The sequence below is a fragment of the Sorex araneus genome, chromosome 6 (genome assembly GCF_027595985.1).
Source record: "Sorex araneus isolate mSorAra2 chromosome 6, mSorAra2.pri, whole genome shotgun sequence".
NCBI classification, from domain to species: domain Eukaryota; kingdom Metazoa; phylum Chordata; class Mammalia; order Eulipotyphla; family Soricidae; genus Sorex; species Sorex araneus.
The window spans coordinates 113,620,388-113,691,571 of NC_073307.1; the positions used below are offsets into that span (position 1 = coordinate 113,620,388).

The 71,184-nt window shown below is 49.4% G+C and overlaps 1 protein-coding gene across 5 annotated transcripts; it reads right to left on the minus strand.

Moving 5' to 3' along the window:
• Positions 1-1,093: 1,093 nt before the first annotated feature.
• DKK3 (dickkopf WNT signaling pathway inhibitor 3) lies at positions 1,094-49,693 on the minus strand. 5 transcript variants are annotated; one of them, XM_055142904.1, is made up of 8 exons: positions 49,520-49,693; positions 48,545-48,772; positions 40,493-40,630; positions 37,462-37,545; positions 6,692-6,784; positions 5,529-5,673; positions 4,814-4,970; positions 1,094-2,627 (listed from the first exon to the last, which is right to left on the minus strand). In XM_055142904.1, the coding sequence occupies exons 2-8, from the start codon at positions 48,755-48,757 to the stop codon at positions 2,405-2,407; spliced, it is 1,053 nt and encodes a 350-aa protein (XP_054998879.1). In that variant the 5' UTR covers positions 48,758-48,772; positions 49,520-49,693; the 3' UTR covers positions 1,094-2,404. The 5 variants fall into 5 exon arrangements, with proteins under 5 accessions (XP_054998879.1, XP_054998877.1, XP_054998880.1 ...); XM_055142902.1 differs by lacking the exon at positions 49,520-49,693 and adding an exon at positions 49,199-49,354; XM_055142905.1 differs by lacking the exon at positions 49,520-49,693 and adding an exon at positions 49,203-49,334.
• Between the last annotated feature and the right edge of the window lie 21,491 nt (positions 49,694-71,184).

The window sequence follows — 71,184 nt, forward strand, 5'->3', positions numbered from 1 at the left end:
CCCTCTCTTGACCAGCTGGGCCCTGTGAAGCCTATAGTGGCCTCTGGTTCCAAACTGGCTCTCAGAACATTGATTGTATCATAAGGATATAGGGTCATCCTAGTCATTTGACACAAATACAGAACAGATCTCTTAATTGATCTTAAAATTCTCATTATATCCTGGGGAGACTATACTAGCTTTTGTTTGATGTCTAGTTCCATTACTTCATCTTTTAGAGCCTCCACTTCTTTATCGATTAAGTGAAGTTTTAGTTCATTTTAAACACTCAAATATTTAAAGATTCAATGAATTCATATGGGAAGACTGCCTGGTGCTTACCAATCTGTTGTCCTTACTATATAGTAATGATGATTGTAGTCTCTTGATCATTGTGTTAAGTCTTAGGAATGGGCTTAAATAAGAATGCCCCAAAGAGGGCTGCTATATTGCTTTCTGATTCAAGAGATGGTAAATCATAATGCCTTAAAGACTAATATGCATCTAAGATTGAGTAAATTGGGACCAATGACATAGTACAGCAGTTGTCTTGCTTGTGACTGATATTGCCACCAGCTCAAATTCCCAGCACCACATATGGTCCCCTGAGCATAGAGCTGGTAGCTGTTCCTGAGCACCACCAGCTGTGACCCACTCCCCACACCCCCAATAAATTAATAAAATACAAACCAAAGGAAATGAACAGTAAAAATAAATGAATAGGGGCTGGAGTGATAGCACAGCGGGTAGGGTGTTTGCCTTGCACGCGGCCGACTCAGGTTCAATTCCCAGCATCCCATATGGTCCCCTGAGCACCACCAGGGGTAGTTCCTGAGTGCAGAGCCAGGAGTGATCCCTGTGCATCACCAGGCATGACCCAAAAAGCAAATAAATAAATAAATAAAAATGAATAAATAAGGCTAATATTTTTAGAATCTTTTGATGCCCATAGAAGTGTATTTCAGTTGTCTGAAAAAGTCACTTATAGCTAAGATTTCTTTTTTCTTTTTTTTGACAATGCATCTTACTTATTCTGTTTTGTTTGGCTAAAGGGTTTATATATTTATTCAACATAAAAAGACGGGGGAAAAAGAAGTCCAAAAGTTACCGAAGAGTAGTTTAAGTGATTTATGCTTGATTTCTAAATGCAACGTGTTTATACACAATCGAAAACTCAAAGCATGCTTATACAATCATGTGCAACTTCACAATTTAGTAACTCTGGAGAAATGCAAGATGGAAACAGCCCAGGGTACCTGAGACTGGTATTTATGGACGAGTACACACCCAGCGCCCTGTTTGAATATTACAGTCACAGTCCACTGATCTTGCGTGGCTTCACTTGCTCCCAGTGGATAACAGTCCACAGTTGCTGACAGGGTATTTTGCAAATCCTGGCCAATAGCAATTTTAAGTGCTGTTTCTGGTAAGGTAACTAACCTACTATGCTCCAACCCAGCTGTAACTAATCCCCGCCCCTTACTCCCCCCTCCTCCAGTGTAACTAACTGCCCTGGGGGACAGAGTCCACACCACCTGTCTCCATCAACACCACACTGGAGCATGTGCTGCCATTTCTAAGAGCAGAATTTTAATCTTAGAGGAGTGCAAGAAATTCCAGATGTGCCTCAAAAAAAGAAAAAAGAAAAAGCCCATTCTTCCTTCCAAAAGAGGGTACTGAGGGGAGCAGCAAGAGTGCTGGGAGGTGGGACTCGGAGGACGGGGGCTCGGAGGTGTCCCTGGCTGTCACCGTGCCCTTGGCTTCAGTATCTTGCGTGAAACGGGGGCAGGCAGCTATGAGCCAACCCCTGGGGAGACCCAGACCCCCTCACCAGGCCAGGGCCCCAAGTGGTCCTGGCTCTGCAGCAGCTGCCCTGGCATGGAGGTAGGAGCTGAGAGACACCGCTGGGAGGAGGAAGCGGGAGCAGGAGGCAGCACTGCAGCAGCTGAAGGCACAGCTGGCCTGGGCCCCCGAGAAGAGCTGCCTGGGAACGCCACAGGCTGCATTTCTGCTGGACTCGAGCTTGCGAAGCTGGGCCCTCTTCCGACGCAGGAGAGCAAGCATTTTTCTGGTGCCCTCAGCATGTGTGGGGAGGAGAGTGGGGTGGGGTGGGGTGGGAGTGGGGAGTCCTGACTGCTTTTCCGTCCCCTCCCCTACAATTTTCAAGGTGATGTCAAATAGAACAAGACGTGCCGGGTGCCAGGCAGCGGAGCCGGAGCTCTGGACTGGCTGGACTTTCCGGCTCTGCGTCTCCTTCTCACACCCCGGTGACCCCCGACACCACACTGTGACAGGGGTGCTGGGGTGCCGTTTGCTTCAAGCCGGAGTGGGGAATGTGCTGGGGAGAGACCGTGGTGCAAGCCGGGAAACCCACACGAGAGGGCACAGCTGGGGAAATAAATTAGCTCCTTCCACAGCCCCGGCTCTAAGCCTCCCTGTCGGGCGGCACGGAGGCAGCCCCCAGCTCCGCCCTCCGCAGCGTTTCCAAGGACAAGCTCCTCTCCAGGCTCTCCAGCTCCTGCTGCACCTCCTCCAAGAAGCCGTCACTGTCGTACTCCTCCAGGGCCTCTCGGGACACCAGGCTGTCGCCATCTCCGTTCTGGCTGCCAGCGAAAGTCGGCTGGCACACATACACCAGGCTGTGGTGGCTGGGGAGAGAGGAGGGCTCGGGGTCAGAGGCGGGCACTGGCCTCCGCTGCTGACGGTGGTCTCATGGTCACTTCCTCCTGGAGCATCTCAACAGTCTTTATTTGGGAGGTTGGGACAGGGGGACGTTGACCATTCCTAGTGATGCTCAGGGGCTACTCCTGGCTTGCTCTGTGCTCGGTGTTGGGTGATCATGCGGTACTGGGGATCAGGCCCGTGTTGGCAGCGTGCAAGGCAAGTAAGTGCCTTACTTACCCCCTTGTACTCTCTCTGGTCCTCAATTCCCTTTGAGGAGTGTGCTAGGGCCTGGAGAGGCAGTCAGGGGAGGAGTGGGGGCACGTGCCTCGCTTATGGCTGGCCCTAGTTTTAATCCCAGACTTCACATATGGTTACTCAGCACCAGCAAGGGTGACTCCTGAGCACCAGCCAGGTGTGGGATGCCCAGAGAAGCTGAAGTCACTGTGGAGGACTAGACTTGAGGGTGCCCTCACACACCTCCCCGTGAGGCGGGTCCTCCTCACTGTGAGGGGGCACCCATGGGCCCTGAGGACCCAGGCTTGGGTTTACAGTGACTCCGGGCTGCTCCCAGCCCCCAGGGACCTGGTTCCTTGGTGGCAGCAGTCCCTAAGAGGGGTGAGGTCTAACCACTCATCAGCAGAATCTGGGGGAGCCCTGTGTGTTGGAGCCAGGAGGAAGACTTCTACATGCCCAACCACCAGGGTTCTGTGTGTGATGGGCACAGAGAATGTGACAGAGCCACAACTGAGGCTGCCCTCCTGCTGGCCTGACACCACTGCCTCAACTTCCCTCCATGATCCTGGCTCCCCTCTCACCATTCTGACGGTCATCTCCATCACTTCCGCAGGTCTCACTCAGCCTGGCTCTCCTCGTGATGGGGCTGGGCTCCCTCCCTGCCCTCTCACAGACACACACCCACCAGCTCATCCCCCTCTCAGGGACAACTTTCTCAGTGACAACTGTAACTGATAGAAATTAGGAAGGAAAGAAGGAAGGAAGGACAGAAAAGAGAGAAAGAAAGAAAGAAAGAAAGAAAGAAAGAAAGAAAGAAAGAAAGAAAGAAAGAAAGAAAGAAAGAAAGAAAGAAAGAAAGAAAGAAAGAAAGAAAGAAAGAAAGAAAGAAAGGAAAGAGAAAGATAGAAAAAGAGAGAGAAAGAGATAAAGAAAGAAAGAAAGAAAGAAAGAAAGAAAGAAAGAAAGAAAGAAAGAAAGAAAGAAAGAAAGAAAGAAAGAAAGAAAGAAAGAAAGAAAGAGAGAAAGAGAGAAAGAGAAAGAAAGAAAGAAAGAAAGAAAGAAAGAAAGAAAGAAAGAAAGAAAGAAAGAAAGAAAGAAAGAAAGAAAGAAAGAAAGAAAGGAAGGAAGGAAGAAAGAAAGGAAGAAAGAGAGAGAAAGAGAAAGAAAGAAAGAAAGAAAGAAAGAAAGAAAGAAAGAAAGAAAGAAAGAAAGAAAGAAAGAAAGAAAGAAAGAAAGAAAGAAAGAAGAGAAGAGAAAGAAAGAAAGAAAGAGAGAGAGAGATAAAGAAAGAAAGAAAGAAAGAAAGAAAGAAAGAAAGAAAGAAAGAAAGAAAGAAAGAAAGAAAGAAAGAAAGAAAGAAAGAAAGAGAGAGAGAAAGGAAGGAAGGGAGGGAGGAAGGAAGGAAGGAAGGAAGGAAGGAAGGAAGGAAGGAAGGAAGGAAGGAAGGAAGGAAGGAAGGAAGGAAGGAAGGAAGGAAGGAAGGAGGAAGAAAAAGAAAAAGAGAAAAAGAAAGAAAGAAATAGAGAAAGGAAACGATAATGAAATAAACAGAAAGAAGAAAATGAAGACAGAACTATAGCAGAAAAGTAAGAAAAAAAGAAAAGATTTAGAAAGGAAGGAGTAAGCATGTGTGCAAATAAGAAAGAAAGAGACAATGAAAGGAAAGAGTGAAGGAAGACAGAAATATTGGAGAGAAAGTAAGCAAGCAGGAAAGAGAGAAAGAAAGAGATAAATAAGAAAGAATGAAGGAAGGAAGGAAAAAAGGAAGAGGAGAAAGAAAATGAAAGAGAGAGGGGAAAAAAGTAAAGAAAGACAGAAATACAGAGAAAATGTGAGAAGGAATTGGGATGACTCAGGCACAGCCAAGGAAGTGTCTTTCAGCAACCCTGTCTGTCATTCCCACTTCTGTTCCAGGCCCCCACGGGCGGCATCTCACCTCTGCGGCTGGCAGAGGAGACCACTGGCACATGGGCACCGATCCAAGGCACCTTCAGGCTCCAGCTCCCAGGTGATGAGGTCCAGCAGCCGGCTGGCAGGATCGTGACACAGTTCCCCCTCCACGGGCAGTGGCATGCACACCGGGAAGAGCAGACCTGGGGCCAAGCATCATGCCGGAGTATTCAGCGCCAGGCAGGCAGACGCAACAGCAGGGAACAGGGAGAGGGGCCCTTCCTGCCACCTTCCACCCTGCAGGGCAGGAGGGTCCCCGAGAGCTGTCCTTGAGGCAGAGTAGGGGCGGGAGGCAGCACAGGAAAAGTTTCTCTGTTTTGTCTTTCCAGAAACACAAATGGGAAGGGAGAGGGCGGGCTCTGGCGTCAGGGGGAGCACTGAGAGGACCGAGCTTTGAGAGCAGGGCAGTCACAGGAAGAGGCCTGGGGTGTGGGCATGGGCACGCGCAAGCAGAGAGGGCCAGCTGCAAGCAACTCCTCTCCCGGTCTGGGGGCGTCCTCCCACCTGAGACCCGCTGTCCTGAGGGAGTGTGACTTTCCTTGGCGCCTCTATTGGGGTGGGGTAAGAGAGGGAGGAGGAGCGACAGAGACTGAGACGGGGCAGGGCAGGCGCCTGGTGGGGTTGGCTCAGGCAGGTGGTGCCCCGGGAGGCCCGCAGTGGGGCTGGGTACAGAGCTGGCCCTGCCCTGGGGCTCCCCTCACCTTTCTGGAAGGCGCAGCACAGCCCAGGCTGACAGTCCCTCTGGTTGTCACAGATGGTCCCGTTGCCCCCTTTGGTGGCCACTCTGGAGCAGTGTCCCCAGACACACAGCTGGTCCCCGCAGCACTCGGTGTCCCGGGTACAAGGCTGCAGCAGAGAGGGGGTGCGGCTGAGAACCCAGCAGGGGAAGCATGAAGGGGCGTGGAGAAACTGAGGCGGGAGGAGGGGCTGTGAGTGGGTGTCCAGGTGCTGGGCTGATGGGTGGGAGGGACACCAGGTGAAGAGACAGGGCGGAAGGTGGCGTCTGCTCCGGGGAGGGCCTCTCTTCCCGTTTGCCCTCGGCTGGCGTCTTGCCTCTGTCCTTTAGTACCCTAGCAGGCAGGAGGGGGCCTGCTCCCCCAGAGGTGCACCCTGACTCTATGTCTCAGGTTCCCAAACTTTGGGGCCCTTCTGACCAAAAAGGAGGAAAAGCTCTCGGTGTCTCCCTCAGCGCTGCCCCGACAGCCGACAGAAGGTGCTGCTCCCCAACACCCCAGGGCCCTGCGGGGAATTGTGACCCCACAGATGGGGGGCTGTGGGGGCCGGGGGCCTGCAGCTGCACACGGGAAGGGCAGCTCGGGAGCGTGTGGGGTCCCCCTGGCTGGCAGCAGGTGGGAGGGTCAGAGACGGCCACTCCCGACATGGGGGCCACGGTGGCAGTGACGAGCCGGGTCCTCCCAACACAGCTGGGCTGTGGCGTCACCCGAGGGACAGGCATGTCTGTGAGCCGACTGGCCTTATCTGAAACGCTTGTGGGTGGAGGGCTGTCTCCTCTCCAGGCTTTGCACTTCTCGGTGGGATGCCCCTGGGGAGGTGCCCAGCCCTCCTTCCACCCTGACTCTGGGGCCAAGTGAGCAGATGGCAAAGGACATGGCTGCTGTGTCCCTAAGGGCGGGGCGCCGCCCTGTGTGTCAGCCACAGGAGCCACAGGGCAGCGCCTCATCTCTGCATCCGGGGTCTGTCGGCACTGGAATGGGGGTGAGTGGTGGGGCTGCAGGCGGCTTCTGGGTCGACTTCTTGGTCACTCTGCAGTCAGGAGAGTATCCAAGGGGCCCTAATTTGTGAACCGGGGGGAGCCCAAAGGTGCTTCCGGGAAGCCTGGTGAGAGCCAGAAGGGGCCACTCACCGCCTCCTGCTCCCGGCACTGCTGGCACGTGGCCTCGAAGCTCGTGAACTGGCAGTAGCGGGCAGGGCCGCAGTCCTCGTCGATGATGCACTCCTGTGGGGAGCAGGCCCTCATCAGGGAGGGGGTCCCCGAGCCACGGCACGGCACCCCAGGTGCAGAGCCCCCCCCCCCGCTTTATCCCTGCCCAGGCTCCAAGGCCTTTGGGTTCCAGGACACCAGACTGGGTCTCAGTCTCCTCCTGGGCCTCACGTGCCCTGAGCACAGCCGGGCACAGCCGGGCACAGAGCCAAGTTATTGCTGCGGGCATAATAAACCCATTGCCATGGGTCCCGGCAGGAGCTAATGAGTTCCAGGTCCAGGAAGGAGCATGGCGGGAGGGGCCGACAGCTGCAGACCCCACAGGGCCCGCTGAGGACGGAGAGGGCAAAGGCCCTGAGACAGCACAGCTGCACCCCAGGGAACCTGCTGAGGTCAGGGTCGGGGCTGCCAGGCAGCAACAGCTTCTATGGAAGAAGGGTGTGCAGCTGCTGCCCCATTGGCTGAGGAAACAGGGGCTGGCAGGGAAGGTGCCGGCCTCCCCCAGGGCCCAGAAAGGAGGCCACACAGAGGCCACCTGGACCCCCAGTGACAGGCACAGCAGCTCCCGATCTGCCATAGGGTCAGGCAAGGAACTACAGCGTTGGAGGGGAAGGTGGCCAGCAGCGGGGTGCTGTGAACAGCCACTGACCCCACTAGAGTCTGCAGCCTGGGCCTCACACCCCCTCTCCCCACGGGGGAAGCACGCAGGATCCCCGCTGGGAATGTGGAAAAGGGCTCAGAGAGGTGAAGGGGACCCTCAAGATGGCAGGGTCAGTCTGGAGTTAGAGGTTCTCCCTCCAGTGCTGGGGTGAGAGGTCTCAGGGCTCTGGATCAGAGAAGACCTGAGAAAGAGGCTGAGGCAGGTCCCCAAAGCCCGACTGAACCAGAAGGGCCCGGTGACAGGGCAATCTCCAGCCTCGACCACAGCCCCTCAGAGAACTGGGACACAGGGACACAGAAAGTCTGCAATGTCATCAAGAAATTCTTGTGAATAGTAACTTAAAACAGCACATAAAGAAACCAGCTCTACCACAGACCAATGGCAGTCAAGAATAAAGCTCCCACCGCATATTTCTAGTCCCCCAAACATCACCAGACTTCTAAATAAAACCAAAAACACACCCAATCTGGAACAATGCTTGTATTCATCCACACATTCGTTTTCCAGCTGGGATTGATTCTGGAATAGATTCATTCTTGCTAGTCAGGGTCATGGGAGAAGGAAGCCTATGTCAGCAGCTCCGAACCCAACCCTGGACAAGACATCTTTCCACTGTAGGGCGTGCACACACACACACACACACACACACACACACACACACACACACACAAACTCGGGCTTACAACATTCACACAGACACACACAGACTCACAAACTCACACAGAAGCTTACTTACTCACACACATATGTACTCACACACATACACTCAATACACATACACTCATGCATACAACCTCACTCACACAACTACACCCTCACACAAGCTCATAAACACAGGTACTCACTCTCATACACTTACACACATTCACGCAGACACACAGTTTCTCACACAGACACACATTGACATACAAACTTACACACTTTCTCATACACTCATGAACACTCACATTCACACAATTCATGCACTTTCTCACATTCACACACTGCTCACACACTCACATATATACTCTTACACGTACACATTCACTCTCACATTCCTAAACATACTCTTGCACATACACACTCATACACTTACTCTCATACAGGCACATACACTTTCTCACACACATTCACACACATCCTCAGAACATACACACGATCTCACACATTCTCATACATGCTTTGCTCACATGGTCAGACTGGATATTTTTGCCATATAAATAATTTTGGGATAATTTTGCCACATAAGAATTTTGGCATGCACATCTGTAGGAGGCTGAGAAATCGGAGCCCCCCGAGAAATCCCTCTGAGATGAGACCCCATAAATTCCACAGAGGCAGCTTCACTGGACAGGAATCAATATATATATTGCATCGATGTTACAACAAAATGTCATTGAACAAAAGGACAATATTTGAGGATGTGTCACATCTCACCCTCTCAGGCAGGCCCTGACTTCACCTCAGGTCTCTAGAAGACACCAGGGCTGGCTCCCAGAATGATCATAAAACTAATAAAATCTTAGTTCTAAGTCCTCCAAAAGTGCCAAGGACAGCACATGGCCCTGAGCCCTGCACAGTACCTGAATGAACGTCCCTGTCCCCGCGTCTCCCCAGAGGCCTCTCCAGGCCCAAGCAGCTCCTCCAGGCGCTGCCCACCTCTTTGATCTAATCATGGAGGTGGGGCAGCTCAGTAAGCAGGGCCTCCCTCTCAAACAGGCCTCAGTGGCAGAGGCCCCGGCATGCCTGTCCGCCCCACTGCTGGTCTCCCTGGTGACCCAACTCAGGCGGAAGGAGCCCCAAGGTAAGGGGCTGAGTGGAGACTCCCCATTTGGGAAGTGCACAGGCTTAAGTCAGCACCGAGATGCTCCTTGTTTAAGCCCCGACAGCCTCCAGACACAGGCTCCCCTCAAGGGCCTCCGCCAGAAGCATCTCCACAATTCTTTCAAAGTAGCATAGCAAGGGGGGCGGGGGGCGGTCTGCAGGCCTGAGCCCCTGCTCTGAATGAGCCCATCTGTTGATGTATTGGACAGAATTGTGGGTATGAGAAGGCTCATAAATTTAACTGAAAACAGATCAAAAGAAGGCAGCCTAATTGAAAGGGAGACAAGAGTGCCAACCAACACTATAAAACAGAACTCTTTTGCCTCTTCCTATTTAAAAAAAAAAATGATGCTTGGGTCAGAGCCATAGTACAGTAGGTAGGGTGCTTGCCTTGCACATAGTCGACCTGGGTTAGATCTCTGGCATCCCATACGGTCCCCCAAGTACTGCCAGGAGTAATTTCTGAGTGCAGAGCCAAGAGCAAGCCCTGAGAATCACCAGGTGTGGCCCCAAACAAAAATATGTTTGTTTTATTTGGTCTTGGTAGTGCCCAGCACGGCCAGGCCCTGAGTCCTGCTGTATGTACCTCCCACCAAACACCTCTCTGAAATTATCTGTGTATGGAGATGCATGTTGTTTATAACCCAGTGATCATGGAGATGTCCAACAACAGGACAATTCTGCAGTTTCTTCATGGGAAATGCTACCAAGACACTGGAACAAATGAGATCACTCTTTATGTCTCCATCTCCACATTTGTGGTACATTCCTAAGTAATACAAGTCAGTGTAAAGGCCCCAGAACCCCACTTCTGTGGGCGGGCTTGTGTGCAGCCATCTCAGTTCACAGGGGACACACACCACTGACATGTGGGTGGATGAACCCGCTCACATGGCATCAAAATGGGCCATCAAAATGCTAATCATAAGCAATGAATTGGGAACCAGTGCAAAGAACACACAGTTCCAGAATCCTGAAGACTAGGAATGTTCACAGTACACTTCTTCTTCCAGATCTTTAATTTAAAGGGAAAAAGTTTTTTGAGCTAGGGGTCAGAGAGGACTGGAGCGATAGCACAGTAGGTAGGGCATTTGCCTTGCACATGGCTGATCCGGGTTCGATTCCTCTGTCCCTCTTGAAGAGCTCGAAAAGCTACTGAGAGTATCCCGCCTGCACAGTAGAGCCTAGCAAGCTACCTGTGGCCAAAAACAGTAACAACAAGTCTCACAATGGAGACATTACTGGTGCCCACTCGAGCAAATTGATGAACAACAGGATGACAGTGCTACAGTGCTACATACTTTGCATGTGGGAGGTCCAGAACCACCTGGATCGCCAAGCACCCCAAGTGTGCCTCAAAAAAACAAACAAAAAGCCACAAAATCACTGGCCTACAGAGCACCAAAATTCAGAATCCCGAATTTTGCTACCTCCTGGCGCTGTCCCTTTAGGCTACTGAGACCTCTTCATTTCCACTGAAAACAGGGCTGTTCTGGGTCCATTTCATAATGCTGTCGTGGTAGTTGTGTCCTGTCAATGGTGGCAAGGGAAGCCGTGCATCCCTCCTCCACCTGCTGCCTGGCACTCCGGGGGCATCCCTCCCCGCCAGTAGGTGGAAAGGCAGGTCTAAACACCATGGACGGTGTCTTTGCCAGTAATGCTGCGCCCGCGGCCCCAGCCTCTCTTCTGGTCCTGACCCGTCTCTCCTGGAGTGTTCGGTGGGCGAGCAATGATCTGCAACCTGGAGTCATGCCTGTATCTGAGCCGCCTCTCAGGGTCCTGCGTCCAGTCCTGCAGCTAATAATATGGCTGCTAGTTTGAGGGTCTTTCCTGGGGACCCCCTCGGGACAGGCGTCTATCATTCCTGGTGTCGAGGACAGGTCAAGTGTTCCCGCCTTCAGCAGAACTAGAGGACAAAAGTAGAGGACATGGCTTCGTGCCCACGCCCCCCAGCTGACCTGGACCTAGAGCTACGAAAGTCGAGCTTTCATTCTTTTCAATAACTTCAGGGCTAGAGGGACAGTCCAGTGGGTCAGGAGCTTGCCTGTTATGTGGTTGACGCTGATTGGGTCCTCAGCAGCCCATACAGTTTTCCACCCACCACCAGGAGTGAACCCAAAGCACAGAGCCAGCAATGAGCCCTGGACACAGCTGGGGGTGATCCCCAAAACGAAACAAAGTAGTCGTTCCAGCTTCTGGGGTTAGGGAGACAAACCAAAGGTCTGAGCGTAAGCTTTGCATATGAGAGGCCTGGGTTTGATCCCCAGCACCTTGTAATCGCCCAGGAAATGATCTCCAAGCCCTGAGCTGGGAGCAGCCCCTGAGCACTGTCAGGTGTAAACCAACCCCCTCCCCCCCAAAAAAAAACCCTAACTAACAAAAACACATAATACTAGCTTCTCTGACCTGTGCTCCTGGGTTTTACTCATACATGTAGGAGTGGTACCAGTTCCCCGTAAATCTCTCAACCTGACACAACATCCCCAAGTCAGCCCTGGAAGCTGAGACTCGGGGCAAAACTGGCGCCCATTACCACCATCTGCGGGGTGTCAGGGTTCTGGCCAGGTGGCCCCTAAAACAGGCTCTCTGGGGACGGGGAAGGGGCACAGGGAGTGTGAAGATGGTGCAAGGGGCTGAACTCATGCTCTGCCTGGTGTAGTCCCCTGGTCCTGAACCCCATGGGCGTTTGGACATCCTTGTCACTTAGGACCCGAGACAGCAGCCAGTCCCAGTCTCAGGGGCTATCCCCCACTCTGTCCCTGCTCCTTCTGCTCCTCCACCAGTGCTGGCCGCCCTCCACTCGGGGAGTTGGTTTGTGTCCTCTATATTTAGAAAGTTTCCGGCCCGCTCTGTGAGGCAGGGAGTGCGGAGGGGCCGCGCCTTGTCCCTCTGCAAAGCTGAGAGTGGGAAACGGCCGAGGAGCCATTCCAGATCCACTGTCCACTTCAGGCTTTATGTGAGGACTTGGGGACCCCAGTCCAGAGCACACAACACAGGGACCCTGGAAGGGGAGACATGGTGCTTTTCACATGGACGGGGGGCCTTCTGCCCACATGCTTCTGAAACCCAGATTCTGGAATCTTCTCCACTCTGGAGGCCAGAGGAATTGGGCACCCGTGGATGCTTTCCAGGAGGGGCCTTCCTCTGCCTCCTCTCAGGCCTAAGGCTCTGGAAGGAAGGTCCAGGGTCGGGATGGGGGACCTCCACTAACACAGAGCTTTGCTGCTGGCGCTGCAGTGTGGAGAGAGGGCCGGGGGGGAGTCCTGAGTCAGAGACCACCTTTGCACCTCTGCATGTGCCCACCTGGGCTCTCATGGGCTTTGATGTTTGCTGTGGGGTCAGGCACACACCCCACTCCACCCCCACTCCTCACCCCTAGCCAAGGCATGCCTGCACAGAGCTGCCAGTTAAAGAAAGCAAAGAGAGAATAGTCGGAGGAGCCAGCCCGAAGGCTGGAGCTGACTCATTGCATGCCCGAAATCCCAGGTTTGATCTTGGCACCGGAGTCCAGCCCCACCCCACTGCCCAGTCCCGCCCTGATCATGGCTGGCTGGGTGTGGCTCAGATGTCTTCCTGGCCTCAGTGGGCTAGAGCATGAGCCATGAGGTGCCACACTGCTGGGCTGAGCAATGCAGCACCATCAAGCACCGCGGGGGAGACCCATATGCAAGAAAGCAGGAAAGGCTGGAGAGGCAGTACGGAGGTTTAAGGCATCTGCCTTGCCTGAGTTTGATCCCCCCACAGTGTACCGTCCTCCAAGCACCACCAGGAGTGATGCCTGAGCAGAGTCAGGAGAAAGGGAGGAGAACATTACCCACAGGGACCTGGGGCTGGGACTGACCCCCTGAACAAGAGAGACAGGTGGTGAGAGGTGAGAAAGAACAAAGCAGTGGCATTTGGATCATCCCCAGAACTGCGGCCCCTGGGCCTCATCACTGCCTCATGGCCCCGCTCTCTTCCAAAGTGGGCAGGAGAGACCCCATTTTACAGATGAGGCAACTGAGGCAGGAAGCTAGAGTTGCTTTCGAGGCTGTGTGTGAGAAGCAGCGAGGCCAGCACCTGGCAAGAGGTCCTGATGGATCCCTGAAGACACGAACAGAACCAGGGACCCCACAGGGACATCAGGGTCCAGAGGGGCAGATCTCCAGCTCTGCCTCTGCGGATGGCAGGGTCCCTGAGGCTGTCGCAGAGGCAGGAGACTTAGAAGAGGGATTGGGGTGAGGGCCTGGGGGGGTGTTCCCCATCATTCCAGGGTTTCTATGGCAGCTTTTTCTCATTCCCCAGAGTCCTTGATTGACCTTAAAACAGGCCAACAGTAGAGGCCTATAAAACCCACATTTTCCTCCGACACAGCAAATTGCCCCCAGCCTCTCCTGGACACGCCCCGGAAACTTACAGCCAGCGGAAAAGGCAGGAGCCCCGGAGCAGCCAGCATTCAGGCCACACAGCAGGGAGAGGCTGGCCCAGAGGAAAACCCCCAGTAGGAGGCAGGCGCCTGAGCCAGTGAGTCCAATCCCGGCTGCTGAGGCTCCCACCCATCCCCTCCTCTCCGAGCCCTGTGGTCCCTGAGAAAGAAAAACACACCCAGCTGGGCTGGGCACTCCGGACAGGGGAAGACCCTCTCCCTGCCCACCAGTGCGGGCCACTCCAGAACAGCCCTGGAGCGCATCCTCTCCTCCTGCCCACTCTCCTTCAGCCCAGCCCAGCCCCGCCCTCTGGGGTTATCCCCACTCTCCTGACACCCACCAGGGCCCAGGGATGAGGCATGTTTCAGACAGAACCCTCTTTCTTCCCTCCTCCTGAGGCCCGTCTTGCACAGCAAATCAATTCCAGCCCCCAGCTCTGCCCCACAAGCCTCGCAGCCCCAGCATGCACCTTCTGGGGAACCAGCACCCACACACACCGGCCTCTGTGGGTGTCTCAGGATAGGGAGGGCTGTTGCTGCCCTCCATCCCTGGGGTCCTGGGAACTAGGCTGCCCCCCTCGATGCCAAAGGTGGACAAGCCCTGGTCACAATGCTCCCCGTGGGACAGGTGCCTGAAGCTCAGGGGAGACAGAACTGGACATGGGGCCTGAAGGGGCCGCCAGGTTGTGGCACCCGGTTCCGTAGCTGGCACTGTCTCCCAGCACGAGCAAGGAGGCCAGGTCCCAATGCCCAGAGCTCCTGGCTCTAGGCCGCACGGCCTGCCCCTTGTTTGAGGGTCTCAAAACAGGACTTGCAGAATTTGCAAATAAAACATACAGGATGTCGAGAGGCTGAAAGGTTGTGCAGGGGTTAAGGCGTTTGTCTTGCACATGGCTGACCGGCACCACATGGTCCCTGAATGTCCCTCAGGTAGAGCTGGGAGTAGCCCCAGCACCACAGAGTGTGACCCAACGCCCCCTCCCACCCCTACCCACCCCCAACTCTCTAGGACGTCCGATAAAACTTCAACAAGAAACTTACAGTCACAAAGAACCCTTTAGTAAGTATGCCTGCAATACTGCATGGGACAGACTTATACTGAAACAGCGCTAGCATTGCCCAGGTGTCCTGCGTTTTATCTGCCAACTCTATCCACGTGGGAAGGCTCAACAGCTGTGTTTCTTGGAAGACCGAGTGGGGCGGGCCTGGGTGAGAGAGAGAAAAGACAGGGAAAGACCAGCGGCTATGGGAAGCAGGGAAGCCTCAAAGGCATCCAAAACGACAAGGCAACAAGAACTCCTGCAAGTTCGCTCTTGACTGTGGGCCCTCAGCGAGGGCCAGGAGGGCCCCTGGGGTGGCCCCTCCCAGACACAGCTGCTTCTGTTGGACTTGCATTAGACGCTCTGGACTCCGTCCCGGGTAGAGAGCCCGTAACGGTGAAACAACAGCCAACACTTAGATCTGGTTTCCTGCGTGTCTGAGCTGGCCTGCGGCCTCCGCATCAGTCCATATGGTCACCACAGCGAGCCAGGGACCTAAGTACCGCTATCGCGCTTTCCACATGGGAGAGAAGCTGGAGTCACATGTCCAGAGGTACAGCCCGGGAGCCGCAGAGCTGGGGGCCCCCCCGGCTCCCACGCCAGCCCTACCCCCAGTGTTGGCAGGAATGAGTCAGGCTGTGTCCCACAGGGTCCTAACCCTGCCCCCCTGAGAACTTCCCTGGGAGAGGGTAGAAGGGATCAGCACAAGTGGGGCAGGGCCAGAACCCCAATTCCGGAAAGTCCCAGAGATCCTCGACTTCCACAGATGCTCAGTCTCCTGCTGTTCACTGAAGGCCAGTGCACCCCGCCCAAGGCCCCAGCTGCCCCCCACATTGGGGATGTGAAGGCTGGGTCGGGGGACCCACAGACTGAGCTGTGCTGTAGACCCTGTGGCACCCACAGCCTCCAGATCCCTGACTCCTCAAGTGAAAGCTCTGGGAGAAGTGCTTGGGGAAATGCACTTCAAAAGTGCTCCAAGGGGCTGGAGCAATAGCACAGCGGGTAGGGCGTTTGCCTTGCACGCGGCCGACCCGGGTTCTAATCCCAGCATACCATATGGTCCCCCGAGCCCCGCCAGGAGTAATTCCTGAGTGCATGAGCCAGGAGTAACCCCTGTGCATCGCCGGGTGTGACCCAAAAAACAAAAATAAATAAATAAATAAATTCTTTAAAAAAAAAAAAAAAAGTGCTCCAAGAGGGGCTGGAGCAGTAGCACAGCGGGTAGGGCATTTGCCTTGCACGTGGCCGAGCTGGGTTTGATTCCCAGCATCCCATATGGGAGCATGGAGAGCCACGAGTAACCCCTGTGCATTGTCGGGTGTGACCCCAAAAGAAGAGTGCTCCAATGAAAGTGCTCTGATAAAAGTGCTCAGGGAACCTTGCTCCAACCACAGGACAGAGCCACATTCTTGTCAGAATTCAGGGAACTGCCGTGGAGGCCAGGAAGAAACCAAGCCGACTTCTCTCCCTTTCTGCCCCTGCTCTAGTGAGGCACATGGAGGGGCTCAGCAGGCCAGGGGAGGGGCTGGGCTGCTCTCCTGGGGCGTCCTCACCGCCCCCACTGCAGTCACACCTCAGCCTCAGCACGGCTTAGGGACAGAATGGTGAGTTGAGTGGGCAGCCACCTAGACCCTGACCCTCAGCAGCTTCCGCTGCCACTTCTCCTGACACAGAAGCCTGGAGCACTCCCCTCGCCAGCCCACCTGCAACCCACACTGAGGGGAGGGGCCATGCCCTGCAGCCCCGGGAAGGGCCAGAGGCATCTGTGCACTTGGTAGAAAAATAAAGGGACAGTGATGACAAAAGGCCAGCAGGTGTCCCAGGAACCTGGTGTCCCCCACTTCCTCCTCTTCATGTCCTTCCCAGGGAGCACTGTGCCTGGGCTAAGGTATCTAGAGCTACCACTGGCCCTCAACAATATGGGCTTCCTCTCCTGCACCCCTGTCCTCTGGTACACCCCTCCCCGGGTGGCTATGAGCCCAGCAGGGCCTGAGTGGGTGCCACCATGCTGGCACTGTCGTGAGGTGCTCCCTCTCTCCTGCCCAGGGGAATCCCGGCTCTCTGGCTGGGGCACTCGGGGCTGGGAATGTGTGCAGAGAGACAACAATATCCATTCTCTGCATCTCAGCACTTAGGGGGCCTGGCCCGTCACCAGCGACACCTTCAGCCTGAGGACACGCTGCCTGCCTCTCACTGTCCACCCACCACCTGCCCTGAGGGCCAGAATGCTCTGCACCTTGCAGACCCCTACCAGCATAAGCTCAAGGAGGGGAGGAGGCAGAGCACGTCTAACACACCCAACCAATGCCCTGAGTTCAATCCTTAGCACCACCCCATGTGACCGCTGGGGGTGGCCCTACTGGCCGTCAAGCACTGCCAGCCTGAGTCAGGGTAAGTTTTTTCCAGCATGAACACCTCTCCCCCCGCCCCTCCCCCACACACACTGTCCTCGTACCCAGCCAGTATCCCTAGCAGCGGCCCCTATTTTTAAAAGGAGCAGCACAGGGTTTGGTCCCAGGCCCTTATATGGGTCCCCTTATGCGGTGCAGGAGCACCCCCTAACACAGAGCTAGAAGTAGCCCCTGATACCATGGTGTCAGCCCCTGCCCTCCCTTCCCGGGGGCAGGCAGGGGTCGGAGGAGCGCTTCTTGGGCTAGAGAGAGTACAGAGGCACTTGATTTCCATGCAGCCCATCCCAGTTTGGTCCCTGACACCCTTATGGTCCCTCTTGGAGCAGTCCCCAAGCACAGAAGAGCCCCCAGCATCCCTGGGCGTGGCCCCAAAGCCAAGCGAACAAACCAAAAGAAGCAACACAAATGTCCCCTCGCAGGACAGGATCACCTTGCTTTCAAATTAAGATACTAACAGGGTTCGACCTAGCCACACCTGCCCAGCTGAGCCTGGGATCCATCACTTCCTTCCTTCTACTCGGGTGGTAGAGAAAGAGGAAGGCAGGAGATGGGGGCGGGGGAAAGACGGGGTCTCCCGGGAGCAAAAGCACTTGCTTACGCTGCTCAGGACTCATGCAGAGCCAAGGGAGCACGGAGGAAGTTCTTGTGGTCTGGCTCCTTTTGATCTTCTCCGGCCCTTGCTGCATCTTTGTGGGAGGGCGGGGGTGTCCCCTAGTTCCTCACGCCATCACGTGAGTGGGAGCACTGACCCTTCAGATGGGCTCTGCTCAGGACAGCAAGTCACGCATGTGGCATGACCCAGAAGCCTGACATCTGGACGCGGCGTCTCTCTGGCGCCCCATTTCTCAGGATGGGGCATTCTTGGCCTTGGCGGAGAGAACTTCGGGGGGTGGGGGGCAGCCTTGTCTTTCCTCTCTGTGTCCATCCCAAAGACTTGAGGACAGAGGCGGGGGAGGGGGCAGGAAACTGGCTCAGGGTCACTCCCAACTCGCTGAGCGTCACCCCCTTCCCCCCTCCCCAGTGTCTGATCTGTGTGTCCTTAGGCTAAAGCCCTGGGAGAAGGCGCTCCGGGGAGAACCGAGTCTCTCCTGGGTGTGAGGAGCAGGAAGCCCAGACGCTTGTAATCACCTCTGGACCCCACCATTGAGCATGGATGCCCCCCCTCACCATTTCTGGAGGTCAGAGTTTTCTAACTCAGTGCCTGGGTCAGATGACCTGCATGGAGGCTTGGAGGGATCACTGGGGCACATGGGTTGGAGGGTTAAGTCTGTTTCCTCTGAGACTGAGAGGACCGAGTCCCCCACGGGAACCGGAGACCAGGTCTAGGTCTGAAGAACAAAGAGGCTCAGTGGCTTCACCGTGGGTCTCTTCAGATGTGGCCTCAGTGGCCTCTTTAATTTAAAACACAAATTTTCTCTGTTTGGCTTTTTTGGGCTACACCTGGCTCTGTACTCAGGAATTCTCCTGGCAGTGCCTGGGGGACCATATGGGATGACAGGGATCAAGCCAGGTTGGCCGTGTGCCAGGCAAACGCCCTACCCACTGCGCTATCATGCTGGCCCCCCAGTGGCCTCTTTAAAACAGGGGTCAGGGACAGAGATAGTTGAGAGGTGAAGACTCTTGCTTGAGTGCATCACGTGACCCTCTGACTGTCCCTCACAGTCCTTAGCAGGCCCCAGGGGCGAGGCAGTGCTTCCGAGCAGCAGGAAGTCCTTGGGGGCCAGAGCCATGGTACTGCGGGCTGGGCACTTGCCTTGCACGCGCCTGACCTGGGTTAGAACCCCAGCATCCCATCTGGTCCCCTGCACCCCACCAGGAGTGATCCCTAAGAGCAGGGCTGGGAATAAGCCCCGAGCACAGCCAGCTGTGATCCCTCAAATAAAAACAAAGAAGTGCTCAGACCTTAGTCAGGCAGAGAACACGACTCAGGAGGCTGTGACAGGGGGCTCAGGGCGGGAGAGCTCTGTACGAGAGCACATGCCTCGCATGCACGCAGCCATGACTCTGCCCACCACATGCCCCACGCCCCCACCCCACAGCACTACTAGGTGTAGCCCTAGGGGTCCCTGAGGACCACTGGGCTGTAACTCCAGGACTGAGAGTCACTGCAGAGCTGGATGTGGTTCTTGTAAGTATATACATGCACATATCAATCAGAGAAAAAGCAGATAGCCCCAGCCGTTTTGTGCTAAAGACTTATACGGCGATGTACTGTTGCCTTTACATAATAGTGCATTCAGATGAATAATTAATAATAATAATAATAATAAAATCCCACATCACAAAGGAAGATGACAGCAATCCGGAATACTCTGAGCTACAGTGTTTTGTGGGCGTCTTTTCAAAAATCCCAAACAGGAACATCTGGCAGGGCTGACAAGGGCCTCAATGTCTAATGGCATGAGTAAAACCTAGTTCAAGGCGTCTGCAACAATCGCCAGAGAAGATGAAGCACCAGGCAGGTTCTTGGAGCAGAGGCTCCTTCTGGCAACCCCCTGACCACCCGCCTTAGGGACTGGAGGAAGAGCCCGTGTGAGGGCGGATGGAGGGAGAACAACTGGGCGTCCCTCTCCCGTGAGTTCCAGCCGAAGCGACTCCAGTGCCGCCCGCAAGCACTGAGGTCCACTCCCGCCTCCACCCGCCTCCAAAAATACACCTCAAAGAATTCCTTCAAGTTCTTGCCTTCTGAAAAAAAAAGTAAATTTGAAAACAAAGAAACTGAAGGCCACATAAGCCAAAACAGAGTTGTTTTCCCCTGCACAGAAAGAGCCTCTGCCCAGTGGCCGCCCCAGCCGCCAGCGTGCATTTACCCTGGGCCTCTGATGAGCCTCCAAGCCCTGCTGCTGGCCTCCGGCCTTCCTTGGCGATTATTCCTCCTCTTCCCCCACGGCTACCCACAAGCTTTGACCACAGTGAGGACTGAAAGAGGGGCTTGTGGAATTGTTCGAGTTGGACCATTTCTGTTAATGAGCCTGGAAAAAGCCTTAATACGTTTCAGTTGTGGAAAAACATGTGTTTGGCCTCATTCTGCTCAAGAGCAGCCACGTCGTGTTTGGTGCACGGAGGGTGGAGGGAGGGCTCTGCTCCCAGGCCTGGGGGTGGGGTTGGGGGTGGGCGGGCACCGTGAGGAGTCCTTCTCTTCTCTGCACACTCTGGACCCACCCCAGCATCACCGAGCCCCACTGAGTCCAGCCATACCACTAGGCTGGGCCCAGTTCTGCAGAATGAGACCAGGTCACAGGGCTCAAAAGGCTTGTCCCTCTCCATCCACATTCAAGCCCCCAAGGCCACCTCCTTCCTCCATCCTCCTCAGCAGCAGCTTTGATCCGGCTTCTGAACCTCACTGTGCCCCAAACTCATCATCCTGAAAGTGGATGGTGTGGCCAGAAAGACCAAGGGTGCCAGGCCGAATGTGGTTCTAAGCACTCTGGCCTTCTGTTTGTGAGGATGTGTTAGAGAGGAGCATGAACCACGAGTAGGAGGCTCATTCCCAAATCCTGTTCTGCCACCTTTAAGGCAGGATAGAGGGGCGGATAGGACAGCAGGCAGGGGGGCTTGCTTAACACACAGACGACCCAGCTTTGATCCCATGTGGTCCCCCCAGCACCACCAGGAGTGATTGCTGAGTGCAGTCAGGAGTAACTCCCTGAGCATTGCTGGTGTGACCCCAAAACCAAAAAAAAAAAAAAAAAAAAAAAAACCACTCAAAAACAGAAAAACAAACCAAAACAAAAAACCTTAAAGCAGGATACAGGCCAAGGGACAGCCTTGAGGCTGAAGCACAGGCCTTGCACAGGCCTTGCAAGGCCCAAGTTTGACCTTCTAACCCTGGGAATGACCCTCCACTCTGAGAGGGGCTATGTCCTGAGCATTCCAGACAAACAAGTAAAACATAACAAAATGAAATCAAATCACTGTATCACACTGTCATCCCATTGCTCATCAATTTGCTCAAGCGGGCACCAGTATCGTTTCCATGGTGAGACTTATTATTACTGTTTTTGGCATATCGAATATACCACGGGTGGCTTGCCAGGCTCTGCCATGCAGGCAAGATACTCTCGGTAGCTTGATGGGCTCTCTGAGAGGGACGGAGGAATCAAACCTGGGTCGGCTACGTGCAAGGCAAACACCCTACCCAGAATAATTTTTTTTTAAATAGAAACATTAAAAAACATAAAAAACAAAAAAAACATAAAAATAGAAAATACAGTCCTTTTAGGGTTGAAGATATACCTTAAGTGGCAAGCATATGTCTTGCTAATGTGGCCCTGGTGACTTCCAAAAACCATCAAGCATGTTCCTCCTCCTTCCCACCTTCACATCAATAAATTACACCTAACAATATTAAACTCTAGACTTTAAAGCAAAAATTGCTATTGCTCAGTTCAACTCAACAAAAATGAACTGAGTGCCTATTATCAGTCACTAGTATTATAAAGAGGGTTACCTGGTCCCAGTTTTGAGAGTCAGTTTAGTGAGGAGGACAGAAAAATAAAGACATAAATAACTACAATATAGTGACATGTGAGTCATACATAGAAACACAAAGGCACTCATACACATACACTGCATTCAGTAAGACAAAGAAAAATCAGTGTAATACAGTGACTTAAAACATCTTTGGGGGGGCTGGAGCGATAGCACAGCGGGTAGGGCGTTTGCCTTGCACGCGGCCGACCCGGGTTCGATCCCCAGCATCCCATATGGTCCCCTGAGCACCGCCAGGAGTAATTCCTGAGTGCAAAGCCAGGAGTAACCCCTGTGCATCGCCGGGTGAGACCCAAAAAGCAAAAAAAAAAAAAAAAAAAAAAAAAAAAAAAACATCTTTGGGAGCAAATCGTGGAACTCAACCTTGAAATCTTTTGGGGGATAGGGAGGTTTGGGCAATACCAGAAAGTGCCTGGAGGCTCTGTGCTCTCAAGGATGCTTGGAGGACCACGTGGTACTGAGGGATCAAACTGGGGTCAGTGGCAAGCAAGGCAAGAGCGCAGCCTTAGTACTATCTTTCAGACTCTAGAAATAAGACCTTTTTTGGGGGATGAGGGACCACGTCTGTCTGTGCTCAGGACTTACTCCTTGTTCTGTGCTCAAGTATCACTCCTAAAGTGACATATGTTGTGCCAGGGATTGAACCCACGCCAACCATGTGTAAAATAAGCACCTTACTTACTTGCAGTACTATCTCTCTGGTCCAGAAATATGACTTTAAGTTGTGACACTCATGAGATTCGCCCTGCAGTCACTTTGAAAATATCTGGAAATAATATGAACAAGAAATACCTGATCCTGCTCTTCCTGAGGTTAATGGAAACTACAAATCAGGAAAGGGGAAATGCCATACAAATGCTATGCAAGGTTACCAATATACAAAGAGAAACACTATTTTAGATTTGCAGATTGGTGATAACTTCTTGGAAAAAGTAACATCTAAGCTGCAGTGTAGTTAGAAGTGTACTTAGTCTGGAAGTGTACTAAGAGTTACTCTGTCTTAGTTGTTAATTATTATTATTATTATTATTATTATTATTATCGTTATAATTATCATTAGTATGAACACATTGGTGAGGGGAGTGGCATAATGAAGGAAAAGTGAGGAGCAAAACATGTTCAGTGTAGAGTAAATCCTATGATAGAATCCAAGGAGAGTTGAAGGTAAGCCGATATGAAGACATTGCACACCTTGGTCATCTTCCTCTGCAGTTTTCAATTCTACCATAAACTACAGATAGAGTGAAAAGAGAAAAAGCTAAGTGCAGAAAAATAAGTATTTCTTTATGACACAATTTAACACAAGAGGAAGTGACAGCAGGTAAATGGTTGCTATAAGAAGACAGCTGAAATGCTTCAGAAAAACACCAAAGCCTTTGCTGAAATTCCCAGAGCAAGTGATAACCATGGGTTCTGTAGGGTACAACAACAAAATACATGTGGTATAAATTTATGGTATCAAGAAGAAAAAAACTTAATCAAGAATGGTTTTAGATCTCCAATTAAATTATTTAGTAGGGGTTATTAAGATAGAGACATATGAGGATGCAGAATGATTCTTGTTTGCATCAACAAGTGTTTTTTTTTCTTTTTTGGGTCACCCCAGCGATGCTCAGGGGTCACTCCTGGCTCTGCACTCAGGAATTACCCCTGGCCGTGCTCAGGGGACTATATGGGATGCTGGGAATTGAACCCGGGTTGGCCGAGTGCAAGGCAAACACCCTATCTGCTGTGCTATCACTCTAGCCCCATCAACAAGTGTTTTAAATTTCTATCACTGTTCAACTTTTAAGACATGTCCCATGTTTTGATATATTAAATTTTTATGAAAAACAGGTTATTTCTTTTCTTTTCCAAATGCCAAATATGCTTTTAAAACTACCTATGCCTCCAAATGTTCTGACAAGCAAAATACAGACTAACAACTAATGAAGTAAGTAAATTTCTCTTTCCTTTGCCAAGGGGCTTTCAAATTGAGACCTAGTTTGTACGTTTTTTAAAATCTGAAAAAGAAACACACCGACTAGGTGACTGAAGCACACAAACACATCCACAAGCAAATATACATACAAAGTCCAAGGAGTTCTTCACCTCAGGTATTATTTCTCTACATAAGCTTAGATTTATTCTATTTTCTTGATCTATAGCCTCTATTTGGTTATAGTCACATTATAGGTTTTTCCAAAAGCCAATTTTTCAATTTCTTGGTAGAATTCTTTAAATATTTTAGTACTCTGAATACTTTTTTCTGTGTCACACTAAAATAACCAAGTGGAATACATTTTTCATCTTATAATGAAAGTTTATAAGTTTATCCTTATAAACTTATAACCCTGGGAATGATCCTCCACTCTGAAATGGGCTATGTCCTGAGCTCCGGACAAACAAGCAAAACATAACAAAATGAAGTCAAATAAGTGAAATAAAGTAGCATGAAACAAGTATTCGATATGCCAAAAACAGTAGCAAGTCTCACAATGGAGACGTTACTGGTGCCCACTTGAGCAAATTGATGAACAACGGGGACGGCAGTGCTACAGTGCTTACAGTCCCCTGCTTCTGGCGGACATGGTAAGAGGAAAGGAAAACCCGCTAATAAGGAGCCTGTGAGCACCCACCCTGCGCCCACAGTGCCCGGCACGGAGTAGGTGCTCAGGACTGCTGGGACTGTCAGCTCAAAGCCCAGTGCTCTGTGGGGCCACAGCAGCTCTGCCCACTCAAGCCCTAGTGCCCGTCCTGGCCTGTGACCTCTGGATGGAAGGGGTTAGGGGGAGCCTGTGGATATGGTGGGAACAATGAGACCCGGAAGCAAAGGGTGCCTGTTGGCAGCTCCTGGGTCCTGTCAATTCGGAGTCCTGGGAAGGATGGTGCCTGCAACCTCCACCATCGAGAGCTCCCGGGTGCAGCCTCCTTCACCTTTGCTCTTCCACCCTGATGGCCAGGCACGAGGCAGCTGGCTCCCCGCCTCCCAGCCCCCCTCCCCTCCTGGGAGGCGTTGAGTCAGGGGACTCCAGGAAACTCAGGCTATCTCCTCCGTGGCTGCATTTTCCACATTACGTCATTGAAATGTGTCTGTGGTCAGCCTCCTCACACAGCTCATGGCACCCACTTCATCAGCGGTTCAGAATGTTCCGCCTCGGGGGTGACAGCTCGGATGGTCAGGCACAGAGGAGCCAGAGAAAGGTGGGAGACCCACTGCCTCCTGGCCCTGATCCTTCTGGGTCCTCCGGCTCGGGGGCTGTGGGACCGCCACACCTGTCTGTGGGGGTTGAGTCGTTCACTCTGGGTATTTGTTGGGAGGAGGAGAGGAGGCTTAGTGCCTCGATATAAATAATAAGAACAGAAACAACGTGCAGTAGGTTGGTGATAAACCTCTTTAAAACCACCCCAGAATAGTGGCTGCAAACCCAAGTGTTTCCCCCCACCCCCACCATTCAAAACATAACTTTTTCTTGAAAGGACCAAATTTTATATCTGGCTTTATATTCCAATTCAACTCTTTCACTATCTACAATGACTTTGGGGACTCAACTTCTTCGAACTTTAATGCATTCATTCATAAGATAATATCCATGTCTCAGAATTGCAATAAAAGTATGTGAAAGCTCCTGGTTTATGGTCCAACAAACAGTCGGCATCAGTCCTGGTGATGAATAAATGAAGCAAAAGCCTGGAGAGGGTCATTTTTCAAGTAAATGAAGCTCATTTCCACGCGCCTAGTCCCTTGTTGAAGCTAATCATTATGGACCCCCCCTTCTGAGTATGTTCCCCAAACCCCTCCTGGGTACTGCGGTATGCACTGTTCAGGGTGCTCACTCCTGCCCTGTGCTAATATAGATGGACATGAGACGGACAGACAGACAGGCTCCATCCTGTCTTCTTCTGGGGGAAGGTGTAGCCTAGAACAGAGGTTTCCCGCCTGATTTGGGACACCAATCAAGCTCATCAAATTGGGGGCAGAAGTGTGGACTCCCAAGAGCATCAATCATGGCCCTTTGCATCCCCCAAGTCTACCCAGACCCCAACTCTGACCTTCTCTCGCCACTGTTGGTGCCTCTAACCCAATAAGGGCCTCTAATGGTTCTGTCCTTGGTCCTCTTCCCAGCTGGCCACCACAAAGCCCCCTCCCTGATGACCCCCAGAGTCTGCAGCCTAAAAGAGATGTGGAAGGCACCAGAAGCCTCTGGATTCTTCGGGAAAGTAGAGATCATGGGGGCCTCTCCTACAGGCCAGGGAAGAATGCTGGTTTTGAATGATCTAGAACCGTTTCTCAACATTTTTTTTTCTTTTTGGGGCACACTCGGCATTGCACAGGGGTTACTTCTGGCTCATGCACTCAGGAATTACTCCTGGCAGTGCTCGGGAGTAATTCGGTGGGGCGCAGCCCCCTTCACCTTTGCTCTTCCAACCTGATGGCCAGGCACAAGGCAGCTGGCCACCCGCCTCCCGGCCCCCCTCCCCTCCTGGGAGGCCTTGAGTCAGGGGACTCCGGGAAACTCAGGCTACCTCCTCCGTGGCTGCATTTTCCACATTACGTCATTGAAATGTGTCTGTGGTCAGCCTCCTCACACAGGCTCATGGCACCCACTTCAGATGCTCCTCACCAGCGGTTCAGAATGTTACTGAATGTTACAGAATATTACTCATTACTTCTGGGTCTCATATGGGATGCTGGGAATCGAACCCGGGTCAGCCGCGTGCAAGGCAAATGCCCTACCCACTGTGCTATTGCTCCAGCCCCATCTCAACATTTTTTAACAACCCACTTCTCAATCATTTTCTTCCTGTGTCCCCCCCAGCCCCAAACACATCCTACCGGTTGCCCCCTAGTTTTGTGCCATGGATCCCCATTTATATGATTTTTACCCCACTCCCCTTAGAAGATTATGGGGGTACCCAGAATGTGGTGCCTGGTTAAGGAACATGCTCTGAGAAACACATCTTTGATCCTGAATGTAAGTCTCGAGATGAGCCTGGATGGCCAAGCCCTGCTGGCAGCGGTTCCTAGCACACTGGCTGGAAGTTGGGTGGGGTAGGGGAGGGGGTCACCGTCAGTGGGGTCAGCTCCACCTCAGAGACACGCAAAGACCATGGCTGCCATATTGCAGAGACAACAGCAGAAAGTCAAGTGAACTGCCTTGGCCACGGGCAATACGCAGGGGCTGTGGACATGCCAGCTGAGACGTGGCCTCGGAGACCCCTGCCCCAAGGAGGCCAAGAGGGAAAGAAGGCCCCACCTCTGTTCCCACTCACAGGAACGTACCACACAGCCTGTGCAAAACCATGTCAGGTGCTTCAAATGGTTAAACGGAGATTACAGTGGCAGGAAGAGCTCTGGGCTTAGTTCCGTCCCTGGCACTGCAAGGTCCTCCTCGCCTGAGCACAATCAGGTGTGGTCCTGGTGGCCTTTCAGCAACCCTGGGGTGGCCCTCACAGGGCCCGGGCAGCATCGCATCCTTGGCCCTAGCACCGAACTGCTGGCCCAATTGGCCAAGTCATGTTGGGAGTGGCTGCCGGCCCCAAGAGCCCTGCTTGGAAAGCACCCCCAAACACATTATGACATAATCCATCCATTCCGTTTCTGTATAAACCCCAAAGAGATAAAATTAGGGACTCATGTGCTATCTGCCCTTCTGCCCTCTTTCATAAGCGCATTCTTCCAACGGTGGAGACAACCCAAGTGTCCCTGGATGAATGGGAGGAAATAAAATGCAATATTTTTAGCCTTAATCAGGCAGGAAATTCTGACACATGTTTCAACATGGCTAAACTGTGAGGACATTATGTTAAGCAAAATAAACCAGACAGCAAAAAAGACAAAAGCCGTCTGGTTCCATTTACAAGAGTGGTAGCCGGAGTAGTGAAATTTGCAGGGACATTAAGGAGGGAAGTTGCCAGGCACTGGGGACTACTTGTGAATCATAGCGTATCAGTGCTGGAGAGAAAAAGAGTTCTAAAATAGAGTGTGCCCCAATAAACGCCCTGAGCACCACTGAACCCCACACTCCCTGCACTTGGGAAAATCAATTTCACCTTACATAACTTTACCATGTCCCCCCCCCACCACGCCCCCGACTCCCAAATGTTCCATTAAGAACATGGCTTATAGGGGCTGGAGCAATAGCACAGCGGGTAGGGTGTTTGCCTTGCAAGAGGGCCGACCCGGGTTCGATTCCCAGCATCCCATATGGTCCCCCAAGCACCGCCAGGAGTAATTCTTGAGTGCAGAGCCAGGAGTAACCCCTGAGCATTGCTGGGTGTGACCCAAAACGTAAAAAAAAAAAAAAAAATGAACATGGTTTATAAAAGTTTTGAAATCTGCATATATAAGTGTTTTGTTCTCTTAGTCCTAGTTCTGAATCTACGGTCTCTGTAAATAACCTCCATGAGCTTCAGTCACTTCATCTATGCAAGGGGACCCGAGGGTGTCTGGCTTCTAGGGTTGACATATAGCCTGAGGGGAAGCTGACCGGGATCCAGCACTGTGTATGGCAGGGGCAAGCCTCACCTTTCTCCTCATCTTTGCTGCTATTTTCACTATGGCCAAGGATTATTAGCAGCACCCAACCCTATCCTATGGGGGGGGGGGCGGGGGCAAGGGGGTTCCTGTGTCCATCCCAGGATTTACCCAAGAGGTGGTGACTTGGCTCCTTCTGGGTACCGGGGATGAAATTAGAGAATCTTAGGGAATGCTGTGGCTTTTGATGGATTCAAGAAACTTCATGAGTTTTTCCTCCATAAAGGCAAAAGACAAGCAAGGAAGGATCAGGCCACATACCTTACACTCAGGAAGCCAAGGCCCCTCTGTGAGAGGTGACCAGGCTGTCTGGAAGGATCCTGGGTCCCAAGCACAGTGGACAGTCACCCCCTCACGCATGGGGAAGCTCTTCCTGCCGTGCAAGGGCACCTCGGAAACCAGTCAGCTCTTCAGACATCGCTTCACAAAGTTTCTTCTTTTTCCCTTTCTGGCTTTGGGGCCATTCCTGGTGGTGTCCAGGGCTTATTCCTGGTGGTGCTCAGTGGATCTATGCAGTGTAGGGACCGAACCTGGGCCAGCTGCATGCAAGGCAAGCACCTTACCCACAGGGCTATATCTCTGGCCCCACCTCATGAGTTTCCAAGCTCTATCACTTCACTTCTTAGGCCTGCCTTCTGGCACCAAGCAGAAGCATAGTTCCCAGACTGCAAGCCCCGGAGCCCGGCTTTTCCCAGGAAGCAGGTTTGGTAGCGCCAAAGGGATGCAAGGCCCATCCCTTTGGGGCTACTTGTGAAGCTCTGTCGCCACCAACATCTCAACAGTCCCAGTCCCAGATTCCTGGCAGTATACATGTAGGATTGGGCCCCCCAAACCTTTATGCCAGGCCATTTTTCTAACTCAACAAGCACTTCTCTCTCCTTGGATCTCCCAGCCCTCCCTAATCTAATCCCTGCCTCTCTGCGTTTCATTTGCTGCTCCCCACCCCCAAAACACACCTTCAGCCCCGGCATTCGAAAGGATGTAGTGGTCCTCAGACATGTTCTTATTTTAGCGCACCTCCTGGTCTCTGAATGCTTCTGCAAAAATGCCCTTCCTGCCCACCATGGAAAAGTCCTAATCACTGCTCAGGATGCAGCACAAAGGTCACCACTTCCAGGAAGCCTCACAGGGAGCGGGAAGGGCGACTTCACTCACAAAATGACAGGTGAGCCTTCCCTGGTTTGGAGGACACCAGTGGGAGACGTGAGATGCCTGGGTTGGAGACAAAGGACATCTCTGCTGAGCTCACAGACAGCATAAACTCTGTGTGTGTGTGTGTGTGTGTGTGAGAGAGAGAGAGAGAGAGAGAGAGAGAGAAAGAGGGAGAAAGAGAGAGAGAGAGAGTTCCATGCAGCGACTCGGGTAAAGGCTATGCATGTAGTATCTGTGCCTCACGGCGGACGAAGGGCCGGCTTACAGAACCACAGCCAGAACCACAGCTTTCATCAAGGACCACAAGCAAACCTAACATGCACCTAGAAGGATGCACGTGCTTTTATCTTCCAAGGCTGTGTACTGTACATATATCCTAAATAAAGGATCTCTACTTATACAAGACTTCTGTCTCTGCTCAGAGATCATTCCTGGCACTGTAGTACTGGTTATTGAACTGTGACAGCTTTGTGCAAGGCAAGCACTTGACCCACTATACTAGCGTGCCTATCATCTTATTCTTAAATGTCTAAGAATTCTTAAATTCTAAGACAATTTTCTGGGCACTTAATTTTGAAAATGAATGATTTTCAAATAGCTTTGCTCTTATCTAATTGTCTTTTATTTTATTACTATATTTTATTAAAACAAAAAATGTCTTGTGGCATACCAGCTGTGCTCAGGGCTTATTCCTGGCTCTGCTTTAGGGATCATTCCTGGTCAATGGGGTGCTGGAGATTTACTGCATGCAAGGCAGGTGCTTTACCCAGCGTATTGACTCTCCAGTCCCTCTAATTGTGTCTTTCATAAAATTTGGTAAAGCATGATCTTCCTACTTTTCAATAGGTTAAACTTACTGTATTTTTAAAAAATCTTCTTTTAAGTAAAGGTCAAAATAATTTTTTTTGTTATGTTTCCTAGAAGGCTGGAGCGATAGCACAGCAGATAGGGTGTTTGTCTTGCACATGGCCAACCCGGGTTTGATTCCTCTGTCCCTCCCAGAGAACCTGGCAAGCTACCGAGAGTATCCTGCCTGCACGGCAGAGCCTGGCAAGCTACCCATGGCGTATTGCCTATGCCAAAACCAGTAACAACAAGTCTCACAATGGAAACGTTACTAGTGCCGGCTCAAGCAAACTGATGAACAACGGGACGACAGTGCGACAGTGCTACTTATACAGCGAGCAGTGACAACGAACAAACTTCTCTGACACAGGCTCTGGCGCCAGACCGAGGCTCCCTAGGAAAGAGGAACCCTTCCTGCCATGGCTTGGTCCCTTTCCCGGCCCATTCCTAGGTTGGGTTCTCTGCTACGGACAGTCTTTGACCTTTCTCAGCCAGATACACGAGAAGCACTCACTGAATGTGCAAACAAAAATCAATACCGGGAACATGGGGCGCCCTAGCAAGGGACATTGACATTTACTGACATTTACTGTCATTCGTTTTTTAAGCCTGTGTGATGTGTCTGTGACCCGAATAATTTACGTTTCTAAAATTTTCTTTTGCAGTCCTGGAGACTGGACTTGCCACACCAAGGCAGGTGCTCCACCACTGAGTCATATGCTCCAGACTCCTCCTTTCAGGATTATTTTTTTAAATGATAGTCTCAAGGCAACAGGATGTGAATGAAATGTTTAAGGACCCACTTGACAGACTTAGAGCAGTTAAGAAACTTATCCAGGGGCCAGAGAGATAGCACATGAGGAAAGACACTTGCCTTGCACATGGCTAACCTGGGTTCCATCCCTGGCACCACATATGGCTGCTCAAGCCCCATCAGGAGTGATCACCGAACACAGAGGCAGGAGCGAGTCCTGAGCACAGACAGGTGTGGCCCAAAAACTACCCCACCCCCACCCCTCCCCGAAATGAAAAGAAAAGAAAAATTTTCTAAAGTCACATTTCCCCAGCCCTTAGGCCACCTGAAGGCCATGCTGAAATCCGTCTTTTCCCGGAAAGCATCTAAGCATCTGGGTGTTTGTGGCAACCATGGAGGACAGCACAGAGGGAGTGTCTGGGTTTCTAGGGTGAAGGCAACCCAGCGGCCTGGCCCCAGAGTCCACTCTCTGCTGTCACTTCACAGTCCATCAAACACCTCCCTGGCTGCTGCATGCTGATGGCTGGGGGGGACAGTTCCCTGGGAACATCACACCTTCCTAATCTATCCTATTCTGACACCCAAATTGACCTTCTGCCCTAAAAAAGTGAGAGAAGGGCAAGATGGAGGTGTGAAGCTCCTTGTTTGCTCTCACTCACACTTCAGCAGCCCTCCCCTGGCGGGTGAGGGAGTGTTGTGGTCCTGGGCCCCCCCGTCCTTGGTCAGAGGTGAGTCTGGGCCTTCTTGCCGCAGGGAAATGGGGCGGCAGCTCTCAGAATGAGAGGTGTAGGGGCTGGAGCGATAGCACAGCGGGTAGGGCGTTTGCCTTGCACACGGCCGACCCGGGTTCTAATCCCAGCATCCCATATGGTCCCCTGAGCACCGCCAGGGGTGATTCCTGAGTGCAGAGCCAGGAGTGACCCCTGTGCATTGCCAGGTGTGACCCAAAAAGCAAAAAAAAAAAAACAAACAGAATGAGAGGTGTATGCATGATTCCACTTGGAAATTCAAGTTCTAGGATTTACAAAAAGAGAGTACTTGCTAATCCATCCAGAAATAGAACTGCGTACAGCAAAATTATTTTTAAAAAGGTTACAATCATTCAATAACCTTAACAACCTCTAATAGCCTTGTTCTCCCTCTTGGAGAACCTGAGATAAGCTACCAAGAGTCTATTGCCCACATGGGAGAGCCTTGCAAGCTCCCCATGGTGATTCATATCCCAAGTACAATAAAAGAGATATACATACTTCTCGGAGAACCCAGCAAGCTACTGAGAGTATCCCACCCACACAGCAGAGCCTGGCAAGCTACCCATGGCATATTCAATATGCCAAAACAGTAACAATAGGTTTCATTCCTCTGACCCTGAAAGAGCCTCCAATTGTTGGGAAAGACGAGTAAAGAAAGACTAAAATCTCAGGGCTGAGTTTAATAGAGATGTTACTGGTACCTGCTCGAGTAAATCGACGAACAACAGGATGACAGTGATACAGTGATACAATGATGATCATTTTAAAAATCACTCAAAAATATAGATATCTACAAAAAAAAAGTCTAGGGGACTGGAGCAATAGTACAGCATGTGAGGTACTTGTTTTGCATGCAAGCAACCCAAGTTCAATCCCTGCACCATAGACGGATCCCTTAAGTCGTGCCAGGAATGATCCCTGAGTGCACAGCCAGGAGTGAGTCCTGAATGCAGACAGTAGTAACCCCTAAGCACTACTGGGTGTGGCCCCAAAACCAAAACAAAACAATTTTTTTCTCAACCTATTTTCACCAACTTACATGAAATCTAAACCTACTTGCAACACATTTCAAAATTTCACAGCATTTTTTTTTTTTGCTTTTTGGGTCACACCCAGCAATGCTCAGGGGTTACTCCTGGCTTTGCACCCAGGAATTACTCCTGGCAGTGCTCAGGGGACCATATGGGATGCCGGGGATCGAACCCGGGTCGGCCGCGTGCAAGGCAAACGCCCTACCCGCTGTGCTATTGCTCCGGCCCCTTCACAGCATTTTTTTAATGTGAGATGTGGAATAATTTATGCCATAAATTTTCTTCTGAAGGATATTCAGGGTGGAGAGAGTACAACTTAATACAGCTAGGTCACAGCTCAACAATAAGTACTTGCTCCTTAAAGCCTGCTCACCTGATGGGGCTGGAGTGATAGTACAGTGAGTAGGGTGTTTGCCTTGCACTCCGCTGACCGGGGTTCCATTCCCAGCATCCCATATGGTCCCCCGAGCACTGCCAGGAGTGATTCCTGAGTGCATGAGCCAGGAGTAACCCCTGTGCATTTCCGGGTGTGACCCAAAAAGAAAAATATAAAATAAAATAAAACCAAGACTGCTCACCTGAATAGACCTGGTTTGTTTGGAAATTGCTTGCCTATTTCTCACGACACTGAGCTATTCAGTTTTCCCTATAATGGTTTCCAATGGATGCATGAGATACTAAGCCAGAAATCACAGAGCCGATGACAAGTACAAGTCTAGAAGTGTAAAAACACAGTGTCTGGTGCTAGGACTGAGGCCGAGTGTCCAGTGACTCGGTCCTCTCCCCCAGAAGCCTTCTGCTTCCACGAGTCCCTACATATCTGCCTGCCCCGGCCCCATCCTAGCTGTCAGGCCCTGACCCTCACCTCTTCTTCCTGTCGCTTGTCATGACCCAAACTTCCTCCTGTTTGTCTCCCCACCCGAGTCCCGAACCAGACACATGACAGGCAAAGACTTACCACAGGAGGGTGAACATCACACGTGAGGAGGTTGACTCACGTAGGGTGAGTCAGAGGGCTGTATCGGGTTGCACAGAGACCCTGGCAAAGTGCGTGACTCAGAGGGTGAGGCAGAAGTAAATTAGACTGCACGCACTAATGAGAAGAGGCCCGGGGAATCCCAGAACACAGCCTCAATCTCTGTGCAAACTTTATTCTTTTAGCAGAAGGTTGTGTGGAACAGGGAAAGAAACCAGTTTTAATTTTCTTTTCTTTGGTAGGGTAGGAGGCTTATGAATCATACCTGGAGATGCTCAGGTGTCACTCCAGCATCTGGGAGTTATAACTAATGCTGCTTTGGGGGCCCCTGTAGTACCAGGAATCAAATCCTGGCCTCCTGCGGGCAAAGCACATATTCGACCTATTGAGCTATCTCCCAGACTGGATTACTCTTTATTTATTTATTTATTTGTTTGTTTGTTTATTTTTGCTTTTTTGGTCACACCTGGAGATGCTCAGGGGTTACTCCTGGCTTTGCACTCAGGAATTAGTCCTGGTGGTGCTTGGGGGACCATATGGGATGCTGGGGATCGAACCTGGGTCAGCCGTGTGCAAGCAAATGCCCTACCCACTGTACTATCCCTCCAGCCCTGGATTACTTTTTAATAATAAGGAGCCTTTTATTATTTTTTTATTTTTTATTAGAGAATCACTGTGATGTACAGTTACAAACTTATGAAGTTTTCTGTTTGCATTTTACTCATATAGTGATCATTTACCCATTCTTCCACCAGTGCCCATTCACCTCCACCAATGATCCCAATTACTCTCTCACCACTCCCACCCTATCCCCCACCACCCCACCCTGCCTCTGTGGCAGGGCATTCCCCTTTGTTCTCTCTTAAGGAGCTTTTTAGCAAGCAGCTTTTATCAACCTGACCTTACTAGTTCTTACCTGGATTTGTGTTCCAGGGATTTGTGTCCCTTTTGAGAGAGGGCAGAGTTTGAAAGGGCCAAAGCAGAGTTCGAAGCCAGTGCACCTCCTTCCCACCTGACTTCACTTCTCCCTTCTGCCTGGAGACGGACAGACACCAAAGTCTGCATGTCCCAGCACTTGGCAGCTCCTTTCCTTTTCACTCCACGGGACCTTCCTGGATGCAGATCTCCAAGAACAAACTGGGCTGCCCTTACAGGTCCATGCTCTCTCCTAAGGAATTTTTTTTCGAATAATCCTCTGCTGACTTGCATTGTCTGGCTCTCTGCAACTCCAGAACATCGATGGAGCCCAGGAGCAGAAACCAAGACACAGGAGCAAAGCCAGTCCTTCAGCTCTGGAGACTGATAAACAGCTGAGAGGGACTGAAGAACTGGGGTCCAGTGAAGGAAGAGAACATGCAACTCTCTCCTCATGTAGCCTGTTGGTTGCTGAGCTCTGAAGTAACAGGATGTTTATTGCTCAATAGGAAACATCTTTCTAGAAATGCAGCCTTAGTTTCCCCAGTTGTTAGCACCAATCACTGATAAAGCATCCTGAGCCCAGAGGAGACATTGATGGCATCTGTGTAGAATTCCTCTGTCACTTCCCACAGAACACTGTCTGCGTCCACACCAGCTGTCTCTGGGACAAAGAAGTCACCTGAGCCACTGAGATGGCTATTTCTTGAGCATGTCTAGTAGTGAAATTTGTCTACCTGAGGCCTCGGAAGTCTATCAAAGTATCTTGAAATTGCTACAACATAATTGAACCTACAGATTCAAACTTGGTATTTTTTATACTTTTTTATATCCTGTTCTTTCTCTTTGGGCCACACCTGATTGTATTCCAAGATTACTCCTGGCTCTGCACTCAGGGATCACTCCTGGTAGGGCTCAGGAATCATGTGTGGTGCTGGGGATGGAACCGGGGTCACTGCGTGCAAGGCAAATGCCCTCCCCGCTGTATTATGACTCCAGCTCCTATACACTATTCGAAAGTGAAAACAGAGCAGACAACAGAAGTGTGATGTGCCAGGAGTAGGATTTTATTTATATTTACACTTGGGGCTGAGGGGGTAGTGCCTCTGAAGGCTCAGGAGGCCCAGGGGTCCTACTAGTGATTCTTGGCCAGTCAGGCTTCTGGGTCAATGCAACAGCCTGAGAATGTGGTGCTGCTCGGGCCCTGCAGTGCTGGAGACAGCAGGGCCACCCGAGTGACACTGGGGAACCTTCAGAGCCACACCAAGTGGTACTCAAGGACCTCCAGGAAGGGGACCTTATTTTAAACTGCCTTTCTTAACGGCACTATGACTAACTGGGTCAGAGCCTTCATTTTCGGGAACACTATTCTATAAATAAAAGCAGCCCCTTTGAGCACAATAGACCGAGAGCCCTGCAGCTCTCCGAGGAGCTTGCACAAAAGTAACATATCCATTAATGCACCCAGCGGCCTGTGAACGCGGCAGCAGAGAGAGAGGTCACAGCACACTGCCTCTGTGGGGCACTCAGGTGAAATAACACGCCTCCCGGTCCTCTGCCCCTTTGCATTTGAATGTGAAAACAGACCAATGCGGGCATGGTACTGCGTGAATGCTGCGGAATAGCATATAGTGTTACAGGCTGGAACTTGCCAGGAGCCTCCTCGGGTTACCACCAAGCATGCTAATACCCACACCAGCACTGGAGTCGAGGAAAGGACGGGCACGGGTGATTCCTTTCCACAGAATTCATCTGGGAATTTTGAATTCTGGAATTTTAGCACCCGTTTACAAGTTCTAAACAGTTTGTGATTTTTGTCCTCTGAATGGGTGCGGCCGCATTTCAGAGAGAGACAGACAGAGACAGAGACAGAGAAAGAGGTGTCTGTGCATTTCAGAGCCCACCGCATAAACCACAGGAATTGTGAAATCAGGAATGAGATGGCACGAACAATGTTCAACTAGCCACAGTGCATGGAGGCAAACCCACTCTTAGGGCTTCCTGGTCTGCGCCAGGGGCCTTATCTCTGTGGGGAAGAAGCAGGAGCCACTACCCACCCCCAATCTCTGCCTCCTTTGCATTAGGACTGCAGTGACCCAGGAGCCAAATGCACAATGAGTGCAAGAATTTCGTGGGCAGGGGGCTGGAGCGATAGCACAGCGGGTAGGGTATTTGGCCGACTCACTCGGCCAACCTGGGTTGGAATCCCAGCATCCCATATGGTTCCCTGAGCACCGCCAAGGGTAATTCCTGAGTGCAGAGCCAGGATTAACCCCTGTGCATCACTGAGTGTGACCCAAAAAGCCAGAATTCCGTGGGCATCTTCAACCAGACCTCACTCTGACTCTCCAGTCCCCCTGAGGATGAGTCTTGTGAGGTAAGAGAAAGCACCAGCATTCCTGCCACAGGAGGCCCCCTTCCCAGACAGCTGGAAAAGTCTCCCCTCTGTTCTCAAGCCACCCCTGGGGCTCACCAAACACTGGCCAGCCAAGTATCGGATGCCCAGATCTCCTGTCGAGCCACTCCACCTGGAATTCATTCTCACAGGGAAACTAGCTGCATCGATATTTCAAGAACTGAAGAGTCAGAAAATTTGGTGAGTTTCCTCTTTCTGGCTTCTGGAGGTCTCTCTCCTTGCCAACCTCTCTCCTGCCTCCTGAGGGCCTCCTGTTAGGACTGCCTTAACCAGGACCTGAAGCACCACACAAAGGTGCCGCCTGGATGTGTGCCGACCACACAAAAACACGAGGTTGTAAGGCAGATGTGGAGGTTCTGGATTCCCAGCGGAGCCTGAAGCACAGACCCCTGGGCTGATGGGACCATGCACCCCTGGGAGAATGGGCACGTGGGAACTCAAGTGTCTGAAGCTAGAGTCACCTTGACAGTCAAAACAAAGGGTGTGTGCCCTGGAGGGCAGGGGACAGGGGGTCCGACTCACGTGATTCCTTTTGCCTTCTTCATTTCCCATCGAAGCGACGACCGTCTCTGAAAAGACCGTTTGCCCAGTATTGTTGTTGGTGACCTAATAATGCAGAACACGAACAGTGGTGGTGAGCTGGGCAAAGCTCGCACATTTTGACTCGGCTTTCACTTCTGAAAGCAGAAGCATCCAGGTTGTCTCCACCCGCTGTCCAGCCCAGCCGTCTACCATCAGACAGCCTCCCTTCCCTGCAGTGAACAGGGCCAACCTTGGGTGTTGTCAGGGAGGAGGTGGTAGCAGAAACTGCTCCCCACAGTGTCGAGCTAACTAGTCACCTAACTAGCATCCAGTGGCTGCTCTTCTTTTCACTCCGGGGCTCCTAGGCTGAAAGGCAATATCTACTTCCTTTTTGACTGTTGCAGGTCTGGGCGTCTGAGGGGACATCTTTCACGAGGAGCAAGCAGATCTCAGCTACGCTGCCCCCTCCTTGCTCTGGTTGAGTGAGCTTGTTTCAACAAGCAACAACAGAATGAGCATACTTATAGTCCCCTCTCTCCTCTCCCTCCCAGTCTGTCATCAACAGCAAGCACCTCACAGTGAAGCTTAGCTATAGCACCTGGACCCTCACTGTCCCTGCAAGGGTGACCATGAAGTTAGTTCTGGTTTGGGTTATTTCTGGTTTGGACTGGTTATGAAGAATTCTGGCTTGGGAGCTAAAGGTCTGTTTTTTTGTTTTTTGTTTTTTTTTTGAGCCATAGCTTAGCTACCAATAACTATCTAGGATGCCATTTAAACAACTCATTTCTCCCCTCTGATTCACAGTTTTCTCACTTCTAGGTCATCTTTAAATTTCCTGCCAAATCTAATATCTCAGGAGTCTGTATTTGAACAAAGAGAAATGCTTAGCCTCGTTCGCATGAAAGGAAGGATTACGTCTTCAATAACATCTGCTAAATTTTTTATCAAAACAATTCCTTTCCACAACAAAAGGATGGTTATCTCATTCCTCCAGGCCACATTTGCACTGATAAACTGATTATTGTATGTTTTAAGGTTCTATGGTGCTGTGCATGTGGGTTGCAAAATTTCTCCAAGCCTTTATAGTGCGAACAGGTACTTTGTTATCTCTCTGAGAAATACATAATGTTTTCAAGTACATCTCTTCACTACTGAGATCTCTTTCATGAAGTACTGCACCAGACAGATGTCCCAAGGAACTCACCTGAGAATTATCTGGCTGTGTTGATTAAGGAACTTTAAAGACCTGAACCATGGAAAAATGCAAACCACTTGTTTTTGCACATCACTTAATTTATAGCGTGCTCTAACATATTGCAGATCACTCAACCTCACAATACTGTGGGGTGATACTGACATCCTTATTTCATAAATATGATTAGCGAGGGTCATGGAATTTTAGTGTATTTTTTTCCAAAATAAGACTCATTACTGGAACAGGTATGAGGTATTCTGATACCTACATGGAGCAATGTTAATAAGCAACGAAGGGACTCAGGGCTGGAGTGATAGCACAGTGGGTAGGGCATTTGCCCTGCACGTGGCGGACCTGGGTTCGATTCCCAGCATCCCATATGGTCCCCCAGCACCGCCAGGAGTAATTCCTGAGTGTAGAGACAGGAGTAACCCCTGTGCATCGCTGGGTATGACCCGAAAAGAAAAAAAAAAAAAGAAGCAACTGAGGGACTAGAGAGATGGGAGAGGAGTTAAGATGCTTGCCTTGCACATGGCCAACCCCCGTTCAATCCCCAGCATGATATATGGTTCTTCCGACCACTGCCAGAAATGAGCCCTGAGCAAAGAGCCAGAAGTAAGCCCTGATCATTGCTGGATGTGTCCCCCTCCCCACTACACACACTCTAATAAATGAAGCAACAGCACTGAACAATAAGCAGCTGAAATTATAGGCAAATTATTGTCAGAAAGGAATATATAACATTGTTTTGGGCAAGAATAAAATAATCACTTTGAAACCATGCTTTAGTGTATCAGACATGCAAGTCTGAATGGTTCTGCTTCTCTAGGGACTCATTCATTAGTCTGCAGCCAGGCCTATCAATAAGCTGTGGAAAGAGCAATGGCCATGCAAAGGCTATTTTATAATCCAAGCAACGAATCATGAAAATGAACCCCTTTATGATTGATGGCACAGAAACGCTGTTTCATTTATCTCATTACCTGGGCTCTTGGAGTAAGGCTTTTTGTGAGAGTCAGCACAGCCTTGTATAGAGGAGCTGAGATAAGACAGCAATCAAGAGCCTTCATGTTCACCCAACAAAGTCAACTTCACACACCCCAACCGTGACCCTGAATATGTGCTCAGCAGACATTCCTCACAAGAGAACAGCTTGCATGGGTTTGCTCTCAAAGTGCTGCTAAAAGCAAGTCAGAGACACACCAGAGTGAGACCAGTGCCACTGATCTCTAGATTTGCAATGTTTTCTTCCTCGGGGCATGTTGGGAACAAGCCTACTTGTTCCTCATGCAAGACATTAATTGGACCATGAGACACTCAGACATGTGGTAGGTAAGATGGAAAGAAGTCAGAATTAGAAGTTTGAATGGATACCCAGCAAATGAATGCCATAACCTATAACAAGAAAGGCCTCCACTTCTAAAATGGGACTATTTATAAGTTCCTTCTAATGAGACAGAGAAGGTCTATTTGTCAACTACAAAATGGTATCTACTTCAACTCCTCACTAAAAAATGCATAGATCCTCTCAGATAAATTCATTAAACTGAATATTTGGAAACCATCTCTCTAGATACTGCTTGATTTTTTTTTCCCCAAATGATAAAAATCCCTGAACATTCCTCTGCCATTGGACTGGCAGGAAGCCTAGAGTTAAATTCATTGTTTAAATGCAAAAGCAATTTAGGTCTCTTGATACATATCTCTCCCCTTTAAATAGTTCCCTCTGGCTTTAATCCTCATCTATGTTTTTGACATGTGTATCAAATATATAAACAAGTCCTTGAGTTCCTTAATGGGGGGAAAAGAGGGAGGGCTGACCTTGACGGGCCTTACCTTGTGAATTTCTCGGTGCACTTGGACAGTACTATTTCCAATCCTGGTTTCTGTATAGGTCTCATTGTGATAGTTGGGAGGCAGGTTTACCAGGATTGCTTCTGACGATGCTTTAGTAGCAGCTTCTTCTGCCTCCATCTATGAAATCAAAGAACATAATGAGCAAACTATCTTTCCCATATAAATCAGAGTCCATTAGGAAAAAGGGACTAATGTTAACTGTTGAGTACTGGTGAGTGCCCGCTGGAACACCATATTGTATCAAATATTTAACAAATAACCTAGGCTTACATCTTCCTGTGAGTGTGAACTGCGCCCATATCACAAAGGGGGAAAATGAGGCATAGTTGGACCAGATCATTTTACAAGACCTTTAGGGACAGGTAGAGCTGGAAGTTGAGCATGTTGTCATTCAACAGTCTCATCCCTCTACAAATGGGACCCTACTGACCTCCTCATAATCCAGGGGCCCTGGATTCGATTCCACGCAGGATAACAATCCACCCCCCTCCCCACCTCTCCCTCTTTCTCTCACTGAGGGCACATATGACTACAGAAGTGCTTTCTGCTCATTCTGCTTAGACCTCACACCACATGAAGGGAGTTTACTCGAACAGAGTGCAGACTCTGGAAGCAGGCAGAGCAGCCCCCTCCTCCCTGCAGGTGAGTCTCTCTCCCAGGATCTCAGGGGACTGAGCCCTGGTGGGTCTTAGTAGTAACCTGCTCAGTAGCGCAGCCATCTTGCCTTTCTTCCCTACCATTTCACTTCCGTTCTCTTCTCCTGATTCTGGGATAACACCCTAAATAAATAATCTGCTCTTACATCCTGCCTGGGGGAGAGGGGTGCAGTGGTAGTGGTGAGGAACTAACACAGCTCTTTGGGCTAGAGAAAGAGTTCAATGAGATGAACACTTGCTTTGCATGTGGAAGGTCCAGGTTCGAGTCCTAGCACCACATGATTCCCCCAAGCACCACTGGGAGCGACTCCTCAGCACAGAGATTATAATTGTTCCTGAGCACCGCCAAGTGAGCCCACCAAAAAGGCAAAAATAGAGGCAGCTCTTTACCCCTTGCAGGAATGGACCAGCTATGTCTCCCTCTTGGGGAGAAGCCCCACCTTTTGGGTAGGAGAGGGACATGTACAGAGACACAGAGGGGTAGTCTTCTGGATCTTCTGCCACTTGTCCTCCAGTGTTGGGTTTCTGAGGCCACTCTCCACAGACACCCCCACCGCAGTCTTCCCATCTTCCCACCCTCTCTGTGAGATCTATCAGCCAACAGTCAATTCACATCTCTCAATTTCCCCGTTGAAGGGGCAGCTACCTACACCCCATTCACAGCTCAAAGGCAGGCCACAACATGACCTAATTGAGCCCAAAATCTATGGATCTTGGGGCTGGAGTGATAGCACAGCAGGTAGGGCATTTGCCTTGCACGTGGCCGACCCGGGTTCAAATCCCAGCATCCCATATGGTCCCCTGAGCACCGCCAGGGGTGATTCCTGAGTGCATGAGCCAGGAGTGACCCCTGTGCATTGCTGGGTGTGACACAAAAAGCAAAAAAAAAAAAATCTATGGATCTAAAAGGAGAGGAGAGTCAGAGAAGTTCTAGCTGCTGGTGGGAGCTATCCCAATACTGTTTCTTTGACTATGGGCTATCTACATTCCTTAAAATTCACCCTCAGACAGACTTTACTCTTCAAAGATCTGGTCCTCAATCCCTTTTCTTGTTACAGGAGCCCCCTTCTTTTCCTGACTCTTCTAACCCAATCTGCTGAGTTGGGGCAGAATTCCCAGGGATCAGTGCTACACAAAAACACTGAACTAGAAGGAAGAAGAAAGGAGAGGGTCAGTCTGAAAGACGCAAACAACCACTGTGTGTGCCCCTGAGGTAGCTGCTAAGTCTCTAGAGACTTCATCGCCCAGTTCGTGGTGATGATCACCAACCCCATCATCTTCATCACCATCAAAACAACAACAGCCCCTGGGTTAGGGCATCAGTTGTCTCTGGGCCCTTGAAAGAGCCCCCTTCCCTGGATCTGGAAGATCCAGACCTTCCAGATCTCCCCGAACACTACCAGCACCCCTGTGAGGAAGGAGTTCTAGCCTGCTCAGGAAAAGTAATGCCTGCCTAGAAAAGGAGCCTGAGAGAGGCAAAGGAATATGAAGTGTGTGAAGAAATGGAAAAGTAAGCACAAAGAGCCAGGAGAGTGGGATGAAGGAGTCTACCTAAGTTTATCACACCATCAAGCTACAAATGCACAGGCTTGGTTCGAGTGCAGCTTTGTTGATTGGAACCAAGCACCTTTCCCTACAGCCCTTCTGCCTGTCCCCCGGAAGCGCAGGCTTTTCCCACGAGAGAGCACAGCCCCACACAAACTAGTTTCAAGATGATGATGACCACTTCGAGAAGCAATGTAGAGGTTGTAAAAACAGAGTAGGAAGGTTTGTGAGAAGAAGAGACCAAACTGGGCAGAACTCAAGAACAGGGAGAACCTGGACAGAAAAGGGCAAGAGCACGCCCAGTTGCAGCCTGCTGGAAAAGAATGGGGCGGGCTGCAGACTGGGACACAGGGTGCATGAAGCAGGAAAGGGCAGGGAGGCAGATCCCAGAGCAGCTGGAAAGCAGATGCAGTGGCTGCTTCTCCAGAACAGAATTGTGTCCATAATTAAAAACAATAACAACCCCCCCTCAAATATCTTCCCCATTCAGCCAAATTGGATGATTGGGGGGAAAGCACCTCCCAAAGGCACCCATATATAAACTTCTCATAAACATTTTGTTCCATCCCTTCCCTGCACCCCATGCCACCTCATCTCCCCCAATCCAAGGAATAGTGAGTTGCAGAATTCGAAAGCATAGTCGGGACATCAGGTTGACCCAGGAACACACAGCCTTGAACTGCTCAGGTCACCTGATACTGAGATGTTTTTTCTAATCGAGGATTCACATTTCAACCATCATGAATGTTGGCTGACTCAAGCTGTAGATATGGCACCCAAAATACGAACAGATTATTACAGATTATATTCACTTTTTTTTTATCGATAGTACCCCTAACATTCCTTGTTGTCCAAAGGTCAAATGTAGAATCTAGAGAAGGAAGAGAGGGGATTCAGGGTAGTGGCTAGAATAGAATCTGAAAACAGAAAAGTTATGTCTGGGAAGGGCATTTGAGATAGGAATGGTACTAAATAATTCCAGAAGGACAAGTCACTGGCTTTGGTAAGAAAGTGTCAGGGTGCTGGAGTGGGGCGAGGTGGGGCCAAGTCCCAGCTCTGCCACGAAGCAACTCTGTGACTTTGAAATGGTGGCACATGTCTCTCAAGCTCTGTTCTCTCTGTGGGAGAATGAGACCGTCCTATTTTGCTCAAAGGGTCTCAAAACCCAAGAGCTGGGCTCAGGCACCTACCATCCAGCAGGGGCAACACAGCACTACTCTCATAATAATCTCCAATAGGAAGAAAGACGCTAGCTTGCCAGAGAATGTTGGGGAGCAAATGGAAAGAGCAGACAGAGGGGGTTATATGTCTGAAGAGTTCGTGAACAAAATGGGAAAAGAAAAGGGAGGCAGCCAAGACAGAATGTAGAAAGGGGAAGAAAAGAATTTTAAATTTTTTGTAAGCAAGAGATCCTGGCATGTTTCGTGATAGGAAATTTACAGCTGGAAAAGCGTAGGAGACAGAGGTGCAACAGATGATATATCCAGAAGGAGAAGGGAATGTTTTAATATTTTAAAACTCTCGCTGGAATCTGAATACTTCAGTTCAGCTTTCAAATAATAATTGACAAGTTACCAAATCTCGAGTTTGCTTTGGACTCTGCAGACAAGCTTTTTATAAAACTGTCTCCCTTTCAGCCAGTGGTTATTTCAGTAGAATGAGCCAACTTCTTTAGTGGTACTGTGAGCGAAAAGCATGGCTTACAATGGAAATTTCAAATGCAACTCTTACTGCCACTACTAAGAGAAATATAAGCCTGAAGCAACAGGAGTTGTTTCATAGAGAAGGAATGTGAATGTTATTAAAAATGGCACTTAGAATTGGTTGAATCTGTGTGTCTGTTAAACGGACATATACAGTAAGAGAAAGAGGAGACGGAAGGCCAGGGGGTAGCACAAAGGGCTGGAAAATATGCCTTGTATGTGCAAGACTTCAATTCCTATCACCACATGGTAACCTGAGTACTGTCAGGTGTAGCCCTGATGGTCCCTGAGGACCACCAGGTGTGATTCTGGGGACACTTAGCATCACTGGGCTTGGGGAATGTCACATTTCTGGGCCCACAACAAAATCTTTGGCAGGGGTTGTCTGAGTATAAGATTTAAGTTTTCTTAAAAGTATTCTTAAAAAGATGGGAGTGGCCCCCCTTGAATATATAGGCCTTCCCCATTCAAGCAAAGAAAACTAAAAAGAATAAGTGAAGAGATAAATCCAGGCTTGATATTGGGCTTCTCCCTAGGAATAAATGAGGTGATAAAAAAGATCTTACAGGGGCTGGAGAGATAGTACAGCGGGTAGGGCATCTGCCTTATATGAAATTTGATCTCTGGCACCCCATAGAGTCCCCCAAGCACCACCAGGAGTGAGTGATCCCTAAGCACATAACCAGGAGTAATCCCTGAGCACTGCCAGCAGTGACCCCAAAGCAAACACACAAAAACCAATAAATAAAGGGAAAAAAGAATTTTTTTAAATCTTATAATTTTCCAGTTAGAGATGTGACAATGTGGAGGGGAAGAAGGAGAGGGCAGTGAGCAGTTTTATCCTCAAAACACATTTGGAACTAGGGAGGTAACATAATGGACTAGAGTGCTGGCTTATGCATGGGGAACCCTAGGTTCATTCCCTGGAACCAGATGATCCCCCAGCACCACCTGGAGGATCCCTGAGCACTGTAGATGGAGAAACCCTCAAGTAGAACTGGGTACACTCCCCAATAAAAACAAAATACACTTAGTAACATAAAGAACCATATACCCAGAAAACAGAAATATTCCAGACTGAACCATCAGTACAGATTTTCTCCCCTGACGATGATCCTGCAAATAGTTTATAGTTAACTTGTATTTCCCCTTAAGAGAAATCAGCAGCTTGAGTCAGCCGGAATACTAAAAGTTCAGGAAGCTGCTTGAAAGCAGACTCATGATGCAACTATGTAAACAAGTAATGAATGCATCTGGCCCGGCCTTTCTGGTTGTTCCTAGGACAGCAAATAAAAAAACAATTATCACAGCGGGTAGGGCATTTGCCTTGCACACGGTTGACCTGGGTTAGATTCCCAGCATCCCATATGGCCCATTGAGCACCGCCAGGAGTAATTCCTGAGTGCATGAGCCAGGAGTAACCCCTGTGCATCGCCAGGTGTGACCCAGAAAGCAAAAAAAAAAAAAAAAAAAAAAAAACCCAAACAAGCAAACAAAAAAAAAACAATTATCATTATCATACAAAGATAACATTTTATGATCTTTTTGACATTCTTTAAAAAATTCGGAATGTGGGGCTGGAGCAATAGCACAGCTGGTGGGGCATTTGCCTTGCACGTGGCCGATCCGGGTTCGATTCCCAGCATCCCATATGGTCCCCTGAGCACCGTCAGGGGTGGTTCCCGAGTGCAGAGCCAGGAGTGATCCCTGTGCATCGCCATGTGTGACCCAAAAAGCAAAAAAAAAAAAATTTTTTTTTTGAATGAATAACCCCAATGCACTAAAAAACTATTGTGTATTAGGCACTGGTCCTTCCCACAATCAATATGATGAAAACAGAATCAGAGCTACCATTTTTTGAGAACTGAAAATCTTGCATTAGCCTTATACTCATATCCTAGGTATGTTGCTCCAAATCTACCTATTTTAGATGAGAGGTGGGGGATGGAGAGGAGAGGAGAGAGAAGAGCTTGTTCTTTTTGCGGGAAATCTTATTTGATTCTTCTCTTTACCTAAAGGGTGGACATTTTCTTTATATCCAACCCCAGACTGCAGTGCTAGGAAGCACCAGTGCTGGGATCATATGGAGAAAGGCTGTTTCTCCCATCAGGCAGGTGTTCAGCGACTCTCAGCCTGTCCCCACTGCCAGGGAGGACAGACTGCTTTGAGGACCGTCTGCCCACCTGCACAGCTGCAGCAGAATTATGCCTGGAGGCAAGATGTGAACAACTGCACTCTGTAGCACAAATGGCCACAAGGATCCTTCTGGGCCCTAAGGGGCTCTGGTCAGTAAGGAGCCTGTGAGGTCCCTTGCGGGTCACCCCTCTCCTGCCCAGGCACCAGCCTCAGGCTACCTATACCTGTCCACTGACCACATGGGGGTGAGCCCCTGTCTCACTGGGAATCAGTATGCAAGAGAGAGAATCCAAGACCCCAGGGAAGGAAAACAACACCCTGACCTGGAATTGGAAAACCCCTGAGCTGAATTAAATTTGAAGGCACAGTTGAGGTGTTGCGTCTATCTGAGCCCCTGTACCTTCCATGAATGCACCTCCAGAGTTTGTGTTGCTACAGGAAATAGAATGCCCAGGGGCCTGGGTCTGGCCTGACCGGTGGATGTGGAGGTTTCAGCAGCCCAGGGTCTCCTTCACTTCCAGAGGGTGGCAGGAAGAAAGGGGCAGCATCCTCAGTGACACCACGGGAGGGCAGTTCTCAGTCCCCTCTGCCCAGTCCTGGAGGCTCTGTCCAAGGGCGCTCACCAGTTGGAGGGTGTCGGGGTGTGTGTGGAGGCCACAGTCTGCTGCCTGGACATCTGATCTCCTTTCCTCCCACTTCCCTGGCATTGCTGGCATCCCTCCAGATGGCTGTAGCCAGAACTGGGTCCAACAGGGAGTGCCATAGATAGGGATAGGTACAGATGCTCCCCTGGGCCAGGGGAGCTGGGCCAGCCTCTCCTCCCACCTGGCAATGCTTTGTTGCCAACCAGAGGGGAAAGAAACTTTGTCCACAGTGTTTGGAACTGGGAGATAACAGCAGACAGGCGGGCAAAGCTGTGCTTTGTCAAGGTGTCTGGTGTCTGCTGATCACACGTGGGTGATCACACGTGATCACATGTGCTCTTTATTGCATGGTTCTGAAATGCCAGGCACCCACACTTACTGTGGCATTTAATTCTCATGGGAAACTGACGGAGAGATTCTTTTTTTTGGGGGGGATGGTGCTTTTGATGCCTTTCTTGATCAAACACAGACCCATCCCCATGCAAGGGAAGTGCTCTTGGGCTGAAGTGATAGTACAGTGGGTAGGGGGCTTGCCTGGTCCAGACCCAAGCTGGGCTTCATCTTCAGCACCACGGAGGGGCCCCTGAACCACCAGGAGTGATCCCTGAGCATAGAGCCAGGAGTAAGTGTGGCCCCAACCCTCTCCCCTCCCCTACACTTCCCCCACCCTACATACACAAAAACGTTGTGTTATCTAGCACTGAGTTGCCTCCAGGCTCGAGGTATATATATCACAGGACTTGTCCTGTGTGCCCCCCTGGTGTGACCAAGACCTTGAGCCCAGGACTTGAGCCCAAGACTGATTGCAGAGCATTCTTGCGGTACACTGTGAGGCAATCCTTTGCATTACCCTCCACCTTCAACTCCCAGCCTTTGATGAGTCACATGACTGGTATTTGGGGTTCTGGTTTCCTTTTTTTTTTTTCCTGTGTCCATAGGGCAGCCCAAAGTTCTCTTGTTCCCACAAGGCCTCTTAACTGGACCTTAGATGGCATACGCACAAAGCTCAGGGTTAGGACTTGCAATGTCTATAGAGTTTCGGGGCATCTCTGCGAAACTAAGAGGGCGCTGAAACACCTCGGCGCGCATCAGCGTGCGCCCGGGGAGTGCACAGCGGCGACTACAGCGGCTCTGCAGGCAGGCGGTGACCCAGGCACCGGTGGGTCCAGCCTGAAGCTCTGCGTGCAAGAGCGCAGAGTGCAGTGGAGACAGGACTCTCCCGTGCAGCCTCCAGAATCCCCGCTAGCCCCAAACTAGCCGCCCGCCTTCGCCAACCCTCCGCGGCGGGTCCCCGGGGACCCGCTTCCCCGCAGCCGCCTTCCGCGTCTGGCGCCGGGACGCACCCACCTCTTCCACCGCGCTGCGCAGTTTATACTGAGTGTCCTCCATCAGTTCCTCGACCTCGCGGAACATCTCGTTGAGGGTGGCCTCCTCCTGCGGGTAGCTGAGAGCCGGGCCGGGCTCGGCGGGAGCCGAGGTCGCCGCAGGCGCGGGCGCGGGGGCCGTGGGCACCGCCGAGGCCAGCAGCAGGCACAGCAGCGTGCCTCCGAGTCGCCCCATCTCTGTTGCCGCCGCCTGGGGCCGGGAACGCAGTGAGCGGCGCACGGGCCACCCGCCTCGCCCGCCCCCTACAACGACCCGCCTCCCCGCACCCACCCCGGGGCCGCACCGGACCGTCCCTTTCCCTCCCGCTCGCTCTCCGCAGCTCCGGACCCCCGCGCGGCCTTTCCCGCCTCCTGGCGCACCCGGTCCCCAGGGCTTGTCCCTCCCGGGAGTGACTGCCCCGGTTCCCCGACTCCAGCACGCTCCCTCCGAGCCCAGATCCGTCCCAGCCTCGAGCAGGGCCGCCGCCTCCCCCCGCCCTCACCCCCAGATGCGAGCGCAGCTCTGGCGCCTTCGGCCCGAGCCGCTTCCCAGGGCGCAGACCCGCGACCCCGACCCTCCCTCCAGGGCGAGAACCAATCCGACCCGCACCAGGCCGGGGTGCGCTCCGGGCCGGACCTGCCTGGCTTGGCGGGGATGCTGCGGCGAGTCGCGGGAGCAGGAGGCGCGCGGCGGAGGGGCGCGGGGGCGCGGAGCGCGGCGCTGGTACCCGAGCGCGCCCCGGCCCGCCCCAGCCCCCGCCCCGCCGCAGTCATTGGCCCGCCCCAGCCCGGCCTCCCCTGCCTGCCGCCGTCTGGCTGGGAGAAGCCAGCCCACACCCCACCCCCACCCCCGCCTGCAGCCCACCCGGCCCATTGTCATCGCTGGTCCGTATTTTGGCAGCAGCTTGCGGGAGAGGGGAGGGTCTTCCTGCTCCCACCCCCAGCCCTTTCCCAGTACCTCGAGCAGCCCTGCGGGACGCAATCCTAGCCCTTCATCGCTCCCTCATCCCAGGCTATCACAGGCCGGCCTTCACTGTCCTACTCCTGCCAGGAACACCCACTTGTAGCTCCCAGAATAAGTCGCGAAGATGTCAGCAGGCAGCTTGAGGGCGGCCTAGCACAGTGGGTGAGATCAGATCTAGCACCCAGCCTGCCCGCGCGGGCATCGCGGCTCTGCTCCTGACTGCTTTAGTGCTTTAGAAATCTGGCTAAATTGCCAGATTCGTCTGCTAAAAAATAAAAAATAATTAAAAAAAAAAACACCCGGGGGCGGGGGGCGGGGTGGGAGGGGGGCGGTGCTGCACCTCAGCGCTTCCCACTTAACCTGCCAAGCCCTGTGGGCTGGGTGCTGCAGGTGCTAAAAGTGTCAGCTCTGTGTCTTAGTCACCTCTGCTTCTATAGCTGCCACTGCTGCAGGTTGCTCAGGAGGAAACTGGCCTAAGGCGCCATGGCTAGGAAGTGAATGTACAGGGATTTAAACCCAGGAATCTGGCTACAGAACCTTCCACCTTCACTGTCCGACTCCCCTATGGGGAGCTGTCTTGGGGATAAGAGTCGCGCTTTCTGTAGGTGGTCGCTGATTAAAACAGGTCCTGGGAATGGATAAAAGAGTTGAGGACACGTGACCCCCAAAGAGGCTGCTTGGGGACGTTGGTCATTTTAAGCTGATGGCCCAGGGAAAGCAGCAGACTGGGAAAGATTCTCTAAACTCTCCCTTTCTGCCCTAAAACAGGCCGTGACATTTCCCACGGGAAATGTGTCCTTTGCGACCTGAAAGTGAAGAGCGTCAGTCTCCCCCAGTCCTGGGAGCCACTGCTCAAGTGCATCTGAGCAGACACATCTAGGTAACCCTGCTCTTCACCCGCTCCGAGGTGTCCCAGACGTTCCTTGGCACTTTCCTACACGCTTTTTCCCTTAGCCCAACTCCTTTGCTTTATGCCTTATCATTTCTTCACAAATGCAGGGTTTTTTCTTTTTAATTTTTAACAGGTAAATAAGTTTTCTGTTCTGGCTACTTTCTTGGGTTCTCATTTTCCTGTGAATGATCTGCTTGCATGTAATCTCTCTCTCTCTCTCTCTCTCTCTCTCTCTCTGCCTGTCTCTCTCTCTGTCTCTCTCTCTTTCTCTCTCTGTCTCTCTCTGCTTTGCTTGGGGGCCACACCTAGTCATGCTTGGAGCTGAGGAACCATGCCCAGCTGTGCTCCAGGGTACCATGGAGTACTGGGGATGGAACATAGGCCTCTCACATATATAACATATGCACCAGGCCTCTGAGGCATCTCCTTGGCCCCTCCATGTAGTCTTTTAATAAGATTCATGTGCAAGGGTCAGAATGATAGTACAGTGGGTTGGGCAACTTGCCTTGCACCCAGCTGAGCTGGGTTTGATCCCTGGCATCCCATGTGGTTCCCTGAGGACAAAGCCAGGAGAAACCCTGAATATCATTGATATGACCCAAAAAAGTCAATATAATTTTAAATGTGTGTGTGTGTGTTCTTAATCTGTTTTCTACCAGCCCAAATTCTAAGATCTGATACCGTGAGTACAGAGGAGAACTTTTCCCCTCTCTTTATAAACACCCTGGCCACACTGTCATACTTATACATCTGAGTTCTCAACAGTGTCATTTGGGCAGCAAGCTTATCTGGGAATCCTTAGCATCAAGCACTAAGCACACCCCAACTCTAGAAGTGACGGTGTGGAGACTCTGAGAAGTCGGGCTTCTACCTAAAGATCCCCCCAGAATGAGAATAGTAAGGCATCTTACTGAATCTGGAAATAGGTTTGGCCTGGCTGACTCACCAACTAGTGCTCTTGTGCTTTCTTTCTGGGACTGACTTTCTTTGTAGGTTTTGCAAGTCAATTCCAGTTCATCTCTGGGCTGTGGCTCCCAACCATGTTCTCCTTTGGCACCTCCTGACTGGCCTCCCACAGGTCCCAGGAATCCTCCTCCCAAGACGATTAGCAGCGCCCCCTCTAGCCCTTGCATGCATGACAGCTGGCATTTAGCTATTCCTTAGCTTTCTAGGGAAGGCCGAAACCAGGCAAGGCCCTGGAGCTGAAGGTCTGCAGATCCCCAGTCCCTTCACCCTTCAGGATCATGCACTGAAAAGAAACTTGAATCAGAGCTGAGGCTGTTGCTGGGGGCCTCATTGGGGGGCAACGCCCAGATGTGAAGCACACTCAGAGTGAAGCATTGCCATCCTTCATGCTGCTGGCTCAAAAGACGGGGAATGTGCTCACAGAAGGCTGAGCTTCTGAAACCTTATCTGGAAACCTGAGATACTAGCCATGAGGGCTGGGGGGTGCTTGCCTTGCATGCAGCTGACCTGAGTTGGATCTTCAGCACCCCAAGCCCTGCCCCAGCTCCACCAAGACTGAGCCCTGAGCACAAAGCAAGGAATAAGCCCTGTATACTGTGGACTGTGGGCCCCCAAACAATAACAAACATAACGATGTGTTGCACCCCCCAGGTATCAGATGAAGGAAAGCATTTACCTAGAGGAGGTTTGGTTTGGTTTTCATTTGGGGCCCTGCAGGCTGTATAACAGGAGCTACTCCTCTTCACACAGTTCTCTGAGGTCTGTGCAGTGTCTGGGAGGAACAAACCCAGGCCTCCTTCAGGCAATACACCTGATCCGGCCCACTGGGATATCTGCCAGCCCTCAGAGGTCTAAGTATTCAATTCCTAAATGCAGGATGGTGTAAGTAGCTCCAATATGGAGGAAAACCACCTTGCTTCCCCCCAAACAGAAAGGTGTTTTTTTTTTTAAGAAAAGAAAAAAGGAAAAAAAGGGGGAAGAAAAGTTACAGGCCTTAAATGTCTGTTCCCAGCTTCATACCAAACTTTTTTGGGGAGAATTGCAGAGAGGGGCCTCCAGTGGACTCGCATGTGAACTGTGGTTAGAACAGCCCTTAGTACCAGTGGGAAAGCCACACTGAGGTGTGGGAGTCCCTGAGTGCAGAGGACCAGGGACACACAGAGCAGGTGGTTTTCCCAGAGCGGTCCAACACACACCGTTAGGGAAGGAACATTCTAAACTTCCATAATGCCTATCACATCACTGGTCTCAGAGTTTTTCAATCTTTTCCCAACCATACTCCTCTTTTGATCATATTTGCTTCCCATGACCCCCTGTTCTACTTGTTGGTCTCATGCTATATCTCTCTGCCCCCCCATTTACACGATTTCACCTCTGACCCCTTTGGAATTTCCTGGGGCCTGCAGCAGGCTCAAGCACCTCAACCCACTTGAGAAGCCCTGTCTTAAGGCTTGTATCTGTTAAGGACACTTGAGGGTTTTTTTTGGATATTGGAAGCACTTTCCTGGAATCATGGTTTACAAATTCTAAGGTCTCACATTTTCTTTTGGGGGGCCCCACTGCATGGATGAGGCGGTGGCTGCAGAGCATCCATCCAGCAGTTTCAGATCCACCATCCTCCCTCCAGAAACCTGTGGCCATGAGCCTGAGGAGACAGGCACAGAGACACAGAACACAGCACTCTTCGTAACTGAAAAAAACAAACAAAAATCATGAAAGTGGAGTTTGGTTTCTCAGAAGGAGAATGAATAAGTTGGGATTCCTACAAAAAAATAGAGCAATTAAAACAATAAGCAGTACTTTAAGGCAACAAAGTAGATGAATCTCCCTACTGCCCGCCCACCAAAGACGCCCTAATATGCAGGAAAGAAAGCAATCTGCAAAGTGGGTTGTACAGAATACTACTAGTGCATATTTTAAGAACAGCCAACACGACCTGGAAAGAGAGTTCAGTGTTTAAGGCTCTTGCCTCACATGTAGCTGATCCCAGTTTGATTTCTGGTACCACGTGGTCCCCTGAGCACAGAGCTAAGAGTAGCCCCTAGCATTGCTGATTGTGGCTCTCTCCCTCTAAACAAAACAAAGCAAAAACAAAACAGGGCCGGAGAGATAGCACAGTGGGTAAGTCACTTAGCCTGTCTCATGGCCCTGGCAGTCTCTGCTTACTTCTCTGTTTCTTTACACAGGGTGATTCTACATGTCAGGGACCCCAAATGTACCTGGTTCAAATCCCTGGCACCCCATATGGTCCCCCAAACCTGCCACGAGTGATCCCTGCATGTAAAGCCAGGAGTAAGCTCTGAGTACTGCTACATGTGGCCCAAACAAAAATAAAAATAAAAAAAAAAACTCAAAACAACACTACACTTTTTTTTTGAAGTCAAACAGATTTTATTTGGAGGTTTTTAAGAAGAAGATGGAGAGAAAGTGGGAGAGGGTAGAGTAATGTGCTCAAGAGAGAACCCGGGCTTCTCCAAGGGTGGGGAGGAGCCCCTAGACACACCCCAGCATTAGACATGAAAGCATGAACGTACACATCTCAAGAGGGGAGATTCGGGCAACACATGTGCTCAGGTGCCACATGTGCTCGGCTACATGGGCATAAGCAGCACATGAACTCAGGCATCACATGCACCAACACTAAAAAAATTTTTATGAGTGTCATAAATATAGAAACAAATACAGCAATGTCCAGATTTCCTCCAGATGAAGGGCAGGAGCAGAGATGGAGATATCTCTGTGGTAGTTAGAGCATTTTATTTCTTTAGTAGGGAGCACGGCCCCTGGGGAGGAGGAGGCCTGGGTGTCCTAGAGTCCCATGTGTTCTCTCATCACAGTCGGGTGCAAATGGGTGTCTCAGTGGGTCTTTGTATTTTTTTTCATTATAGCATATTTGAACTAATTGGTGAATAATCTTAAACTGGGGATGAGAGAGGGGGAGCAGAAAGCAAAAGAGAACTTCTCTCACCCCAAAATTTTGCTCCAAGTAAAGCAAAGGACAACATTTCTTACGGGCAGATTTTCCTGAGATTTGTTCTGGATGGAAATTCTCATCTTCCCAAGGACCAGCCGCAGCCTCTGTTACCATGAGGTGAGGGTGGGGAGCTGGAGGGAGCAGATGGGGCCCGTGGTCAGGGCACAGAGGCCAGGCCCACCTTTCTCTTCATAAAGGGTCCTTCTGTCTGCTGGAACAGGGAGGTAGATGCAGGGTAGTAGATAGGCCTTATCTGTGGGTCTCCGCACCCCACCTCTCAGGGGAAAGGAGACAAAGGAACTTCAGATCTCCAAACATCCACAGAAGCCACACCTGTTTTTGTGCTCAGGCATCACGTACAGGTTTTTGCTCTGTTGAGGGGTCTATTATGCTCCATTTTTTTTTTAATTGAATCACCATGAGAAACAGTTACAATGCTTTCATGTTTGAGTTTCAGTCATACAATGATCAAACACCCATCCCTCCACCAGTGCACATCTTCCACCCTCAATGTCCCCAGTATCCCCCCTTCCCACCCCTCCCCTGCCTCTACGGCAGATAATTTTCCCCATACTCTCTCTCTCTCAACTTTTTATGCTCCAATTTTTTAAAACATTTTTTCTTTGGTTTGGGGGTCATACCCATGGATGTTCCTGACTCTGCACCCAGAGATCATTCCTGGTGGGGCTCTGGGAGTGATATGGGATGCTGGGGAGGAAAACCTGGTTGGCCACATGCGAGGCACCCTACCCACTGTACTATCTCCCAAGGTCGTACAATTTTTAAAACTTTATCCATTCCAAGTAATTAATTATATGAGAAAATAGTGTATTTTACACATTTTCCCCCTATCTCCTTTACCTCCCACCAAATATAACTCAGGAAAATTATGAAGAGTTTGGCTCAGAGATAGGCTATGGGCATGCTGACTTCCAATCTGCTTCGCCACATGGGGCATCCACACGAGCTGTCTCTGAATCATCTCAAGTCACCCCGACTCTGAAGAGCCCCGGTACTGAGTATGGAAAGGCTAGAAGAGTGTGGGCTTACTTGGTGCTGTCCCCCTCCCCCCTCCACAGAGGCTCCATGTAGGAAGAAACAGAGAAGGAAGCAGACACATGCCAGGGCAGTGAGACAAAGGAGACAGAGAAACTGGCAACTAGAGGAAAGGTGGAGAAAAGACTAAAAATAGACTCTGCAGAGTGTGCAGCAAAAGCTACAAGAGGGGGAGATCTTGTGGTCTCCCCAACAATGCCCTGCCCCCTGCCCCTCTATGGGTTGGACATGAATGGACCCTGGTCCAAATTTTAACCCATCTGAGTATGTTTCAGATTTTGAGGTTGAGATATCTTCAGCCTGAAGACAAAAGCCCACGTGGAAGACAGAAGTGAAAGATGGAGGGAGAGAAACATTGAGAAGCTTCTACGGCTGAGAGGGATCTGATGGGGTGCGAGCAGCAGTGGGAGCTTTATCCGGTGTTGAATGAAGTACTTGGTTCATTCGAGTTCTTGATTCTCGTCTGTCATCATCTGCCTTCAGATTCTATCTGCCTGAGACTCTGAGACGTTTCCAGAATGTTCTCATCAACTGCCTAAATTGCTCGGTGAGGGGCTGGAGCGATAGCACAGCGGGTAGGGCGTTTGCCTTGCACGCGGCCGACCCGGGTTCGAATCCCAGCATCCCATGTGGTCCCCTGAGCACAGCCAGGGGTGATTCCTGAGTGCAGAGCCAGGAGTGACCCCTGTGCATCGCCAGGTGTGACCCAAAAAGCAAAAAAAAATAAAAAAATAAAAAAAAAAAAATAAATTGCTCGGTGAGACTTAGTGTTACTTTGTGTTACTGGCTACCAAAAGGCTCTGGACATCTGGGGTGGGGCTGGCAATATGTTTAGCAGAGACCAGTCTCTTCGAGGAAGGTTTTCATTAGAGGAGATTTCCCAACCTTCCTGCGATCCCAGGATGACAAATAGAGAGGGTCAGCCGGTGGTGGCTAGACAGAAGTGTCAGCCAGGGGCCGGCTCCTCATTGCCAGCTGACCCCTGACCCGCAGTGCCAGGCTGCAAGTTCATCCAGCCTCCCCTGCTCTCGCCTGTAACTTGTGATTGTTCTAAAGAAATGAATGCCAAGATTTTTTCTGAATGGAAACTCCATCTAGCTCTGGAAAGGATGATCATGTGGGTTCAGGGTTTCCATGAGTAACCGGCGCTGCAGCTCCAAAACATACATTTAATTTGCCAAGTTTCCGAGGGTGACTGAACAAAAGAGACCCAAGCGGCCCTATTCCAGGCCAGCACAGGAGGGATGAGCTATCGTGGCTGTCTTGCTTTTTTGTTGTTATTGTTTAGCAGGTGGGTTTCTGGGCTTTGAATATTTTTGTAAGTGTGTTTAAAGTGGACGATGACTAAGAAGCAAGAGAATGTTGTTGGTTTTGAGGGCTGTGGGGCATGCCTAGCTGTGCTCAGGGCTTACTCCTTGTTCTGTAGTCAGGGGTCCATATATGGAAGAGACATAAGCAGGCTCTGTGCAAGGAAAGTGTCCTACCCACTGCATTATCCTTCCAGCCCCTGGTACAAGAAAATTTTGGTAAAGCTGGTACCAGAAGAGGAAAAGCAAGGAATTGATGGTATTAGACTCCTAGGGGGAAAACTAGCTAGCTTTGTGCAACTAACTGTGCTTCTGCCCAATTTTCCCTATGCTTGGGGATAACATGTTTATTTTTTTTTCCTGGATCAATTTCCAATGCTGATTCCATAACCAAACCACCTGTAAAGCTTGTTAACCTTTGTATCCCCCGGAGAAAAGATGGGAATGGTGGGGCAACATTCAGGAATGGTCCCTGTTGAGGGTTCTGTTATCACTAGGTCTGCTCCCATCTGTGGATCAGTTTGGCGGAATCCACTTGTTCTGGTCTTCCCCAGACAGAGTTGGAAACTGCTAGGAAGAATCTGAACTTGGAGCTAAGTAGACCTGAGCTTGGGTTCTGGCTCTGATCTCAACTGCTATAATCAGAATATCTCAGGGTTGTCTAGCTTGGTCTGTACCAGACCATAGGGCTCTTAATTCACACCTCTTGTCACAAAGACAATCTGGGAAATCCTCCAGGTATCTATTCAGGTATCTCTACTCACTTCTGGTTTTCAATTTCCTTCACTTCCGCTATCTCCAAGTTACTTGTGCCTTCTTGAAAAGAATGAGCTGAGACTTAATAGTGGTATTTGCATCAAGCTGGCAGGGTGGTCCCATTACTAGGAGGAACTGTTGTGGGTTTATTGTATCTTAGGATCCTCGCTGGTGCTGCTGGTCAACACTAAAAAGAAATGGACTACTAATACACAAGATAATATAATTACACACATCTCATGTATATGTCAATAAGTGGAAGAAGACAGGCTCATTATGTTGTAAAAATAGGGAGGGTTTGTGAACAGATCATTGGTAGCCAAAGGCAGGGATGGGAGAGGAGTTGACTAGATTGCTGGATCATAGGGCAGCTCTACTTTTTTAGATCCTAGAGGAAACTTAACAATTTTCAAAACATGCTTGCACCTAATTACAATCCCACCAACAGGGAAAAAAGGTGCCTGTATTTCCATACTCTCACAAACCCTTGTTCCTTTCGACATGGGCCATTCTCACAGGAGTGAGGTGGTACCCCGTTGTGGTTTTGATTTGGATTTCCCTGATTGTCAGTGTAGAGGTACAACTTTTCATTTGCCTTTCAGCCATCTGGGTGTCCTCTTTGGACAAGTGTCTATTCAAATCTTCTGTCCATTTTAAAAATTGATCATTTTGGAGGTTGGAAATTTCTACGAGTTCTTTATATGCCATGTGTATTAACCTCTTATCTAATGTATGGTGTGTAAATAACTTCTCCCTTTTGGTAGGCTGCTTTTCACGCTGATGATGTTTCTTTTGCCGTGCAAAATCTTTGCTGTTTAATGTAGTCCTAATTATTTTATCTTTAATTTTATTTCCTTTATTGAAGAAATCTCTAATGCAGATGTTATGGAAACATCACTATGTCATCTTTCATGTGCTATATGGTTTTGGATTTTACAGTCAGGTTTTAAATCAATTTTGAAGTTGTTTTTGCATATGGATTTAGAAAGTAATCCAGTTTCCTTTTTTTGCATATAACTGACCAGTTTTTCCAATACCATTTGTTGAGATTTTCTTTTTCCACTGCATAGTCTTGAATCCTTTCTCATATGTTAAATAGGTGGGTTCAAAAAGTATTGGGAAAAATAACTGTTGGGCTGATTTCTGTGCTTTTTAATTCTATTTTTTATAATTCTATTCCATGGATCTCTGTGTCTATTTTAATTCCAATGCTGTATAGTTTTAATTATTGTCACTTCCCCTCCCCGCCCCAAGGGACCCAGCCCTAACAGCCAAAAACCTCCAGAACCCAGCCACTGCCATGCCCATGGCCGTTCTCCACACACTTGGGCCAAGCCTCACCCACAAGTGAATCTCCAGAAAAAACCAGGTATGTGGGACTCTGTGACTGAGAACTCTGGGTTCAACGGGACAGGGAACAAAGATCCTCTCCGCCCATATCCCATCCCACTCCCCCACCCTCGTCTCCGGCAACTCAGCAGTTGCGCCCATAAGCCACCCCTGGCTAGCACCAGATAATCTCTTCATTGGCCACCATCTAGATCACACGTCCTTCTCTCCCTGAAGGGAGCCACATGATGCTCGCCATACCATGCCACCGGACCCCACGCCAGGCAGTTTCACTCGGGGCACTCCAGAGGGGGCCGAGTAAGACTCCTCTCTGCCCCAAGGGACCTAGCCTTGGCAGCCAAAAACCTCCAGAACTCAACTGCAGCCCTGCTCACGGCCACTCTCCACATGCTCTGGGCTGAACCTCACCCACTAATGAACCTTTCCTGGACTGCATGGCCACATTCACAACAATGCAAAACTTCATAGGACACACCCTACCCATACTGCAGGAGCATCGAACCACATCTGATGGGCCATGGGCCGCAAAGTAGGAGGCAACCAACTTTGGAGGGAAATATTACATTATTTCAGTACTGCTTTGGGGCAGGGATTGGAGTTCGGGATGAAAACACCCGAAATATGGTGGTGGGAAGGTGTAGTGGTGGTGGGATTAGGGTTTGAATATTAAATGTAATCAAATATTCTGATACTTTATAAAATTTTTTAAAAATTTAATTATTGTCACTTTATAGTATAATTTGAAGTCAGATAACATGATGCTTCCCTTTTTCATTTCCTTCCTTGGAATTGGTATAGTTTGGGGGGGTCTTTTATGGTGTAAGTCTTTTTTTTTTTTTAATTTTTTATTGAGTCACCATGTGGAAAGTTACAAAGTTTTCAGGTTTAAATCTCAGTCATACAATGCTCGAATACCCATCCCTTCACCAGTGCTCATATTCCACCACCAAGAATCCCAGTATAGCTCCACCCCGCCCCCTCTATGGTGTAAGCCTTAATTTTTAAAAATGTATTTCCCAGGGCTGGAGCAATAGTACAGCGGGTAGGGCATTTGCCTTGCACGCGGCCAACCCGGGTTCGATTCCCAGCATCCCAGATGGTCCCCCGAGCACTGCCAGGAGTAATTCCTGAGTGCAGAGCCAGGAGTAAACTCTGAGCATAGCCAGGTGTGACCCAAAAAGCCAAAAAAAAAAATTGTATTTTCTTAAAGAATCATTGAAACTTTGATTGGATACATTAAATGTATATAACCATTTTAGTAAAATAAACATTTTGAATTCTATTTTAAAATGTCTATTTTGAATACATCAATTCTCCCCATCCATGTACATGAAATGTCTTTTATCTCTTAATGTCTTGTTCTATCCTTTTAATAGTGTTTTATAGATTTTTTTATGTAGGCCTTTTATATTCTCTTAAAAATTAATCCCTAAGTATTTAATTATTTTGAATACAATTATAAATTGTATATAAAACCAGGTGACTATAAAACCAAGCTCCTAGAAGAGAGCGATGCATTCTCTTGCCCTCGAGCCGGGCTATCTTCACCAGGACCCCTCTGAGGGGACAGGTTGCATTTCCCTCCCTCCCTTCACAGCAGAGCCTTAACAGTTGAGGACCTCCGGAACCTAGTCACAGCCATGCTCAGGGCCACTCTCCACACGTTCAGATGAGCCTCACGCATGGGGGAGCCCATGAAGGAAACCAGGTGTGTGGGACCCGGGGCTGAGATCTCCAAGGATGCTTGGATAGGGACTGGGCCTTTACCACCCAGATCCCCCATTTTCCAGTAGCTAGGCAGTCACACCCAGAGACTGCCCCCCAGCGCTGTATAATCCCATCAACAGCCAACATCCAGAGACTATAAAACCAAGTTCCTGGGGGCTGGAGCGATAGCACAGCGCGGGGGGGGGGGGGGCATTTGCCTTACACGCCACCGCTGACCCGGGTTTGATTCCCAGAATCCCATATGGTCCCCTGAGCAATGACAGGGGTAACTCCTGAGTGCATAGCCAGGAGTGACCCCTGTGTACCGCTGAGTATGACCCAAAAAAGTAATAATAATAATAATAATAATAATAATAATAATAATAATAACCAAGCTCCTGGAAGTGTGTGGCCACAATGTGGCCTCTCGACCTCTAATAGCCTAATTCTCCCTCTTGGAGAACCTGACAAGTTACCTAGAGTCTATTGCTCACTTTGGAGAGCCTGGCAAGCTCCCCATAGCATATTCATATCCCAAATACAGCAACAGATATATACATACCTCTTGGAGAGCCCGGCAAGCTATGGAGAGTATCCCGCCCGCATGGCAGAGCCTGGCAAGCTACCTGTGGCGTATTTGATGTGCCAAAAACAATAACAATAGGTCTCATTCCCCTGATCCTGAAAGAGCCTCCAATCATTGGGAAAGATGAGTAAGGAGAGGCTGCTAAAATCTCAGGGCTGAGTGTAATAGAGACTGGTGTCCACTCGCGTAAATTGAAGAACAATGGGATGACAGTGACAGTGACAATTATAAATGGGATTTATTTTATTTATTTTTTATTTTTTGCTTTTTGGGTCACACCTGGCAGTGCACAGGGGTTACTCCTGGCTCTGCACTCAGGAATTACTCCTGGCGGTGCTCAGGGGACCATATGGGATGCTGGGAATCGAACCCGGGTCGACCGTGTGCAAGGCAAACGCCCTAGCCGCTGTACTATCACTCCAGCCCCTCTTTTATTCTTTTTAAAAATTTTATTGTGGGCACTGTGATTTATATTGATAATGGTAGAGCTTATGCAGAAATCATTCCAACCTGCAGCAAGTGTCAGATGCCACCATTGTCCCCGTGATTCTCCCCCTGCTCGCTTCCATCCCACCCCACTACCCCCTCTACAGTGTTATGCTTCCTGCTCAAGAGCAGTTCTCAGTTTCTGCTGCCTTTGGGCATCTATTGTTTCCTTAATATGTTTCCTTAGGGCTGGACCCTTCATCCCCCTTAGAGAGCCTGGCAAGCTACGAGAGTATCTTGCCCGTGAGGCAGAGCCTGGCAAGCTACCTGTGGCATATTCGATATGCCAAAACCAGTAACAAGTCTCACAATGAAGACGTTACTGGTGCCCGCTCAAGCAACTCGATAAGCAATAGGATGACAGTGATACAGTGCTACAGTGAGTATGCTTCCTTATATCTCACATCTGAGGGGGATCATTCTGTGTCTGTCCTTCTTCTTCTGACATCGCTGAGCATGGTACTCTCCAAATTTATCTAGATAGGAGCAAATTACATGACTACATCTTTTCTTGTAGCCAAGTAGCATTCTATTCCGTATGGGATTTCTTTCTTAATTTCTTCTGATTTTTTTGCATTTTAGAATGCAAACTTTTTTGTACATTGAGTTAGAAACCAGTCTCTTTGCTAGTTATTAATTATTTCTAATAGCTTTTTAATGCAGTATTTAGGGTTTTCTATGTATGTTATTATACCATCTGCAAATAACAATAGTTTCACTTCTTCCTTTCCAATCTGCAGTCCTTTTATTTCTCATTGATTACTCCGAATAAGACCTCTAATACTAAATTAAATAGAAATAGAGGGAGTTGACAACCTTATCTTCTTCCTGCTTTTAAGAAAAAGTTTGCAGGATTTCTTTCACCATGAAGCACAATATTAAATACAGATTTGTGGTACGTGGACATTATTTTGCAGAGACATGCTTTTCCATCCTCATTTGACTGAGAGGTTTTTGGTGTTTTTTTTTTTAATTTTTTATTGTGGAAAGTTACAAAGTTACAAAGTTTTCAGGTTTAAATCTCAGTTATACAATGCTCGAATACCCATCCCTTCACCAGTGCTCATATTCCACCACCAAGAATCCCAGTATAGCTCCACCCCGCCCCCTCACACCCCACCCCCCCCACGCCCCTACCCCCCCCCACCCTAAGCCCCCCCCCGCCTGTGTAACTAATAAATTTCACTTTACTTTCACTTTGATTGCATACAATATTTCAACAAAACTCACTATTATTGTTTGGAGAGTCTCTCCCCTAAAGTCAGACCTGCTGAAAAGGAAGCATTAGATAATTTGTTTTCCATTGCTGAGGATGAAGAACTATGAGGTCGAGTGACCACACTTAGCGGCCTCTCAGTTTTGGGTTTCTGTAATTTAGTATTTTAGTAACTAAGTCCAGAGAGATATCTGCCAGAAGTTGCATCGTTGCCAACTTGTACTTCTCAGTTACATTATATTCCACATATGAGTGCAATCTTTCTATGTCTGTCTCTTTCTTTCTGACTCATTTCACTCAACATGATACTTTCCATGTTGATCCACTTGTATGCAAATTTCATGACTTCATGTTTCCTGACAGCTACATAGTATTCCATTGTGTAAATATACCAGAGTTTCTTTAGCCAATCATCTGTTTTCGGGCACTCTGGTTTTTTCCATATTGTGGCTATTGTGAACAGAGCGGCAATGAACATGGAAATGCAGATGTCATCTCTACTATACCTTTTTGCCTCTCCGGGATATATTCCCAGGAGTGGTATTGCTGGGTCAAATGGGAGCTCAATTTCTAACTTTTTGAGAATCGTCCATATTGTTTTCCAAAAGGGCTGAACCAGTCGGCATTCCCACCAGCAGTGAAGGAGAGTCCCTTTCTCCCCACATCCACGCCATTTTGGTGGTTTTTTTTTTAATTATAAAAGAGTCTTGAATACGCCAAGTGTTTTCTTAGCAACTAGAAGTATCATCATGAGTTTTTATCTTTTCTTTTACTGACACCTTGTACTACCAGGATTGATTTTCATGCATTGAACCAGTCCTGCCTCTCAGGAACAAACCCAATTTGGTCATGTTGTCTGACCCATTTAATACATTGTTCACTTTGAACTGGACAATGTTGAGAGGTTTTTCATCTAAATCCATCATATATATTGGCCTATAGTTTTCTTTTTGTGATGTCTGGTTTTGATATTAGGGTGATACTGAGTTCATTAAATGTAATTGGGAGTATTCCTTTTCTTGAATTTTTTTTAAAATCTAGAGAGAATAAGTATTATTTACTTTTTAAGTACATGGGTAAGTTCATGGCCATCTAGGAATTTTAGGGTTTGAGGGAGGTTTTTGGCTCCTATTTCAATTTCCATGCTTGTGATTGGTCACTTTAGATTTTCTATATAGATTTTCTATGTTTTCATACTTGTGATTGATCCCTTGAGTTTTTCTATATAGTTTTTTTCTTATTTCAAGCATGATTGTTTATATGTATCCATTTATTCAGTTGTTCATCATAGTCTTATAATAATATACATCTCTGTGTTTTCTGTGATAATTCTTTTTCATTTTTTATTTCAATCATGTTTTCTCTCTTCCTTTATAAGCTTAACTAAAGTCTTGTCAATTACTTTTTTTGTTTAGTTTTTTTGTTTTTTGGGTCACACCAAGAGATTCTCAGAGGTTAGTCTTGGCTCTACACTCAGGTATTACTCCTGGTGATGTGTGGGGGACCATATGGGACGCCGGGGACCGAACCCAGATTGGCTGCGTGCAAGGCAAACACTCTACCTACTGTACTATCAATCCAGCCCCAAGTCTTGTCAATTTTAACAACTGAAATAACTTAATTAGGCCCAGGGACATAGCTTCTCAGCAGAGCACTTGCCCTGCTTATATGAGACCTAGGTTTAATCACTGGCACCACAAAAGAAAATTTAAAAATATGAACTGAATTTAATGTATGTAAGCTATACTCAAGAGACTGTGTGTGTTGGGGGTGTGGCGGTGTCCCTTCAGTCCTGAGGTAGCTCAACAGGAAGAATGGACACTTCTCAAGTAACTCTTTGTAGTCAGGAATATCACAGAAGGCCAGTCTCGGCTTTGCTCCCTTCTAGGGTGATAATCTTGGCCATGCTCACATACCTCTCTAGAGTCTTGTTTTTTCATCTTAAATAATTTCTCTGCTAAAACAATAAAAGCAGGGGCTGGAGCGATAGCACAGCAGGTAGGGCGTTTGCCTTGCACGCAGCCGACCCAGGTTCTATTCCCAGCATCCCATATGGTCCCCCAAGTACCACCAAGGGTAATTCCTGAGTGCATGAGCCAGGAGTAACCCCTGTGCATCGCTGGGCGTGACCCAAAAAGCAATAAATAAATAAATAAAAGCAAGACACCCCAAAGGTTAAGACTTTTGCCTAATATGCAGCTGGGCCCAAGACTCTGGTTTAAATTCCAGCACTGCATCGGGTCCCCCAGCACCACCAGGTATGGCCCTGTGCACACAGATAGGTATGTCCCATCCCAAACAAAACTCATCAAAATCAATGAAAGTCTCCCTCGAGAGACAAGTGCTTGATGATGGGAGATACAACACTGTCATTGCAAAGAACCAGGGCCCTGCACTAATCTGACTCCAGTTTATTCCCTGTAGATGGTTTTAAGAAAGATGAATCTCTTAGATGAATCTTAGATGAATCTCTCTACTAGTTGAAGCCCTACTTGCCTCAGATTGAAGAAGGGGCTGCATCTGCTCTTCAGGACTGTTGTGTCTTCTAAGACATGGGTCCATCAGCATAGAGCCAAGTGCCAGGCCCAGTGGAAGCCTCGATGAGTGTTAGGGTGCACCATCCTCAGCGTGGTTCCTAGGCCCAGCCCACCAAGCCATGGCTGCGCCTCAGGGAACAGAGGTCCCTTTGTGTGTGCTCAGCTGGGACTCAGGGAGAGGCAGTAAGTGGGGAGTGTCCACTGCAAATTTGCTTAGACTATGAAGGGTTGTGGAAGGTCCTGGTGCAGACAGCTCTTTTCCGTTTACACAGCAAATCTTTGATCTGCATCAGCCAACAAGAGCTGCCAGCATGGCTGGGTCAGAAGAAGGTCACAGAATGCAAGAGCATTCCTGTCCACCCTAAGGTCCAGCTGCTGTGGTGCTCACACTTTCTGCTGTTTCTCTTCTCACACAGGGATGAAGAGAAAAATGGTGTTCCTGCAACACCATTTCCATGCATCCCTCTGTAGAAACAGGAGCCAGATTCGAATGAAGGCGCTTGTTGAAAGTCCATCTGAGGAATAGGGCGAGACTGCCCACACTGGTGGGGATTTGGATGGACTTAGAGAAGGGTATTTTCGTGTTTTCATTCTTTTGTCACCCTCACTTTCTGGATGTACCTGTGCAGAATGGTCCTGTGGACTCAGGATCCCTACAAGACGGGAGACCCAGCCAGGTAGTCTGTGCTGCTTCTCAGACTCACCCTGCAGGCCCCGATGCTGACCAGTGTGCAGGACAGCACAGACCAGAACCTGTCATCTACTTTCTTCTAGAACATTCCTAAGTGTCAGAATCTCCTAGGCCAGGGAAAGTGGGTGTTTGACATGGAAGTCTTAGATGTTGGGTCTTCAATAGTTGGCTCCATCATCATATCACTATGAGCATAGGGACTAAACCTTTATAGAAAATGTGCGGTATTTTTCTTTTGCAGGGTGGTGGGGTGGTGATTGGGTCATACCGGGTGGGGCTTATTTCTGGCTCTGTGCTCAGGGATCACTCTTGAAAGTGCTAGAGGGAACTTTAAGTGGTGCTTGGGGATGAATTGGGATTAGCTGTGCGTAAGGCAAATGCCTTTACCTTTGTACCATCTCTCCAGCTCCAAGAGTAAATGTACTCATCCCTTTTGTTTGTTTGGGGGGGGGTCACTTCTGCTTCTGCACTCAGGAATCACTCCTGGCAGGCCCTGAAAACCATATGGGATGCTGAGGATTGAACCCAGATCAGCCATGTGCAAGGCAAACACCCTACCCACTGTACTATTGCTCCAGCCTCTGCATTCTTGATTGTGGAGGAGAGATGACATTTCCCAGGTGATCAGAAGGTGATGATACAGTTTCTGGGAGTAATCTTGACAAAAAGAAAGATTATGACTGTAGATAAAATAAAAAGAAAAATGGAGGTGCTTTTGCATCCTACTCTCTATCTGTAATTCCCTCTCCACATGCTTGATTGGGGTCATTGGACAGGACCACGAAAGGAGGGATTTGTGAAAGGCCGACTCAAGAAAAATATCCAATGTAGAGGGTTCCAGAAGTCAGCTGGATAAAGAACGATGCCTGTTGAAGATGAGTGATATTCAGAGTCCAGAACTGAGAAAGAGTACTGAGTGTCATAGCAAGGTCTGATGAGGCAACAAATGAGGCAAGGTCTGATGAGGCAAAAAAGAGGAAGATAATACAGAGAAAGGATGTGTATTGCGGCATGGAAGAAAGTGAAGCAAGTCCAAATCTGTAAAGCTAGACAGGAACCCGCTTTCCTCTACTGAGGGCCAGGGAAATCCTCATGTGAGCAGCTCTCTCTACCAGACAGAAGCCAGACAGAACTGAATAATTTTCTTTAGCCTTAAAAGGCCTATGCAGAGAAACTATGTTTAAAAAATTCACACTTTATAAAACTGCAAGGAGACACTTTTCACATATTACGTTTTGAGAGTAAAGGGATTAAGGCCTGGCATGCAACCAAGCCTGCTCCATACCCAACACTGCTTGGACCTTCGAGTTTAGTGTGGTTGGTGCTGGAGGCCTTGGGGCCTCCTGAGCACACACTGCTCATGCCAGCAGGTGAAGTTCTGGCCCTCGGGAGCAGACCGGGCGGGCTGTGCAAAAAGAGTCCTCTTTTGGGGGTCTTCAGAAGTCTGGCTCGTTCTCCAGCCCCTCACCCACCTCCGTTTGTGACCTGGAGATGGATCTTTCCCGTGACCTGAATCTCCTGGCTAATCAATCCGTTTAATGGGAGTCTCCTGGAACAGAGGAATATTTGTTCTCCCTCAGGAAAGGACAGAAGGATCTGGAAGGAGGTGCTGACTGCCACCTTGTTCCTTCTCTGTGCTGGGTGATGTGGGAGGTTCCCAGAGCAAGTTCTGTGGCACACTCTGACCACAGGGAGTCGAGCAGAAGTGGCTGTGCCTGTGTTCATTTCCTGTTGTGTTGTTTAATATTTGGGGCTTCGGTTTCCATCTGGGTCATCACCCCCCATTGGACCACAAGAATATTGGGGGTTGGGTTCTGTGTTTTATTGTCATTTAGTCCACCAACTTCCTTCACTGCTTTGCCAGTACTCCCAGGACACTGGATTTGTTTTATATTTATTGGGGGGAGGGGTGTTGGTTTGAGTCCATACCCAGCTGTGCTCAGATCTTACTTCTGTATTCAGGGCTTACTTTCCAGCTCTGTGATCAGGGACCATCCCTGGCGGAGCTCCGGGAAACCGCATGTGATGATTGGTTGGAACTGGATTTGGTCAAGCAAGGAAAGTGCTTTTACTCCTCTGCTATCTCTCTGGCCCAGGTTGTTGTGCAGCCCTGATTTTAGTGGCCACAGCTGCAGGTGCCACGATGCATAGATAAGACCCACAGCTCCTCCAAAGGGGCTTTCCTGCCTCCACTCCTCAGACCCAACATTGTCTCTTGCAAATGTAATTTGAAATTTTTCTAGTGGTTGCAGGTACATAAAAATAAATGAACAATGCATTTTAACAACATATTTCTATATTTTATTTTTTAATTATTATTATTTTGGGGGGGGGTTGGGGTCACACCTAGTGATGCTCAGGGCTTACTCCTGGCTGTACACTCAGTTCTTGCTCTGGCTCTACACTCTGGAATCACTTCTGGTGATGCTCGGGGGACCATAAGGGATGCTGGGAATAGAACCCAGATCAGCCTCATGCAAGACAAATTCCCTACTCACTGTACAATTGCTGTTTCTATATTTTATCTAGCACAATAACTTTGGAATACTACCATCTCAACGTGTAATCAGTGTGACACTTTTGTTGTTGTTGTTGTTCGGTTTGGGGGGCTAGGGCAGTACCTGGTTCTGTGCTTGTGAGTTGCTCTTGCTGCTGCCACTGCCCTGGCCCTTCAACATAAACCTTATTAGGGAAGTATCTGGATTCTTTTTTTGTTCCTAATTCTCCCAAATCTGATGTGTGTTCAGTTGTAGAGTACGTCTCAGTTGGAGCTGGCCAAATCTCAGATGTTCAAAAACCACTTGCAGCTGGTAACTGTATGTAGGTCAGGCTCTGCTCACTCACAAAACAATCTTTCAACAGTATAGATCGTTCCGTTTTTACTCTTAAAGTCACTACTCTGGTGGCATTAAAAATGTTTGCACAGACCTTAACACCTTAGCTCCGATTTCTAAGAAACAACTTTTCAGAGCTGTTTAAGCAACTGAGAAAAGAGCAAAAGATGTGGTATAGTTTTGTTGCCACTGGTGGAAAAGTCAGTCTAGGCTCTGGGGTTCAGCTTATTTTTTTTTTAATTTTTTATTAGTGAATCACCGTGAGATACAGTAACAGACTTACAAACTTTTGTGCTTGTGTTTCAGTCATACAATGATTGAGTGCCCATCCCTCCACCAGTGCCCACTTTCCACCACCAATGGTCCCAGCATCCCTCCCCCGACCCCACCCTGCCTCTGTGGCGGGGCATTCCCTTTCGTTCTCTCTCTCCTTTTAGGTGCTGTGGTTTGTAGTAGAGGTATTAAGTGACCAGCACGTTCGGTCTATAGTCCACTTTCAGCCCACATCTCCCATCCCAAATGGACCCTCCTAGCACCCTTTAATTGGTGGTCCCTTTTCAATCTGAGCTGCCTTTCCCCCAGCATGCGAGGCCAGCTTCTAAGCTGTAGAGTAATCCTCCTGGTACTTATCTCTACTATTCTTATGTGTTAGTCTATCATTCTGTTACTTTATATTCCATAAATGAGTGCAATCTTTCTATGTCTATCCCTCTCTTTCTGACTCATTTCACTTAACATGATACTTTCCAGGCTGATCCACGAACATTTCATGACTTTGTCTTTTCTAACAGCTGCATAGTATTCCATTGTGTAGATGTACCAACGTTTCTTTAACCAGTCATCTGTTTTCAGGCACTCGGGTTTTTTCTAGATTCTGGCCATTGTAAACAGTGCTGCAATGAACATAGAAGTGCAGATGTCATTTCTACTATACTTTTTTGCACCTCCAGGATATATTCCCAGAAGTGGTATTTCTGGGTCAAATGGGAGCTCCGTTTCTAATTTTTTGAGAAGTGTCCATACTGTTTTCCAAAAGGGCTGAACCAGTCAGCATTCCTACCAGTAGTGAATCCCTTTCTCCTCACAACTGTGCCAACACCAGTTGCTTTTGTTCTTTTGGATGTGGGCCAGTCTTTTGGTGTGAGATGGTCTCTCATTGTTGTTTTGATCTGCATCTCCCTGATGATTAGTGATGAAGAGCATTTTTTCATGTGTCTTTTGGCCATTTGGATTTCTTCTTTGAGAAAGCTTCTGTTCATTTCATCGCCCCATTTTCTGATGGGGTTAAATGTTTTCTTTTTATGGAGTTCAACCAGTGCCTTATAAATCCTTGATATCAACCCCTTATCAGATGGGTATTGGGTGAATATCCTTTCCCATTCTGTAGACTCTGTTTGTATTCTGGGAACTGTATCTTTTGAGGTGCAGAAGCTTCTCAGTTTAAGGTAGTTCCATTTGTTTATCTCTTTTTCCACTTGCTTGGCCAATGGTGTGTCACATTTAAAGATACCTTTAGCTTCAGTCGTGGAGGGTTTTGCCGACCTTGTCTTCAATGTACCTGATGGATTCTGGTCTGATGTTGAGGTCTTTAATCCATTTTGATCTGACTTTTATGCATGGTGTTAGGTAGAAGTCTGAGCCCATTTTTTGCATGTAACTGTCCAGTTTGGCCAGCACCATTTATTAAAGAGGCTTTCCTTGCTCCACTTCACATTTCTTGCTCCCTTATCAAAGATTAGATGATCATATATTTGAGGGTGTATGTCAGAATATTCAACTCTGTTTCATTGGTCTGCGGCTCTGCCTTTGTTCCAGTGCCATGCTCTTTTAATTATTACCGCTTTGTATTAGAGTTTGAGGTTGGGGAAGGTGATGCCTCCCATCTTCTTTTTTCCAAGAATCGCTTTAGCTATTCATGGGGGGTTATTATTCCATATGAATTTCAATCGTGTTTGCTCCATTTCTTTTGTTTGGGAGGGTTGGTTTTTTTTTTTTGCTTTTTGGGTCACACCCAGCGATGCTCAGGGGTTACTCCTGGCTTTGCACTCAGGAATTACTCCTGGCGGTGCTGGGGGGACCATATGGGATGCCGGGGATCGAACCCGGGTCGGCCGCGTGCAAGCAAACGCCCTACCCGCTGTGCTATCGCTCCGGCCCCATGGGGGGGTTGGTTTTTGCTTTTTGGGTCATACCCAGCAATGTTCAGGGATTACTCCTGGCTCTGCACTCAGGAATCACTCCTGCCGGTGCTCAGGGGACCATATGGGATGCTGAGAATTGAACCTGGGTTGGCCGCATGCA

Coding starts and splice junctions, on each gene's coding strand:
- DKK3 (XM_055142904.1), bottom strand. CDS start 48,757: ATGGGGCGACTCGGAGGCACGCTGCTGTGCCTGCTGCTGGCCTCGGCG. Junction 40,631..48,544: donor TGCGCAGCGCGGTGGAAGAG/GTGGGTGCGTCC, acceptor TTGATTTCATAG/ATGGAGGCAGAAGAAGCTGC. Junction 4,971..5,528: donor GTGCTGCGCCTTCCAGAAAG/GTGAGGGGAGCC, acceptor GCTTGGCCCCAG/GTCTGCTCTTCCCGGTGTGC.